Raw genomic sequence first — 70,563 nt, 5'->3', positions numbered from 1 at the left:
AAAGGGGGAGGCACTGAGGAAGAGTAAGCCAATAATCATCTAAAAGCACACAAAATATGTGAAACTGTAATGAGGATTTAGCATGGTCTGGGAAGTTTGGGAGGGCTTTCTTGAGGAGGTGATGACTAAGCTGAAATCCAATAAGGGGAGGGGAGGGAAGAATGTTCTGGGGGAGGGAGTGTGCAATGGACCTGAGGTGGGAGGGAACAGGGTCTGCTCAGAGAGAGATGTCTGGAGTGGCTGGAGCAAAGAGAGGGATGTGGAGGGGAGGGAGTCATGTTGAGGGGCCATCAAAGACCCACCCATGTTGGTACTGGAATCCTCTTTACCCTGGGAGCAATGAGAAGCCATTGGAGGGTTCAAAGGAAGTTCCTTTGGTAGTATGTTACCACAGTATCAAGTAGTAACCTGCCTTTGAAGGGAGAGAAATGACACAGCTTGGTGATGGATTGGATGGGGGTGAGAAAATGTGGCTACTGATACCACATATGGAGGGGGATGAGAGCATGTGGAGAGTATAGAGAAGGAAGAGCAACAGAGGGTTGAAACCTGGAGCAGGTCAACATTTAATGCCAAATAGAAGAGATAAAGTGGTGCACAGAGAGGAAAATAAGAGAGAAGGCATTTTGGAAGCAAGGAAAAGAAAGGGCTTCAAGTAGAATTAGTGATCATGAGGGGCTAATGCCACAGAGAAATCACAAAAGGTGAGATGACTGTTGGATGTAGGGCCAGGCATGACGGTCACTGGTGACTTTAAAGAATGCTGTTTCAATGGAGAAGTGGGGTCAGATTGGAAGCAGGCCCATGGCTCAGATGGAAAGAGGCAGAACCTCAAGATGAGCCAAGTGGGGCTGTTGGCCTGGGACAGTTCCACTGGAGGATGCGCCTTATTACTAGATTGGAACCTGCATGGTGGTGAAGCTGCCACATACCAAAGTAGGGAGGCTCCGTCTTCCGACCTGAGCCCTCTCCAGCTCCCTACTAGTGGGCTAAATGAATGAACAGCTCTGACTCTTGAGCTTCAACGCCATCTCCATCCCCCACCCCCATGGGCGTGACTGCTGGGGTTGCAACAAACCCAGAGAGGATGACAGAACTGGCAGACACAGAAATCCCCAGTGTCCCACCTCCAATCTGAGATGAGACAACGTGGGATGGCAGAGCGCAGGGAACTAAGCCGGGAGACCAAGCTGAGGGTAATGGAAAACACAGGCAACAGAAAGATGAGGAAAAAGTATTTTGAAAGAATATGAAATTATATATATTTAATATATATTTAAGATACTATTTACTGTTTAATATATAAAATATATGTAACATATATTCTAAGCAACAAAATATTCATCACGAGAAAAATAAAACTGAAACGACTAAGCAGTGCTCCTTGTATGCCTTATTACTATGCATTTGGAATCAGACAAACGGCGACCTCATGTTCTTTCCAGGGCGTCTGAGGACCTTGGTCCTCCCTCTGGGGTTCCTGCTGGGGCTGGGGGCTCGCACTGAAGGCCCCTTTCAGGTCCCACCAGCTGGGCCTCCCTTCTCAGAAGCCCTCCCTCCGCTTCACTTGCATCTCATTAGCACCCTGGGCGGGCCGTCGTCTGTCGCCGAGAGGCCCTGCCCCCTCCCGGGTGGAGCTGGGTGCGGCGTTGCGCGCCCCCTGCCCCCACACCCTACGGCTCGCGCGTTTCCAACGGAGCGTTCCCATGGCAACCGGGCGGCCTCGCGGGTCGTGACGCCGGCGGAGGAGAGGCTCGGCCGCCCGGCTCCCGCCCGCCGCGGGGCTGGATTGGTGACAGGCAGGGCCTGCATCTCCCGAGATGCTGGGCGATAATTGGTTTATGGAAATAGCTGAGCGGAGAAGGCGAGCTCCCTGCCAAGCCCGCCCTCTGCCACCTGCCCTTCCTCGCCGCAGAAACGGAGCTGGGGAGGAGAGGGGAGCAAGCCCCGGAGCTGGGCGGTTAGAGGTGGGGCTTTTGAGACAAGCAAGTGTTTCACCTGTTGGTCTCCAGCCCACTGTCCATCCTCTTTTCACTCTGTGGGGGTGTGGTAGTTGTTGTTATAGAAACCTGGTGTTCGCCTCAGTTGCTCCTTGGCCCCTAAGTTTGTGCTCAGGCCTACGCTGGGTGCATTGTTGGGGAAATAGAGAAGCGACCTGGGGCCTGTCCTGGGGAGCTCTAGTTTGGGGAACAGAGGAGCAGCACATAACTTTATTTATATAAAGTGCATCTGACTAGTGTTGACAGTGCTATGGGGCTCCAGAGAAGGGAGAGCTCAACTCTGGTGGCTGTCTGGAGGAGGAGGCATCCTGAGCAAGGAAGGCTTTGAAGGTAGGATTTCAGCAGGCTGGGGAGAGGGCTGGGGCAGGCACTCTCCAAAAGGAAATGTGGAGAAAAGACTTTGACGGCCTTCTGAGAGAAGTGAGGTCCACGAGGTGGGCAGCAGATACAGCATGGCAGGCCTCAAGGGATACCAGGCTGTGAGAAGTGTGTACCCTGCCTGCAGCTAGCTGGAGGGGCTATGAGGTGGGGTATTAAAGGACAAGAACTAGGGAAGTCCCCTGATAGAAATGACCAGAAAGTAGTGGGGGCCAAGGAGGAGGATGGTGATGAGTACCTTACCCCAGGATTGGGCATAGTAGTATGGGGCACCCAGAGTCTGGGAGAGGCAAGCCCCTGGTCTTCTCCTTCTGAGCCTAGCCCAGGCCTCTAAATCCAGGGGCCCTGCCCCTTGAAGTCAGGTTATGGCCAAGCCCTGCCCAGCAAACTGTGGGATCAAGGAGTGGCCCTTCCCTCCCTCCATAGCCCCGGTGAGCAGCTTCCATGCAGCAGGAAGATGCCAGGCTTCTTACATTTGCAGAGCTCCCCTGTGTGATGCACACTTGGTGTTCCCTCTGGGTATCACAGTCCCAGCCCCAACCTTTGGGTGCTCATATTCCAAATATCCATACACTGGTTTCTGCTCCAGTGGACACCAGGCCCCTACCACTCTCAGCAGCTACTTACACTACCACATAGGGCCACGGCTCAGAGCCATCTTTGCAGTCAGGGAGGTTGGTGGCTCCATGGAGAGTGACTGTGATAATCTCCTTATTAGAAGGAGACAGGTGGCTGATGACAGCTTCCATAGTCTGGGTGGTGTTTTGGGGGTCCTCTGGGCTCTTGGCGACCTGTGGAGAGAGCCAGAGCTGAGTGGCCTCTTCTGGTGTGGTTACCTCCCCTTACTGCCTCCCTGTAACTCTAGTCCTCTCATAGGTCCTCTCCAAGTAGCTGTTTCCCTCTGTCACTCCCTTACCCAGTCTGGAACTACAGGCCCCAAAGGGGCAGTCGTCTTTGACTTCATTTTCTCCCTACCTCTGCCCCACAACCCACATCTCTCCCAGTTTCTCTCCTGCCTCTCCCCCAGTCCTGGAGAATCAGATAGGCCACCTCACCTTTCAAATCCAGTCCCATCTCTAAACCCTTATTTTTGTAGGTACCCTTGCCTGTAATTCCCAAATCCCTCCTGCTTTTGAGGTCCTAGTGATTAGCCGTCTTCTGTCTCTCCTGTAATTGCACCCCAGTTCACCTCAGGGTCCCCCTGTGCACAGTACTTTACAGTTTACAAAGCTTATCCATGGAGCCACCCAGTGCATTAAAGGAGATGAATGATTTGTCTGTCCAAGATGCCTCATCCATCTTCAACCCAGAGAACCCTGTGGACCAGGAAGGAGAGTGGTACCTGCCCACACATGGCCTCCTGGGCTGGTTGCCCCAAACAAACTCATATGCAGGGGCTCAAGAACTCAATAGTTTGTGGATTCATGGCCCAAAGGACCATGGTGATGAGAGCTACTAAGAGGAGACAGAAGCTGCAGCTTGGGGCAGTCAGGGAAGGCAGCTGGGAAGAATAGGCCTTAAAGGGTTGGGAGAACCCTGCATGGGTAAAGCAGGGAAGACAAGCTGGAAAGCAGAACACTGGAGCTGAGGCAACAGAGTGGGAAGGGGCAGGAGCATCCTGAGGTCCAGGGCAGGCTCAAGATGTCTCTGGAGGCTTCAGAGAGTCGGGGGCAGAGCTGGGTGTTTTTTGGTGAGTAATCAAGAAAGCAATTAAGAATCAAGTAAAACACTAGGGTGGGGAGGGTGTGGACAAGAGACTGCTATGACTTGGGGTACCTTGGTCCTCCTTCTGCACTGAACCACTGACTCTCTCCCAGTGCCTGCAATTGACATTGACACAATTGACCCAGATTAACCTGGCAGGAGGCCACCTTCTCCCTTCCTCGGTCCTGCTGATTGACACCAGCTGATGTAGGGGCTATGGAGGGGCCCTCCTCGCTCTGGGAGAGGAGCAGTAGACCTTTTCAGGTTGGAGATGAGGCCTTAGGAGGCCACTGGGAGCTGACCCTCTCATCTGGAAAGCTCAGCTTATTAAAGCCTGCATTTCAGAGCAGGCCCCGGTAGGGTGAGGGAGTCCTCAGGATGGAAAGGGTCTGTGGAGACCATTGAGAACAATGATCTATTACATAGAGGGGAGACAGAGGACCTGGTCCTAGGTGGGCTTTGTGCTGGTGACAGCCCCGGCAGGGTGGGTACTCTGGCTCAATCCCGATAAATGTCAGGAAAACTAAGTTTAAACCCCAAACCAGCCATGCTGAGAGTCATTTTCCCCAACTGGACAATAAGGGCCTGGAACCCACCCGCTTCCTAAGTGATGTCCCAGGTTCCCCACACACAGCCTGTTTCCATCTTGAGCCTGGGGGTCCTAGGCACAGTGGCTCCTGGAAGCCTCTGGGCAGAGGGAAGAGGAAGAGCTGTTATTTCATTCAGTTCTCACAATAGTGGTATGGGGTAACCACAAATATGAGCCCCTTGTTATTCCAATCTATCAGCATGCCCTGCCAGCCCTACTTCAAACCATGTCTAGAATCTGACTCCTCACTGTCTCCACTTAAAGCATTCGGGTCCAAAACAATGGATTTCTGCATTTGATTTTTAACTGCTTTCTTGTTTCCTTCTGGCTCTTTTCTGCCCTGTCCCACCTCACAGAGCAGCCAGAATAAACCTTTACAAATTTCAAGCAGACCATATAACTCCCCTGTTCAAATCCTGCAGTAGCTCCTTGTTTCACTCAGAGCCTGAATACAGTAAGGACCTGGGTGCTCTGGCCCAGGAAACCCACCTCACCGCATCCCTAGACCCCTTGCCCACTCACTTAAGCCGCACTAGCCTCCTAGTGGTTTCTTCAACACGCCAAGCTGACTGCTGTCTCACAGCCCTTTCCCTGGCTGTCCCTCTGCGTGGCCTGCTCTTCCCTACATGTCCCTTCCTGTGGCTTGCTCCCTCATTTCCTGCAGGTCTGATTCATTATCCAAAAGGCCTTCCTGGTATAGGCTGGTGTCCTTGCCTAACAAGATGACTAATTAGGAGGTGAGAATCTCACCCCCAGTCCCAGAAGTGCCAGCCCTACAAAGAGATCACTCCCCTTCTTCTGACTGATGGAGGGCACCCCCCACCTCAGAACCCAGCAGGCCCTATGACCATCTGCAGGGGTGTTGAGTACCCCTCCTCCTCTCAACTATTCCTCTTACAGGCCAGGGTGGGAGAAGGGGGAGGGAGGTCAGCAGAAGGAACCCCTGCCAGGTGGAGCGGGTAGGAGAAGAAATAGTCACAAAGCCACCTCCTCCCCCTCATAGTCTGAGATGCTGCCTTTCCAAGGTTCCACCCTCGCTGCTGCCCCATAGCCACCTCCCCTACTCCCCAGTAGGTTTGCTCTTCTGGTTTGGTGGTGTCGGAACAAGACTAGCAGCCTGGGGATCCAGAGACCTAAGCTTTAGCCCAGCTCTGCCCCCAACTCTGCATGACCTCTCTGAGCCTTCATTTTCCCATCTGGCCAATGGGTAAATCTGGAATGATTTGTAATACAGTCTTCCTAGTAATTAGCCTAAGCTTCCTGCAGTGAGGTCAGGAGAGGCAACTAATATCCCTCCCATCCCCAGGTTCCCAGGAGCAGCCTACGATGGTGGCCCCAGCACCCTCATTGCTGTGAGGGCACAGGGCCTGTTGCAAGCTCCCTGTGGCCCCAGACATGAGGGCCCAGCTGAATGGCAGTTGCCTAAGACTCTTACTGACTACCTGGCAGCCCAACCAGGCATCTTGCAGACCAGATCATGAGTTGTGCCCCTCTCTGTCCTCTCCATCCTCTGCTTCCTCTGTCCTCCCATGTAGGACAGCCTTTTGGGAAGTAGAGCTTGCAGGGGTTTGGGAAAGAACTGCTTGTGCTTCACTTTTGGGCATGATAGCTACCAAGCTGGTGCCTCCTTGTGAGGCCTGCAGGCACATGCCCACTGGACAGTCTGAGCCCAGGGCCAAGGAGGCCTGGGGCCAGTTGGGAGGCCACAAGGGGGGTCGGTGGGTCAACATTTCTGCCTTCCCCTGCATCAAGACCAATGTCTTCTCCCCATCCTCACTCTCCCGGGCCTACATTAGAGAAATTATCAGGGAAAAGAAAATGCAGGTGCTGAGTTACATATGGGGGAGCAAAGTAAGCTGTGGGTGATGGTGACATCCCCCTCAGCCTCAGGTCCCACAGACCCACCTGTGGGGTGAGATGAATGAACTCTGGGGAATTCCCTTTCTTGAATATAGTTCCTATAGCCTGACAGCAGAGCTGGGTACTTACCATTGGCTTACTTTCCATTGATTAGTCCACCCAGCACTGCTGGGGTGCAGACTCAGTGGGCAGCATTTACAGATAGGGGTTTGGTCAGCATACAAAGCAGCTCTCTCAGCTCCTCCACCAAAGCCTGGTACACAGCAAGCTCAGAAGTTGCTAATTCCAATACCTTACCTCAAGACAGTTAGCCTCACCCTCAATAAGCCAAGATTAACCAGCAAATGTCCTGAGGGACCTGGAATACCTATTTTGGGATGTATGTGCTGTGGGGAGGAGACAAGGGTGGGAGTAGGAAGATTGGACTAGCAGCGAGGTGTCCATTGCTTTAGCTTCCAGGGCTGGGGCTTAAATTGGTCCTGGTGGGGAGACAGATTCCTCTATCCCTCCAGACCCTGTCCCTTGCTCCAGCAATCTGGGAGACAAGGAAGCTCAGTTCCACCTCCAGAAGGGTCCTACATCTGAAAGCCAAGGGCCAGAGGATGGTGTGCTGAGCTGGCAGGCATGGGGTCTGGCTGCCTGTGATCAGTAATTTGGGCAACTTATTAGACTCCAGGGGCCTAAGTCTCCTCAGTTGTATCGCAAGGGCTTTGAGTTAAAAATGGTCCCTCATGGCCCTAGACTGTTTGGGTCAGTGGCTAGAGCGTGGGCCTGCGGACTGAAGGGTCTCAGGTTTGATTTCAGCCTAAGAGTATGTACCTTGGTTGCAAGCTTGATCTCAGGGCCCTGTCAGGAGGCAACCAATTGATGTGTCTCTCTCATATTGGTGTCTCTCTCTCTCTCTCTCTCTCTCTCTCCCCCCCTCCCTCCCTTCCACACTCTCTGAAAAGCAATGGAAAAAATATCCTCAGGTGAGGATTAAAATATATATATATAGTCCCTCATGTTCCTTCTAGTTTCAACCTCTAAAGTTGCCTAGGAGTCATGGTGGCCACGATGGCTTTTTCATAGCTGAGGAAACAGGCACAGGGACATGGGACAGAAAGCACTTGCACTAGCACCAAGGCACACAGGTGAGCTAGGGGGGCAGACTGGAGGAAGTGGGACCAGGGCCTGTCTGCCTCCACCCTCTGCTGTCCCTGCTCTGCGCTCACCAGCCTTCTTTGGATGTAACCTGCTTTCTCTGGGCTGCAATGTAAACATATATCCTTAGGCTCATAGCCCAAGTAGCCAGTACTCACTGGTACTGGCAAGAAGTTGTGGCCTTTGGAGCAGGAGAGGCTTTTTAAAAGATGACACAAAAGTCAGAAATAAAGAGAAGGATTGATAGATTTGATAACTAAAAAATCTATACCAACTTCTACAATGGTCCAAAATTCACCATAAAACAAAGAAAAGACAAACAGGAGAAAATATTTGCAATTTATATAAATGTATGAATATCCCTAATACACAAAGAACTCTGAATCCATAAGCATCAACACAATAAAGAGACATGAATGGAGGATTCACCAAAGAAGAACTATGAAAATGTAATACTATATACACATTATGAACATCCTTACAGGAGATTCTGTTTCTCAAAGCTGTGCATCAAATAAACCCAGCTCCTCCTCAGGGCACTCTTCCTCCCATGCACATTTCCTGGATCCCCCCCATCCAGCTTGGGTGGGCATGTGGCAATGAGCTTCAGGAGCCAGTTGGCAGCTCAGGGCTCTCAGGTCAGGTCAGCCCTGGTGCCTGGTGCCCAGTGTACAAGAAGGAGGCTTAAAGGGGGAGGGTGGAGTCAAAAAGAGCCAGCTGTGGGTAGAGAACATCAGGAACCACAACACCAAAGTCAAGGGTAATAGAGTATAAACCACATTGAGGCCTGGGCACCCCTAGCTATTTGGTTTAACTGCAAAGAGGATGTTCCCAAGTTAGCAAGTACCTGTGTGTCCTTGGTCTTAGCTCTTTCTACCATCCATGTTGTAAGTGACACAGGCGAGGGCATGGGCTCAGCTTTGCCAGTTAGCAGAAGGTAGGGAGCCCTGACATGGAACGATTTTCCTTTCCTTGCACTGAGACTCTAGTCTAGGCAGGGTCGTGCTGCTCTCTCCAGCTATTTATTAAGCACCTGCTATGTGTGAGGCACTATTCTGAGCACTGGGGATACAGCAGTGACAGAAATAGACAAAAATCCTTCTTTCCAGCCATTAGAGCCTGTGTGTCCTGGGGTGGGGACTGGGCCAGAGCTGGGAGGGTGTGGCATAGTGGATTGTGGGCACTGCCAGGGAAGCAGCTTGGGAAACCCCTGGAAAATCTTTGGAGGGTGATAGTGAGCCAGCTCCTTGGGCCCTCTGAGCCTCTGTGACTCCAGCAACAAAAAGGCAGAAACTTCTTTCCAGGTTGTGGAGGGTGAGACAGCCAGTTCAAGCTACATCTCACTCTGCGTAATGGGGAGACAGGCAGAAATCACCAGGTAAGGGTAGTAGGATTTGATAACACAGAGCAAGCCGCCTTTCAGATCCCACGTGGCACAAGAGTATAGGACACCTAACGTGGGAGAGCCACAGAGATCACTTCAGTCCCCATTTCATAGCTGTGGAAATGGAGACAGAGAAAGTAAGTTTCTGTTATGATTTAGGAACAAACACACCAGGGACTTGGAAGAAAAGATGAGTTCATGTGGTGCATGGCCCATGCCCCCAGGGCTCACCTTTTCCTTTTTCCGGCCCATCTTCTTGGGGGCAGCAGTGTTTGGCCTTGTTTAACAATCTCAGAGACCAGGACCTGGTGTTGGTGGGGGATCAGGCATCAGTCTTGCCTGGGCACCTTCTAATCTTTGGGGTGGTGAACAGTGTGGAGCGTCAGTGTGGTCTTGGGGGTGCCATACACCAGCCTTGGGGCTTGAATGGGGAAAGGAAAGGGGGAGCAGGGGTGGTGGGGGCAGGAGTACGGAGCTTTCTCAGTAGCCAGATATATTGTGAGTGAAGATGCAGTGGGGAATCTGGGCCATGGCAGCTGGCTGGGAGTTAACAGCTGGTTAATTGGCTCCTGCCACCCCCGGGTAGGTAAAGCCACGGGTGGCCCTATTTCTGCTTAGATGTGGAAAAGCAGTGAGCTTTTCCACACAGCTGAGTCACCTGGGCAACGCTGTATGATGTCATAGGGCAAGGCAGAAGTCACACAGGCACCTGTCCAGGTGCAGTGGGGGACTCAGGAGCCATTCTCCTTATTCCTGGAGCTGTGTCCTGCCTGCTCTCTGGAATTCAGGCTTCATCCTTCCTGGTCTGGATACCCCAACCAGATCATCAGTCAAGATTCACCAACCACCTTGAGTGCCCAGCCCCATGCTGGTCACACTGCAGGAGAGGAGGAGAAGCTGCCCCCAAGGAAGTTGCAAGTTGATTGGTAAAACAGCTATTTCTTTTAAGGAATCTGCAGCCATCCTGCCTCTTTGGGCATCTATAGCCTTTTATTTGTTTAATAATAAAAAACACAAAGTTCCAGATAATGGTTTCCTCTTGGAGTGTGGGTGGGAAGGTGGGGGAGAGAACTGGGAATAAGTAAATCTGTTGTTGTAATGTCTCTTAGATTGGATGGTAAATTAATGGGTGTTCATTGCATTATTGAAAATATAACTATCTAAAGGACCGTGTATGGGTCAACATGATTCTAGGGCGTGGGCCAAGGATTATGACTAGTCCAGTTCTGAGCTCCACAAGAAATTATTACAAAGATAACCCTTTTTATCTTTGGCACTACGATATGCCAGGTATGGTCCTAAGTGCTTCTATGTGTCGTGAGGTGGCAGGATAAGGATGACTGGCCCTTGGCCTGGAGGGGGGTCTGTTCCATGGGGGATGAGGTCTGAACTAAACCTCAAAGGATGATCAGGAATCCTGGGCTAGCAAAGGTGAGATTTGGGGTACTGGGTGGGGTTCAGAGGTGTCTGGGAGAACCCTGTGCCTGCCTCATTCTTCTGTCAGCTGTTTTAGGCCCCATGTTGAGGCTTCTTCCATCTTCTTTGGTTTGGGGACAAAGAGCAGGTTCACCCTGGCAGCAGGAGGGAGGAGGCACCCAGCATCTCCCTCCACCCCTCTACTCCAGAGAGAGAGAGGCAGGGAGGAAGTAGTTCTCCCCAATTTAGAGACAGAAAAACTAAAGCCTCACCTTTGTTAGAACAGGACTTGCTGAAGTCACCCAGACACTTGGGGATGGAAGCTAGGAGGCCTACTCTCAGTTTTCCCCCCTTTCAGGCCTGCCAAGAGTGGTGCCCCTGGCTCCTGGGCCAACACTGTCACAATCCAGCACACACAGAGAGGGTCTCCGTGGATGGCTCTTCCCCAGTCTCCTAAGAGTGGCCCCCCCTTCCTCTCAATTGTGAAGGCTGCAGCAGCAGGTTGGGGGTGAGAGGACCAGTGCTGCCCCAGTTCCTGCAGGAGCCATTCATGCCCAGTTCAGAGCCAGCAGCAGAACTGGGAGAGGCCAGCACGGCACCTAGGGAGCATACTTGAAGAAGGCACTGGCTCTCAGGGCTATGCCAACCCTCCTGCCACTACACCTCCTTAAACTCTGTGCCCTAGCTATCTTGCCTGCCTCACTGTGGCTCCTGACCTGCCCTGCCCTCCTCCCAGCTCCTAAGCAACCTCCCTAGGGCCACTCTTGGGCTCTGGGCTCTCATGCAGCTTCCTTACCTAGCATCTGAGCTTTCTGCTACTGCAGCCCCCAGCCTGTTGGCCTTCCGGCCTGGAAAGAAGAGAATACAGGGGGCTGGTTCCAGGCGGTCTGGCTCCAGAGTGCTAGTGGGCCCTGCACACTCAGCAGTCACTGGAAGGGGGGGCCTTCCTACCACCTCACTTGCTTGCTGTCCAGCTCTCTGGACCATGGACCCCTAGGACACTCACCCCTGTGCTGCACTAACCCCCACCCCCCCAATTGCTTCCTCCGCACCAGTGAGAGGGCCGGCAGCCTGGGGGCTGCACGTGGCTTTCCTACGTAACTACACTGAGAACCCCAGCTACTCTACCTGCCTCATTCTCCTTTCCCAGGAGAATGAGGAGCTCTGCCTCCCGCAACCAAAAGTCCAGAGGAAACCTGCTCCCCTGTCCAGGGGCTGGCCCCAAGCTTTAATGACTCAGGGAGATTGCAGGGTTGAGGGGGAACAGGGATTGGTCTCACTAGTAGGTAACCCTGCCTCTCCCCCAACCCCCTCCCTCAGGAGAAAGCACTTGGAGCTGCATCATTTGGCTGGGGCAGGGATTAAACACAACCATTAGACAGCCCACAGCTGAGGGGAACTTTGCAAGCTGCCTGGATCTGAGGCTGCCTGGATCTTGAGGCTGCTTTCTCCCTGGCTTTGTGCTGGGCTGGGCAGGCCTGTGGGGTCTGGCTTCTGGGGAGGCAGCCCTTTGGCCTAACTCTATGCAGCAAGTTTCAGAGAAATCTGTCTCCCAGAGCATACAAGCCCAGCCTTCCTTCCCCCTTAGTCTGTCCCAGGCCCTGTAACCATGACACTCCCCCCACTATCCATCCCCTCTCCTACTCTTATACACACACACACACTTCCCCATACTTTCCATTTCATTTGGGCAGCTGAATTGGGAAAGGGAAGGGATGAATGAGGTAGGAAAATGTGATTTTATAGCAAATGGCAGCTCACAGCTATGTGATCTTGGTTCAAAATACTAGCCCTCTCTGAGCTTTGGTTTCCTTATACAATGGGGAAATCAGCACTGCTCTGAGGACTGAATGAGAAAAGGCAGGTAAAGAAGGCACTTAGTGCTGATATTCAGTTAAGTGCTCCAAAAATGCTCGCTTTTTCCTGCTAAGCAACCTTGGACTTGTCAGGTTCTCCACAGCAGAAATGGTCCAAAGAAGCAAACAACATGTGCAGGGTCAGTCTGTACATCTCCACCCAGCTCAAACCACACCAGATATCCCAGCTCCTCTCTCCCTCTTCCCCAGACCCACTCTGTTCCCGGCTTACAGGCTCATTGACACAGCCACACCTTTCTCCGGGCAGTTGCCTCGCCATAAATGTCTCCTTTCCTACCTAAATCTAATTTGTCCTTAGGATCCAGCTCAAGACACTTCATCCAGAAGCCTTCCTGACCCCCTTTGTCTCCTGTACTGATCAACCCTCTTTTTCCATGGTGACACGGGCTTGTGTTTGTGCTACTGAATATACTCCGAAAAGACAACAAATCTGAGGCAGGGCGTGGGACCTGGCCAAGTCCCTGCCCCTCCCCTGATTTTTGACAGTTGTTAACTGAGACAGTTGTCTTAGGGGGTCTCTATGCTCCCAATGCCATTTCCCTTCAGCCTCAGTGGTGTATACAGCAGGTGCTTACTTGTTGGCTGAAGGATGGCAGACTCCAAGGAGGTCCTCAACTCTGATGACAGCAGTGAGTGCACAGTCTGCCTGGCCAGGACCTTTGGAGATGCTCTGACTTCACATCAGCTATGAAGCTCCACCTGGAAGTTTCTAGTGAGATCTGGGGACCTGGCTCTGCCTTGTGCTTCAATTATGGTTTCCACTGGGCCCCCCAGTTCACACTCTACTTCTTAAGGCAAGGCTGAGTTTGAGCTGAAGTCATTGCTGCCAGAGCTCTCCTTGAGGCTGTAGGGGGCACTCAAAGTCCCTATCTCTGTGGTTCTGCTTCTCCCATCTGTCCTCCTTCCTGTCCTGAGTTCCTCCCATACCAAAACAGCAGCCAAGGACTGCCCGGCTGCTTCCCCTGAGAGAGTTCAAATTCGTGAGCAGTGAGTGTGGCTGGAGGGTAGAGCTGTCTCCTCTCACCTACCGTGCTGGGCGTCTTCCATTTGTACTGCAGATCATTCTCCCTCGGCTCCACCCTGCTCTGGGCCCCTGGAGACTGACCACAGCTGACATCAGTGGGTTCTAGTTGGGCTGAGTTTACAGGAGGGCCAGCAGGAATCTAGGGGGCTCCACCCTAGCTGGTTCTCAGAGTTGGCTGGTCCCTCTACTACCCAAGGCTACCCTGCCTGGCAGGCAGCACTTTCCATGCAGTGGCCCCTGGGCTTGTGGTCATCATGCCTCCTCATGCCTGTTCAGGCCTAGGGGTGGTGAAAGTCCCTTTCACTAGCCCCCAAGGCACTGCACTCTTCCTCTTGTTTTTCCTAAACCTCAGCTTTGCAGTCTCTCTGTTTAACTTCCCTCAATGACCAAATTTGAATGCCTTCTTCTTCCTACCAGGCTCCTGACTGTATGAGCCCCTCCCTGTGGGCCTGAGCTCTCACTTGATATCCTGGTAGGCCACCATCATCATTGCCACCAGCACCTTCACACCCCACTAGCATTTAGTGAGCACTTACTATGTGCCAGGCTTTGCACCCAGACTTTTACCTGCAGTCTCATTTAATCCTCTCATTCCCGCTCCCCAAGAGTTATTGTTCATCTCCTTTAAGATGAAGAAGAAACAGATCTTCTGAGCAATGAAGGGACTTGCCCAAGCTTTGAAGCAGCAGAGTTGGGATTTGAAGCAGCAGAGTTGGGATTTGAATCCACATCTGCTGGCTCCAAAGCCTGTGATCACAACCACCAAAGCATACTGCCTTTTTCTTTAATTCCAGGGGAAGGAGTCACATCATTCCTTCTTTACTCCTGAAACTGGGGCAACATGGAAAAGGTCAAGTGCTGAGATGAAGGCCCCTGGCCTTTTGAATGAAGCTCTATGACAGTGCAGCACACAGACACTAGCATCAGTGGAGAGGGAAGTGGAGTACCCTGGAGGTGCAGATGGCACTGCTGGGCCAGGCTCCTTTAAGCCAGGGCAGAAGCCAGGGTGTCTAGAGGCTATTTTATTCTGCACAAATGGGTGGTGAGTTTTTGGTGGGGTCGCGGCACCCTGGGGCTATGACTGAGATCCCGAATGGGAGCTTGTTTCCATTTCCACTAAGCCTCTCAGATGCAGGCTGCCCACAGGCTGAGTGGGACAAGACAAGATCCTGGAGGCACTTGGGAGGGTGGGGACTACCCCTCTGACCTTCCTTTAGTCCCTTATCATGCAGAGGTAATCTGATCAGATCCTGGGCTACATGCATGTGCCTCTTTGTTTTGTCATTCGTACTTGATAGTCCCAACCCTGTCCCTGCACCTAGTTCTTGTGACTCCCTGGGAATAACCAGTCTGGCACGGCACCACCATGTTGGGTAGCAAAAAGGCGTGATCTCTTGAAATCCACTAGGCCCGGCTTTAACCCTGGCTCTGTCAGGCCTCTCAGAGAACATCTGGGCAAGTTCCTTGACCCTTTGGGCCTCAATTCCTCATCTGCAAAGCAGCGAGGATAATCCTACCTGGAGGGGCATGGGGATCAGGTGAGAAAACAGGTACCTGGCACGTGACAGGCAGCACCAAAATGAGCTCCCCACCTTTATGTCAGTGTGTGCCAATCTGGAGCCCCTATGGCTCAGCTTTGCTATGGGAGACTTGTGGAGACTATTAATGGACACACTGTTCTTGTTGGCTGACAGCATGTGCATTTATTTGCTCAGCAGGTACATTCATTGATTGCCATGTTGAAGGAGTCCTCTCAGTATTAGGTAACCAGAGCTCTCATTTGTGGCAGCCCAGGTCCTATCATCATGTCATGAGTCACTTTGCTAAAGACGCAACGTGGCTTTTGGTAGTTTTTCTTTTGCAAAATAGATAACATTAACAAGGGACCGACTAGAGGGATAAGTAATGAAAGCCACCTGCCCTTTCCTCCATGGGGGGCGGTGGTGGTAGAAGCAGCACCCTACCAAGGTGGAGTGGGGAGGTCCACTCAGGGCAGAGAGATCTGGGCAGACAGTAGGCTCAACCAGTTCCCTCACCTCTACTCTTCCAACCCACAAATCTGACCAAGTCCATCCTCTGCTTCAGTAAACATTCCAATAGGGCCCCACTGTTCTCAGAAGACTCCTGTAGGCCTCATGATTTGCTTACCCAGTCCCTTCAGCCTTTTCATAACAATCCCTGCCTCACACCCACTCTCCTGCCACACTCCATGCCTGCGGTCCCCTGGACAGCTCTTGTCTCTCTATCCTCTGGCCTTCACATATGCTGTTCCATCTGCATGGACTGTCCTTTCTCTGCAAGGCTGAATAATCCATGGTACTTCTTCAAGACACAAATGGAGCAACCGGTAAATCTTTCCTGAAAACTTCTCCCACTGCCCACCCACTCAGAAGCATCAGGTCCAGCCCCTGGGCTTCCCTTGCCCTGGCTCATGACCAGTCACTGACTTTTCTGGGAGAGAAAAGTTTGTCCGTCTCCTCCAGGCAGGGCTGTTGCCTAGCACAGAGTCCGTGTAAGGTGGGTGCTCACTGAGTGAGTGGGGTATGACACATCAGATGCCTTTCTCCTGGATAAAGACCCAGATGCCCCCACTTCAGCCTGGGACAGTGACACCTGCTGCTCAAATATCCTTCCCTCCTTCAGAGTCCAAGACATCACTGGCCTTCTCCCTACTTCTAAAGCATGAATAGTTGGTGTGTGCTCCTCATGATAGCAGCTAACAAGCACTTGTTATGTGCAGATACTATTGTGTGCATTTTACATATGTTAACTCAGTTCTCACAACCACATATGAGATACGTACTATTGCAGTCCCCATTTTATAAATGAGGAAAAAAAGGCACAACCAGGAGCAGAAGAGCCAAGCTTTGGACCCAGGCCATTCAGCTGCAGAACCTGCCTTTGTAATCTCAGCCCTCTCCCTTACTGATGTCTCTTACGGGGAGTTTTGGGGTGGGGGAGACAGCCCAGAGTACCCCATCTCCCAGACAGGGCTTCAGGGCTGGCTCTGCAGCTGGAAGGAGCCAGCAGGTCCCAGGAGCTCCAGTTACAGGAAACTGCTCATTCAGGCTTGGATTCCTGATCTCCTCCCTCGGATTCCTTGCTCAGCTATACCCCTTGCCCATACTGCCCGCCCTCGTCTCTACCAGGGAGCAGAGCCCCTAGCCCTAATCTCATTTGAGGCCATGAAATCTCATTTGCAGCGTATTAATGCAACACTGAGCTGGCCTGGTCCTGCCTGTTTCCTGGAGAAGAGGAGCCTGGAAAGCAATCCTGTGGGGAGGCATCTCCCAGAACACCTGCTGGCAAAAAGCAATTATGCTTTAAGAGGAAGATTAAAATAATACCCACCGCTCCCTCCATGCCCACCCTGAGGACCTCAGCTCTCCTGCTCCCCCCCAAACTGTGATTCAAGGGCCAGGCTTCCTGCTGGGGTGAAGGTTGGAGGCAGGCTCAGTCCTCTCTCTCTCCCAGGTGTGCCCCCATGGCCTGGCCCCTCACCGCCCTTTACCTCCCCTGAGTGCTGTACTCTCTCAAGCCTCTGGGCCTTTGCCTAAGCTGTTATCTCTGCCTAGAATGCAAGCATCCAAACCTTGTCTATCTGGCAAGCTGCCATCCACCCAGCATAATGATCATAGCTAATATTTTGTGAGTGTTAGGATATTCTTTAAATTTACTACACATTTAATTCAATGATCCAGTCAGGGCAGTACTGTCATCATCCCTGTTTTATAGATGAAGAAAGGAGGCACCGGGAGGCTAAGTTCCATAGTCGGGAGGTGGCAGAGCAGGGATGTCACCCTTTTGCCCAGGGTAGGCCCAGCTGCTTCCCCTCTTACATCCAATGACTGCAATGTCTCACCGTGCTGTCTGTCTTCCTGAGAGCTCTGAGAGGCCAGGCCTGGCAGAGTCTGGGCTTAACAAACACTTCTTTTGCAGAACAATCACTACACCCCATCCTGCAAGGCTAAGTATGGGTGTAGATGTGTGCCCCACTGCCACCTCCACACTGGCTGTATTCTGGAAGTCTTTGGAATACCCTCTTCCAGGAAGGGCTCCTGGACTACAAGTCAGGCTAGGATATTATTTAATCCTCACAACTATGCTGCAAAGTAGGCATCATTATCCCCATTTTATAAAGGAGAAAACAGAGGGTCAGAGAAGTGAAGTGACTTGCTCAAGAACACCTGGTATAAGGCAGAGCAGGGATCTGAATTCAAACCAAAGTCCGTGTTTATTCACTGCACCTTCTTGGCAGTAACTCACTCTTACTCCTCAGGGTGGGCAAGGGCTTAATTCTGGGGTTATTTATGTAACTTTTTTTTTCTCAGTGTCAGCCAACTCCACTGGGCCAGAGGGTTTGCCTGGGGACCCTGAGCCATTGACAACCCCAACTCCATCCCCAGTCCTGCTTCCAAACCACCCATGACAATGAGCACTGGTTGTTAAGGTTGGCTTCACATTGAGTAATCTGTCTTGGCTGGACTTGGTGTGATATGGGGCCACGAAGCAGAGATCTGTTCCCCCACACAGCTTCCCCATGATCCTGTCACATTGCCTAGAAAGCCTATTAAAATATGAGTTTCCCTGGGAGACTGCTGCTAGTCATTCCCACCTCTGTGTTGACTACCTTATCAGAAAAACCAAAATATATGGTGGAGACCTCTATTCCAGCCTGGCTTTGCTGTTGACTCTGGGGGAAGCTGTTCACCTCCTCTAGGGGCTTATTTCCTGCTTTCAGAAAACAGATATCATCAAGGCTTCCCTGACCACTCACCTCCCAAGACACATATGATGCTCCAATGGGCTCTGTATGTTCCCCCTTTGCCAGCCTGGCTCAGGGCAAATAGGGGAAGGCAGAGGGTTCAGAGCTGTGGAGCTGGTACCTACCCTCCATTCCCTTGGCATCCCCTGCAACTCCCCATCCCACAGACATTCTTTCTGTATGTCATTCTTTCTCCCTGCTGCTGTCCCCTCACACACCTCCCCATTCTTGCTTTCATACCATTTTCACACTCTCCTCTCCACCTGAAAACCTCTCTCCTCAGTCTCTACTGGAACCCTACCCGTTCCTTCAGGCAGGAATCAGGTGTCCCCCTGACATTCGTGAGGTGGGTTTTAATGAACTGAGTAATTTCTCAGCCTCTTGCTTAGCTGAACCTCTCAACCTCCCTGTCAGTAGACACTGCTCTGCCCATTGTACAGATGAGGAACTTGAGGCCCAGGGAAGTAAGTGATTTGCTTCAAGTTATACAGCTTGTATGCAACTGTGAAATGGTGTCCTAAACCAGGGTCTTTTGAACTGGTTTCTCTATAGCCAACTAAGTCCTTGAGAATCACCCAGCTCATGCCTCCCCAGCCCTCACAGTCAGCTTGGAAAGTCGTTGTCTTCCAAATCCTACTTCCTCTTCCCACCCAGCCTGGCAGCACCCCAATTGCTACCTGGTTTAGTGCTAAGGAAGTGGATGGATAGATGGATGGATGACCACCCTGAGCTGATGGAGGTTGGATCATGGGACCCCACGGCAGGCTGTCTGATCCAGGTGGAGGAATGTCCTCCACTTATCCTCCATCTATCCTAGCCCAGGCACTCTGCAGAACCAATCCAGGATCCAGGCTTGGGTGGCTGACTGGGCACTGTCAGCCTTCCTTCCCTGCTGCCTACTCCTGTCTGCCCTTAGAGTTTTATTAAAGATCAATGATCAGAGATTGATTTTGCATTTGTTTTGCATTGGTTTTTAATTTTATCTCATACATCACACATGCCAAGTCCCTGAAGCCTTTTCTGATAGAGGCTGCACTTGGAGGGTTTATACAGGAATGAAACCAGGAGGCCAGGAGGGTCCCAGGGCGGTGGGAGCCTGTGTGGGGAGGATGTATGCCCCATATGTGTCCATCAGTGAGTCGATGTGAATCTATCTTTGTGATGGGGGGGGGTTCTGTATGTCTAGGATGTGGTAGGTATGTGTATAACCACATGTGTGTCTGTGCAGCCTGTGAGGGTGGCTGTGTTCTGGAGTGTCCGTTGGGGCACATCCACTTTCCAGGGGTATAAGTGAGGAAAAAAAGAGGGAGATGACTTAAAAGGTCACAAAAATTGGGCCCTTCCGCCCCTTATCCCTCCTTTAACTGTGAAGGTAATTTCTAGATATGAGAAGGCCACTGCAGTTCCCTCCCCTGGAGTTCATCAGGTGCTCATTGGTGCTGGGCCTGGGCTGGCTAGGAGGACCATAGATACAGGCATTCCCTTTCTCCCCATCTCCCTCACCACGCACGTCGCACAGTCACACATTCACACACACAGGGACTCCAAGAAGTGTGAGTGGGGTGGGGAAGGCAGCCTGGGAGGGACAGCAGGGCCATCTGGCGTGCTCCATTACAACAATCTGCTAGCAGAGCCTCTTCCCAGACTAACATCCAGGCTGAGCCAGCCCCAGCCACCCCCCCCCACCCCCCCCCCCCACCCCCCGCAACCTGAGTGTGGCCCCTGAGCCCCAGAGACAATGGGGCTCAAAATTCTAAACAGCCCTCCCCTGGGAGGCCTGCTAAGCAAGAAGGAAAATATATTTTCTAGATGCAGAAACTGACCAGACCCATCTGCTTTGCCCAGTGTAGACATCCCAACTCATTACTAGAGTGGCAAGCATTAGTAAACACTTCCTGCAGGGCAGGCTACTCTAAGCTGGCTCATCTCATCCTCCTGGCAATAGAGGACACAGGGATTGCTTTCCCCCATGCTACAGATGGGAAAATAGAAGCTGATGGAAGTTACCTAGCCTGCACAAGGTCACACAGCTGCAAAGTGCCAGAGACTGATCTGAACCCAGATCCACCTGACCCCAGAGCACCTGCTTCTCCTGGTAAGCTGGCTGAACTCCAAAGCTCTCTTATCCCTCACCTCCCGAGCTCCAGGCACTTGCCCTAAAAGGACTCCAAAGGCATATATGTAGCCGACTTAGAAATGAGGCAGGGCGGGGATGAGAGAACAGCTTGGACAGGGATACAAATATGGGAAGCCCCAACTTATATATTTTCAGGTCTTATCCATTATGCCCAGAGACTCGGTCTGAGGCCTCCTTCAGAGGCCCCAGCGAGCAGAAAGTCTTTCAATGCCATAAAGGAGGAAGAGGGGACAGCAGGAGGCCAGCAGGGTAATTGTGGTATATTTAGGGATGGCTTTTCTCTTCCTGAGGGGGCTGGCCCTGCCCCCCACCAGCAAGCCCTGCCTCTCCAGCCAGCCTCAGCCCTCCTCCATGATGTCAGGTCCACACCCCTCCAAGAGTGGGTGACAGTGCCTTTGTTCCCCTGAAATAAAAGAAAATCGAGCTTCCAAGAGAAACCTCAGGTAGCTTTTAATGGGGCTCAGGTGCCTGGGGCAGAGTGTGTTTAAGCTGGAGGCAGTTGTCACAGGAGCAGAACTGGGGAGCCACTCACAGTCCTCCTGTCCCCCATTTGCCCCCATGATTGAGTTTACTCAAAGAAAAGGCTCTTCAAAATAGCAGCAAAGGAGAAAATCAATGAAAATTGATAGAAAAATGTAAAGCAGCTGTCCACCAGTTCTGTGTGTGTGTGCGTGTGTTTTGTTAGGCACAGCAAAAGCACGCTGCCTCGACCTAGGCCGACCTGCGCTGGGCTGGAGGCCAAGAGGGTGGCGGGACGATGGCGGGGCTGGTGGGGGAGGGAGGGGCTGGGAGTTGCTCCCTGGCCTGTGCTTAGTGGAGGGGCACTGGTGGCTGGGGGAGGGGCGGCGGCCGACATTTTCATTCAGTTAGGAGAGAGATTAATATATTCAATCCGCTCGGTAATTGAGGGAACAATTGGAGTGTTTTTCTAAAGCCCATAAAACTGCCTCATTGGCAAGGAGGAGCTGACCCGTTCACATCCTCTGCATTTGCTGAAGCACAGGAAAGGAGGAAGGGGTGTGTGTGTGAACACTGGGTCCCAAAGCAGAGGGATTGGGGCATCAGCCTAGGAGGGGGCTAGCAGTCCTGCTCTAACCTGTTCTCACCTTTCCCACCTCTCACCACTTTGTTGGTAGCACTGCCTTCCACAGCCTCCTTTATCCTACCTGTGAAATGGGTCAGGGCATTCCCTTCTGCCAGGAGAGGGGAGGGAGCAGCAGAAGAGGAGGCGATACAAGACTGGAAGCAGATACTCACAAAGAAAGTCAGTCACTAAGGTGAAGGGGCCTGAGCAAAGAGGTGCCCAGCTCCCCCAGCCAGTCAAGCCTCCCCCCCGCCGTGAACCAGGAAAGTAAAGTAACAAAATCCACTTTGTATGCCTTTCCCTGCTTGCACCAGTCCAGTCTCCAGGGCAATAGAAATCATGTATGCAATAGGAAACAATAAAAGACATAATGAATTTAAAAGCTGAGTGAAGAGGGGAGAGGAGGGAAGACCTGGAATGAATGGGTTGGCCCCAAGGAAGGATGCCTGGGACTGGCAGAGTGCAAGAGTGCAGACGGGGAGCTCCAGCCAGACTTGAGTCAGGAGAGAATCTGAGAGGATGGAGGAGTGAGGGAGGGAACAAAGGGAGAGAGACAGAAATGGAGGTTTAGGGACAGGGCAGAGGGGTGCTAGGCAAGCCGTTGACTGGTCCTTTCTCTACCACTTCTCTGTAATGAAAGCCCCCAGCTTGTTGGTGCCAAAGCCAACAATTGGAATCCACAGTCTTAGTGCCCTGTGCTCAGTGTTTGGTGATTGCTTTATAAGCTTTTTCTTCTCCTTTTTCCCCCTGCAGGGTTAAAAAAAAAAAAAAAAAAAAAAGGTGTTTTAAATGGAAAGAATAAAAAAGACCCTTAAAAGTGCCATTTAAAAGGCTCCAGGGAATGTAATCCTTTCAGTGAAACAAAAGTGTGATTGTTTGGAAGAGGAAAATGCCAGAGGGAATGGGGTAGGAGCCCCCCCTCCCCCTCCTCCTCCCTTTCCCTCCTTCCCCCTCCTCCCTCCTCCTCCCCCCTTCTCCTCCTCTTCCCCCTCCTCCCCCTCTTCCTTCCCCTCCTCCTCCTCTTCCTTCTTTGCTTCTCTGTGTGGGAGGGAACTCTGCGCCAAGGTGAAAGAGCTCCTAGGATGGCTCCCAGAGCTACAAGCAAGAAATTTTTAAGCTCATGTTTCCAGAAATTTCATCACCGTGAATTTCCAAGCCACAGTTTCCCTCTGAAACAGCTCTGCTTGTGGGAGGTTGTCCTTAAACCTTCAGGATATCTTAGAGAGGTGAGTGAGGTACCAGGTGGAATGTGACCCCTGAGGCCCTGCAGCTCCAGGCCCAAGGCTGTTGTGGCCTCCCTGACCCCCAAATCCTAAGCGGCCTCATTCACTCTTAAAAGAGTTGAGTGAGAGTCACCCCAGCTGGCCAGCAGCCAGACTTTGGCCAGCACCTTGCTGCTTCCTTCATCCTCAGGGACCCACTCTGCCCAGCACTGGATAGGCCACCCTCATTCTGGTCAGATAAACTCCCTCTCACCCTGGGAAGGTGGGCCTCTGGAGTGCTGGGGTGGGACAGCCCTGTGTTCTTAAACCTGCCAAGAGGTGAAGGAGGCAGCAGCAGGGCACTGGATTAATCTGGGGGAGCTCTGCCCAAAAGGAAGTAAAGGAACCACTGAGCACCCTGTGCAGCTGGCAGAGAACCTGGAGCTGGTTTCCTCCTATACAGGGTAAGCCTCCCTCTGTAGCTCCTGCCTGCGTGCCCCAGTAACCCCATTTGTGTGTCTGGGACTGAGGGAGTAATCTTATCTTGGAGTCCGTGAGTGTACATGCTGGAAATAAATATTCATGGGGGATATGCCCTTCACTGCTCCTCTTGACCTCCCAACACACACACAAAGGAGGAAACTTGCCCGGCCAGTGTTGCTTCGTGGTTGGGTATTGACCCATGAACCAAGAGGTCACTGGTTCAATTCCTGGTCAGGGCACATGCCTAGGTTGTAGGCTCAATCCCCAGTAGGGGGCATGCAGGAGGCAGCCCCTCAATGTGTCTATCTCTCTATCCCTCTCCCTTCCTCTCTCTCTAAAATCAATTTTTTAAAAATTTTTTAAAAGGAGGAAACTTGGGAACTGGAGAAGGGTAGGTGTTCAGGGTCCATATAATGTTAGCTCGGGAGAATTGATTGTACCAGTGGAATCTCCAGGATTTAGAGTAGGCTGTGACCAGCATTGGTGTGGCCATTTAAGGCTATGTAACCTGTAGGACATGGCTAAGAAGCAAAGTAAGTGATTCAGATTTCAAGTCAGTCACACTGAGCCCTGCCTCCTGCTCCCTATTCATTCTGGATCCTTGCTTTCCTCAGCCCCTGCCCTCAGCCCGCTGCTCCACCCTTACCTCATCCCTCATCCCATAACCACCGGCAGTTCTGGTTTAAAAAATGACCCAAGTTGAAGAACTTGTGAGCTTATAATAAAGTTCTAAATAAAGTTCTAAACTAAATAGATTCACTAGTTGAAATACCTGATATAGACAGCACAGGATAGTTTGGAAGGAACAAATATCAGTGCAGAGAAGGCTTCCTGGAGGTGGCCTTGAGCCTGTCCATCTGCACCAGGAACGCAGAAGGCTATTCCTGGCCTTGAATTAAATATGGCTGAAGTTGGCTCCTCTCCTCTCCATCCTTCCTGTTCATTGTCTTTTCTTCTCAACACCACCACCCCTTTCAGTTCCCTTTCTCCTCTTTATTTTTATTTTATTTTTTTAATTTATTGATTTTGGAGAGAGCAAGAAGGGAGAGAGAGAGAGAGATTTGTTGTTCCACTTATTTATGCATTACCTGATGGGGGCGGATCGAACCCACAGCCTTGGTGTATTGGGATGACTCTAACCAGCTGAGCTACCCTGCCAGGGCCTCTTTCCTCCTCTTTAGTTGGCCTGGGTTAAGTCTTTGTCTCCTGGTCTTCATTTTCCCATGTACAAAGAGGGGAGGGAGGGTGGTTTCAAGGGTCCCAGCAGTTCTAGGTCATATCCACTGTCCCAGAGAGCTGGCCACATGCCAGAAGGACAACGTGTGGCCCCACCCCTCACTGAGGGGTCTTGGTCTTGCTGCTGTCCTTCCAGCTGTGTCTTTGAATGTTCAAGTCAAAACCCCAGAAAGGTGGCTGCCTTCAGGTAGAACAGCTGGGTGAATCCACCAGAGCTGAAAGCAGCAGCTCTGCTCTTCTCTAAAGGTCCCCTCCCCATTGTTAGTCCCCCACTGCTACTGGCCCTGCTGGCAGAGTTGTGATTGCTGACACCCCTCCCCCCACCCAGGAGGGAAGTGATTTTTGTCTCCCTTAAAGCCATTTTCTTGTCTTGCTAGAAGCAGACATCTGACACTTTAAGAGGGAGAATGGCAGGGAGATGATGGCATTAAATAACAGAAATTAGAGCTGCCTAGGATGGTTCAGCCATCTCTCAGCCCCCTTCCCTAAAGCAGTCCCACCCCTCCCTCATACACATTCAGAACTGTAGCCTGCAAAGCACTGTCTACGAGGCCTCTGGCTCCAGGTGGCCAGGGAATGCTAGGGCCTGGAGAGTAGAGGACCGCTTCTCTCTGAGCTCTAAGCCTTTTACATACCTAGTCCTGTGACAAATTCTTGGACAGGCCCTGAAGTCAGTGAGCTTGTGGTCTGAGGAAACACAATAGCATATAGGAACAGGATGAGACCTGGGCAAGAGAAGCTGGTCCCTGGGTCCCTGGCCAGTCCTTCTAGTTCTCCTGGCACATGCTGCCAGGCCACTCTGTCTAAACTACTCAGATCTTGTCTTTCTCCTGTACAAACCCCTCCAGTGGTCCCCCACTGCTTCCTGAACTGAATATCCACCTCACTCTTTTGCCACTGTACCCTGATTCCTTCCACTGTCTCCCACTCACCCTCCCTCTCCCAGCCTGACTCAGCTCACCACCCCAGGCTCCACTTCAGCCCCAGATCAATGCACTGCTGGGAGACAGGTACTACTGCAGGAGAGCCAGCCACCATTGGCTATAAACTTTTGGTTTCAACCTCAGCTCTTTCTCCTGCAGCCAGCCAAAACCCTTCTTTCTCCTCAGTCAGCTTATTCTGGTCCCTCTTCTTGGAATACCCTCCCCAAAGCCCAGAATTGCCATCGCTAAGTGGGGTTTGACAGAGTGAGCTCTTAACAAATATTTGATGGATGAATGAATGGATAAGTGAATGAATGAACAAAGGAATGATTCATCTCAAATAAAATCTCTTTCCTAGGCTCCAAAATTGAACACATACATCCCCCACCAGAGCTCTCCAGCACGTTTCTTCTAGGACCACATGATGCCCATACTGTGCCCAACTGTCTTCAAGCCAGGTGACACTTCAGCTCAGAGACTTACCTGGCTTTGGATTCCATGCACTGTTGTGCACTAAGGTCCACAGGTTATATTGTTGGCATTAACTGGGATCAAGCATCCTTGGGATGATTTTGTTTCTCCACCTTTAAAATGGGCTACTACTTGCTCTACCTGATCCCACTTATACTGACCCAACAGACATTACCTGGTTGCAGAACGCAGCCATACTGGGAAACTCTCCTACAAGTTGGTCAAGAACAAAACTCCCTTACCTGGGCCTGAAGCTGCCAGAGTCCTGGTTCAGAGCCAACTCTCTCATGGTTGTGGTGGGAGCTGGATGGGTTTGAGGGTGGGTGCACAGAAATGTTTGTCTCAGGGCCATTTGGGGCCTCCCTCAATACCTGGTGAGAACATAAGAGATTGAGCTGAGGACTGAGGATCTCAAGGGACACTCACCTTTTGGTCAAAAGAAACACCAGCCAGCAGCGTCCCTGCTTTGTGTGGCCCTTGCGCTATTTCTGTCTCCCCCTTTAAACTGGAACTCCCTGTGTCCATCCTCAGAAGGCATGTTCTCCAGAACTGAATGTAGCAGCCTTGGGAAGTTCTGCTGCTCTGCAGATGAATGAGGGAGGGGACAGTCAGGCTTATCAGAGAGGCTGGGTCTTCTAACTGGGGAGTCAGTGATGCCAGAACCTGAGTTTGGTCCCAGGAAACACCCACCTGCAACCTGGGCAGCTGGGGCTCTGGGCGTGGTGACACTGGCTTTGCTGGCTGGCCCCTAGAGAGCAGTCAGTCTCTGGAGGCTAAAAGGACCTGTGCACATAGAATGCCACACTGTAGGCCAGTCCCCGCCCGGCAGTGGCAGCAGCCATGGGGTCCTCACTGGCCTGGAGCAGAGCCAGGTTGCTGTAGTCGCGGTACAGGTCCTGGTGCTCCTGTGCTGAGAGGTTCAGTGGGGGAAGATGCCCTCCCCCACCCATGGGGCCACCTGGCCTGATGCCCTGCCCAGCCTCAGAGCCTCCACCCACAGCTGCCCATTGTTCTTGCAGAAACCTAGAGCTCAGAGGCGCCTCTGGGGTCTCCCTGCCTTCCCCATGGGATGAGGAGGACAAGTAGGGCCTCAGGAAACTTGAGTGTCTGGGCATGGAGTTGAAACCAGGCTTAGCTAAGATTTCCCTGCGGGTAACCCCCTCTCAGCCCTGCCCACGGCTCCTCCCTTTACTGATGGCCAGTCCAAGCCCATGGTGAAGTAGGGAGGGGAGTGCTCCTAGTCTGTGAGATGGTACTGGGTCTTAGCACCATCCTGATGGAAGAGTTCAATCTGCCTCTGATTTCTGGCCAACTAAAGGCCTGGGACCTAGTTTTCCCATTCTTTCACATCCCTTCTCCTCCAGGAAGCCTGCCTAGATGGACTCACAGTCTAAGTAGGCATGGATCTTCTGCTCCTTTCAGATTACTAAATTATCCCCAGTTTGGAATTTCTACAGGATCTGGAAACTTCCTGAAGCTGCGGCCCTGCCTCAACCTCTCTTGTCTACCCCCCATACCTATAGTCCAGTGTTGCTCAGGGCTTGGCTCTCAGGGTGCTGGCTCTAATGTTACTCAGTGTGCTGGCCACTGTCAGGACTGGCCCCAAACCTGCTGTGCACTCAGCTCTTGTAAATCCGAAAAGTCATTTCTCATCAATCCTTTTATATCTTCCTCACCTGACCCTATGTGACCAGCTTTACTGTTCCTATGTCACACTGAAGGAGGCAGGGGTTCACAGAGGGCCAGCATTTGTTTCAGGTCACACAGGCAGAACTTCAGAATTCCATCTAGAGCTCTGCCCCAGCCCCTCCCAGCTCTTCTGAGGCGACCTGGGATCCTTGGCAGGGGCTGGGGCAGGAGTTGCAGGGTCTTTCTCTCCCCACCCTTACTTTGTACCTTTGTGCAAAGTAAAGACAAACGTTCTTGGTGAGGGTGATGCTCAATGACATCAGTGACAGCAGATCAGGCAAGGAGAGGTCCCCATCATTCACCTACTTCTGAACTCCAGCCCCAGAACTGGCCTGCAGGGGGTTCTCAGCTGACAGCCACAGGGCTCATCTGCCCTCTTCATTAACCCCACACTCAAGACCTTGAACTCCAGGTCCAAGGTCTTCACCTTCACTTTCATCCTCTTAGTTCAGCAGAGATGCAGTGACCCAGGGTTCAGGCCCTCTGAAGGCCATAGCCATGTCAGGGACTGACCCCTGGGCTGAGCACTGCCACCTCCAGCCCACAGTCCCAGTCAGGAAAGCCTAAACACTGGGTGCTCTGGGCCACACTCCCTCCTTTCTGTTTTGTTTGAGGAGAAATCAAGTAACAAGCTAGGAAGCTGGGCCTGTCCTGGGGAACAAAGACAGCCATTGACCCCTCCCTTTTAACATTTGTTCATTCAACAAATATTTATTGAGCATCTACTGTGTGTCAGGGACTATTTTAGGCATTTGGAATACTGTAGTGAGTCAAAGATTCTTGCCATCCTAAAGCTTATCTTCTAGTGGAGATAAACATACAAAAATAAACATAGAAAATGAGTAAATAATGTCTGCTAGAGATAGTAAGTTCTCTGGAAAAATATAGAGCAGGCTCAGGGACAAGGAGAAGTGGTGTGGGGAACACTGAGGTATAGGGTAATCAGGCCTTCCCATTTCTGACATAGCCTGTCTTCACCAGCCTAGTCATTTCTAAGAGTTCTTGACTCATAGGAGAGAGCATGTGTCTCAAGGGAAGATGGACAGTGTCTGTTCCCTGGAAGCATGCCCTTAGCACCTGTTTCTGGAACCAGTTTACAGTCTTAATAAAAACTCACAGTATAGAGCATAGCTTCACTTTACAGAATGCCCAGCACTTCTCACCAAAGAGTTGTCAAGTTGGAACCAGTACTCCCTGGTCCTGGGAGATAGCCAATGGGAGAGGGGAGATTCTGAACACTCCTCAGTAAAAACTATCTCTACCATCACCATCTTACCATTACCACCACCACCACCACCACCACCATCATTGCCATCAATAGCATCACCAGCATCACCTCCATCATCATCATTCTCATCATTAACCAACACATCATCATGATCATTTATAATACTCTTCAGTGAGCACCTATTGAGTACCAGGCACTCTACATGACTCTGTGAGGTAGATATAATTATCCCCATTTTGTAGATGAAGAATCTGTGGCTGAGAGAATCTCAGAAACAGAGCTAAGATCTGAACTTAGAGATTCTATCTACATTTCCCCCTGCTAGACTTGTCCTGGAATGGCTCAAAGATTAAATTTATTCTATTAGAGACTTCTGTACTTTGAAATTGTAGAAGGATGGCCCCAAAGTGCACAGCATAGATTTCATTCAAAAGATTTATTTGAAGTCACCTTAATAGGAATACATCATTTTCATAAAGTAAAAAATAAACAGTCTCAAGATGGTATTGGCCAGCCCAGCTAAGGGCCCCAGTATATGTGGTAGGCTTCCTCGGCAATGATTACAATTTAGTTTAAGGTATCCCAAGTAGAAGCCAAGGCAAAGAGGGTTTAGAAGATCAGAGTTCTAGTCACCTGACTTGCAGGTGAAGATCCCTTCCCTTCTTTGGATGTCAGTCGCCCCATCTGTACAATGGATGGGAGTCAAGTAGATGTCTCCCCACAGCTCTGGCAGTCTGAAACTCTGTAAGTCATATTGGGAAAAGCCACAGTCTGGCCATTGGGGGAGAGGGTGGGTGGCAGAGGCTGCCTGGAAACCTTTACTTCAACAGCTGGGCCTGGCCCACCAGCCTGGAGTCAGGTGGGTTGCCTGTGGGTTGCCTCTGCTAGGTCTAAGGTCTTAGAGATTCAGTGATTCAGTAGGAGCAACTTTCTTCCCTTCCATGTTTGAAGTAACCCTCAGAGATGTGTGTGTGTTTTTTTTTTGATTTATTGATGAGAGAGAAAAGAGAGAGAAACATTGATTTGTTGCATTCATTGGTTGATTCTTGTATGTGTCCTGACTGGAGATCAAACCTGCAACCTTGGAGTATCTAGACAATGCTCTAACCAAGTGAGCTACCTGGCCAGGGCACTCAGAGATCTTGTAAGGTGGGAGTCAGCCCCTTCTGCCTTAGGTCCAGCCCCTGCACAGTGCACCCGGCCCCGTGACCATGCAAGCAGGCCCCATGCACACACTGTTCTTACCTCAGCACTTCTCTCTTCTCCCTTCCTTGCTTCCTTCCCTCCCTCCAATCTTCTACAAAGGATCTGAGGTGACTGGGTTGGCCTTAGCTTGGTTTGAGGGTCCTACACTTCTGACCCCCACCCCTCCCATTATTGGCCCCTTTCCTGTACTTAGCTTCTGGGGCAGGCTCATTTTTTGTGTGCGTTTGTGTGTGTGTGTGTGTGTGTGTATGGTTACTTTTTAAAAAATTGTGGTAAGATACATATAACATAAAATTTACCATTTAACCATTTTTGAGTGTGCAATTCAGTAGTGTTAAGTATATTTACATTGCTGTGCAACCAAGTTCCAGAACTCTTCATCTTGTACACTAAAACCCTACACCCATTAAACAACAATCCCCCAGACCCTTCCCCAGTATTCTGTTGTCCATCTATGAGTGTGACTATTCTAGACATCTCATATAAGTGGAATCCCACCGTTTGTCCCCTCATGACTGGCTTACTTCACTCAGCATCATGTCGTGGGGGTGGTGCTCGCCCTGGCCCAGCGGTCCCTTGCCTTTGTGAGTGCTTTGTCCTCTACCCAAACTGCAGGCCCGCCTGGCGTTACCCTGCTCGACCTCCAGCCAGCCAATAGCTTACTTCTCTGGAACCTGGTTAGTGACTCCCTCCTCTGCACACTCTGCACCTTTTTCTCCTTTTTCAAATGATGGCTTGCCCACACTTGACTGACCGTCCTTCGGAGTCATGTCTATGTGCCCAGGACAGGGCAGGGCACAAAGTAGGTGCTTGGGGGACCATTAAAGCATTATACAATGAATGAATGAACAAAGGAACGAACGAGTGAAAGGATAAATGACTTAATGGATAAACTGGATCCAGCTTCTGCTTGTGAAGAATAAAAATGGTTCATCTGGATTCCATTTGTGAGAAATAAAGATAAATTTGGGCTTTTAACCCATATTTGGACTCAGAGATGCATCCTGGTGGCCAGGAGAGAGGGCAGCGGCATGTGGGGGGACGGTAAGCAGCAGGCCAGAGTCAGTAATTCCTAATACTCAGGCTTCTCCTGGCCTGGCCTCAGTCCACGTGGGAACCTCAATGAATTTTAGCAGGTCAGGGATGGATAGCACTTCCATTTTACAGATGGAAAAACTGAGCTCAGAATAGCAGAGCAAGACCAAAGATCCCTACTCCCTTCCTAAGGTTCCTTCCACTCCCAGCTGCCTCCCTGGTTCAGCCTTCTGTGTTTTCAAAAGGTTTAATCTTCAGGCAGAGGCCTGGCTCCCACAGAAGGAGTCAAGATGGGGTGGGCAGAGGAGACAACAGTGCTGATTTCCAAGCCACTTTCCTTCCGGAGCCCCAGCATGAAAGGCCTTAAGGGGACCTCCAGTCTTCTTTCTTCCCCAGAAGAATGGCTACTCAGAGGCTGCTGGCTTTGTCTGGAAGAGCCTGGACCTGTAATTAGCATGGAGGCCCCCTTTTTGTTTCTTACAATGGCTCCTTTTAGCCTCCACACCACTGTCAGCCCCTATGGCTCCTGTGGGCCCTCAGATCCTCATCCCAAGGACCCACCTTCAACTCCTCCCACTCCACCGCACTCCCAGGCTCTGCTCAGAGCTGAATCCTCAATTCTGTAAATTCACAGGACTCTCCCAAGGGGCAGGGGCTGGGATTATTATCCCTTCTACAGACCGGGAAGCAGGCACAGAGAAATCAGAGGTGAGTGAAGGGATGGGTCTGCACCTTAGGCCTCCAGATCCCAGGCAAGTGTGGTCATGTGATCATCACTACTCCACGCTGGGACTTCAGTACCCAACCCTCTCCAGCACCTCAAAGTCCACAGTCCCAGAGGCTCATGGAGGGAGAGAATCACACACTCAGACTGGCAAAGTGGAGCATGGCAGCCAGCCTCTCTCCACTGCACAGATGTGAAAACTGAGGCCCATAGCAGAAAAGGGCCTTGTTTGTGGTCATTCAGCTAGTAAGTGGTAAAGGCAAAATTAGAAGCCTAATCTCTTCCTTCCACCAACTGCGAGAAAGGGAAACACACACACACACACATAGGAAAGAGACACACAGAGATCAACAGAGAGAAAAGCAGAGAAAGAGAGTTAGAAGGAGAGACAGAAAGACAGGGGACAGGCTGACTGAATCAGAGAGAGGGTGGGAGAGAGAGACAATAATAGGGATGAAAGAGGGACTGATGGACTGGGACAGACAGGTAAACAGGAGGACAGACAGAGAGAAAGTAAGAGGCCAAATAGGAGATACTGACAGAGAAACCCAACAGTGGGCACCAGAGGACAGAAGTTCTGCTGTATTCTTATCAAACAGAATGCTGAGAGCTGTATCTCAGACCTGCACTTAACCAACTCTGGAGGCCTTTGCATCCCTACGGACTGGGCTGCCAGCCACAGAAAGGAGCAGCTTCCAAGCTCTGTGAAGGGAGATTTCTAGAGAAAGTGCCCTGTGGGTGGGGCGGTGATGGTGGCAGGTATCTCAGGCAAAACGTCGCAGTTACTGTCTCTGGAATATCATGTGGCCTTTCTGAGCCTTGGTTTCCTCTGGGTGTGATAATGAGTATGGGAGAGCAGGGGTCTCTGAGGTCTCCTCTGGCCCTAAGATCTGGCCTTAACTCAGGCTCTGTCTTTGTAGCTAACCTACTGCTCTGTCTTATTTAACTCACAGCCTCTACCTCATTGCCCAAGATGGCTGCTTGAGATCCAGCCATCACAACTGCATTTCAGAGAACTGGCAGGAGGAAAAGGGTGAAGAAAACACTTATTTTTTAAAGAACAGCTCTGTTTGGAAGTTATTCTAAACACTTCTTTCTCCATCTCATTGGCCAACACTTAGTGTCAGGGCTGCATCCAGCTTTGAGAGAGGCTGTCGGTGGAAACCATCTCACATAACTCAGTGATGCCTTCACAACAGGCTTCAACACAGTCTGATGATGTTTCCTTTTACTTACTACATAGATGGATTTTAAATATACATTTCAAACAAGTGAAATCTTCCTTCATTTTCCCAAACTCATTCCTTCCCTGAGTGTTACCACTATGAACAATTTGCTGTGTGGCTGCCAGATTCATTTTTTATGTATTTAGCCCTCCACCACACATTCGTATACCTAGCTTACAGGAACATAAAATGGGACTGTGATTTACATATTGTTTAGCAAATATTCTTTGTTATTGTTACATGACATTATGTCTTAGAGGTTCTCCTTCTTTGTGACAGCTGAGTAGTACCTACTGTATTGATATAGCAAAGCTTACTGATGGATATTGGACTTGGTTACAAACAGTTTTGGGCATCTTCTCTGCATATATATATTCCTGGAGGATAGATTCCTAAAAGTGGGCCAAAGTTTAATTCTCTCTTTGTGTTGCGGGTTTAGCACTTTTTGTGTAAAACCCTCTCCCTGGCGAAGACAATTGGTCAGGTCAGAGCCAACAGATCCCTTTCAGCTTGGCTTGGGTTGTTCCTCTCCCCACCTTCACCCCCATTCCCCTGAGCAGGCACAGCCCTGGCACCATCCTCACTGCTGTGCCTACTATTCTGGTGTCTTCACCGTCATTGGAAGTCAATCTCATCCTAAACCTTGAGATCCTTTGGCTGCCCCACCCTTTCTCCTTCCAAGAGGAAGAAGATGCCTTCTCAGGTGTCTTTCTCCTGGGAATTTAGGACCCCGCATTTATCCCTTTCCATCCCTCCGGCCTGCCCCAGCACCACATTTTAGCGCCTTATGAGTCATTTTCCCTTCCCCAGTCTTGTTTACACCCCTCTAGGAATGGAAGGGAGAGCGTGACGTGCCGAAGCCCATCCAGGCTCAGTGGTGGGGGTCAGAGAACTGTCCCTGCAGCCTTGGGGGAGTGTGGGTGGGAGCATAGCTGGCCCAGAATCCCAGCCTTCTGGGGACAGACTGGGCTATGAGGAGTTGAGGAGAAAGCTCTCTGAGTGGGCCTTTTGGCTCTCTTCCTGAAATGATCATACTTAAAATCTGAGTCCCAAAGCCCCAGGAAAGTATGACGGATTAACTCCTCCCTCCCCCCTCCGCCTGTTCAGGGGTCGCAGCCCAGCAGGGCAACAATGGGTGGAATGGGTTAATAAAAGCTTACCTGGTGATTCCCCTCTGGCTTGATGAATTCTTCAGGTAATGCCCCTTCCCCACTACCCCCCAGTGATGGATGGTAACACATGAGGGTAAGTAGGGGGTTTCTGAGCCCATCCAGGGCCACAGCTGGGGAACTCAGCCATCAAATCCCTGTACAGGCTTCTCCACCGAGGTGACCCTAAGGGCCAAGGAGATCAAGTTTCGGGCAAATGGTTTGGGGGAGGAGAGGCTCCTCTGGAGACAAGCTGTCCCCTGTGTGGTGCGGGGCCCCAGACCAGCTGAGACCCTGAGCTGGAGAGGAGGGGTTGGGTGGGCTTCTCTTAATCTGGAATTACAGGAGGGAAGAAGGGCTGGGGCCAGAGCTGGTGGGCTGGAGGGGCCTGCCTTTCGGGAGGAGGAGATCAAGCACCTTTGAAAGCAGGTGCTGGGAACACTGCTCAGGGCCGAGTGCTGAGACTGCATAAACAGCCCGCCCTCTGGGATCCCAGCCAGAGCTGGTGCTGTGCTCAGAGGAGGAGGCTCCAGTTGTTGGGGAGCACACTGTCTGCCTGGAGGGACAGGACTCCCCAGGGCGATCAATAAGGAGAAGAGGTACAGAAGGGAGAGGTCAAGAGCACCTGGTGGAGGTAGGTCAGGTAGGACTGGAACAGGTGGGGGAGCAGGGAGAAGGCACACTGGGGGAACAGAGCACTAAACAAAGGCTTGGAGGCAGGGAGGGGGCAGGAATGCTAGGGCTGAGCAGTTCTGAGGGATGAGGTTGAAGACCTGGAGATGGCCGTACTTGGGGAACACTGGGAAGCTAGTGTGAGTTTCGAAAGGTAGGGAGACATCAGAAGAGTTATGTCTGAGTAGGGTCTGCTAGTGGGCAAGAGATTGACGGAGAACCCTGTCCTATGGGAACAAGGAGAGAGCACTCAGGGGATCTGCCCAGCAGTCAGTGTTGTCCACGTAAGAAACATCCAAACCTGTAAGAATTTTTATGAGCTTATTTGAGCCAAACTGACAACAATTTCTGGGAAGCAAAATCTCAACAGATTGAGAACATGCTCCAGAAAACGGCAGTTTTATCACTTATTTTACACATCAGAATCAAAAGGGAAGACTTAAGGGGGAGTTACAAGAAATCCATTGTGGATAGATTAGGGAGGTGGGAAAAAACAAAGCAGGGGAGCAGGGGGGCGGATCTCTGGGACTGGGTAAAAAATAAAACGGATAGACACATACCTCTTTCACACAGGTGGGTACAGGCTAATTAACAATCAACAATTAACATGATAACAATAACAATGAGGGGATTTGTGGTCTCCGCTCTGGTGCAGTGGTTGTGCTTTGAGGAGTGGGGGGAGGGGAAGAAATTACTTTGATATTCCAAAGGAATGTTTTCATTGTAGATGCAAAAAAGACAAGACAGGCTCAGTTAAGGTAAAGATTGACCTTTGTTAGGGAAAAATATTGGTTTAGGACATGACTACCAAAGTTTTAATTTCAGACCATTTTATGTGGTTACTTTTGATCTCTGAGTTTGTAAGGCCACCGCACAGGCCTTCCCTGAGCTTGTCAGGTTTAGTATGTGGCCCCTTTTTCATCCACACATCCCACTTTTGGTCATAAATCGACCCAAAGGGTGCATTGATGATTAACCTTTACTTGGATAACGTGGTCCCACGGTGCTAAGAAGGCTCATTTCTAGGAAGTCTCAGTGTTAGTGTTTGTCTTGCTGAACAATGGACCATTGGGGATGGGGCAAGACTATAGCCTTGGATGGAAATCAAGGCCAAATTTTTCTCAAAGGTGAAAAGCAGGTACATTGGAGGCAATCGGGTCCTATGGGCCTTCATTAAGAAAAACACTCTAGATTATTTCTAACCTATAGGCTATCACGATCCAAGTTTTGTTATCTGTCTCACTTTTCTATATTTTGCATCAAGTATAACATTTACTTATAGTTTAAGAGCATGCTACACGCCTCTTCAATTTTCATAATCTGACCATTTACTATGGCCCCTCTATTTCCCATTGGAAGCACGCAAGTGTTATTCACTATTAATCTGATTCCTGCTAGTTGTGCAATTGGAAGCTGTAACCTTAAGGTTCAATCGGGGCCAAGGCTGTAAGAACACAATGTCGTCAATTACAATTATCACCTAAAAATTCCAGAGGCCAGGAGGATGGTAAAAGCTTAATAAGTAAAGTTCCTGGGCCTCAGCAGCAGTTATAGAGGCCATGTTTTTATAGCCATGTCAGCTTCCATCTGAATTAATATAGTTAGTAGTCCTTGCTGAGTTAGGGGCTAAGCACATTCCCATAACTAGGTTCTGGTGTTTACACATTAAGAGTCCTTTCTCAATATTCTTTTTCCACTATCTTTCTACAATTTCCCTTAGTTTGTCTTTTTCTTCTTATTCAGAAATAACCAACTTATTAGGACAGACTACTTCCTTTTAACTTCTCTTAAAGACACACATCCCTTTCCTTCTTTTTGCAGTAGCATTTCTTCTAAATTTCAAGAGAAACCATAAAAAGAGTATTATTGATAATACAAAAGTTATCTTATGCACCTTCAGCAATTATTAACAGTTGGGCTATATACACGAGGTTTGAAAAAAGCCTAAAGAACAAGTGTAACTGTTATTATGATGATTAATATTAGCAGACAGGTAAAGACAATTAAGCTAATAAAGTTCAACATCAACTTGTAGTTATACAGGCCTTCTCAGTGTCTTGGGATAGCTGTCTATCTCTGATGTCCACAGCTTCTCATCCTCCAGAAATCTCTAATCTCTACTGTAGATGGAGGCAAATGTCAGAGACAGGGACAGATGTCCATTCGCAGTTACATACCTGATAACGTGTCTTCCAACAATGTTGAAGAGAGTCTTTAGTTAATATCTTTTCCAATGTACAAAAATCTCCTGGTGGTAAGTCGTGGTCTTTGAAGTCTTTGTCTCCTAGGAGTGTGCTTGTGAAATGAATGTTACTAATTTATCAGTCCCTATAAGCTGGTTATGAGCCCTTGATAATAATGCAGAATGTCTCCTTTTAGTAAAGTTGATTTGTGTGTCCCTTCATTTAGATTCATTAGGGTGGCTGGTGACTATTTCGTAAGGAAAAGGCTATGTTTACTCAAAGAAGTGCATTTCAAGTTGAAGAGGAATATAGGAAGAGCTTTTGGCCAAGGGAAATTAAAAGCTCCTGAAAATTTACCTAGTTGAGTTTTAATTGTACCATTTGTATGTTCTAACAATCCAGAGAACTGGAGGTGATAGGCACAATGAAAATACTGTAGAATAGGCGAAATATTACAAATAGATTGCATTATTTGCCCAGTAAAATGAGTCCCTCAGTCACTAACTCAGAGGGAATTCCTCAATTGGGAATTAATTTTTTTCTAATGATAATTTACCTACCATTATGGCTGTTGCTCTCCTGCAAGGGAAATGCCTGAACACATGCAAATCATAACTAACATATTTATATCTTTGCCACAATGGCATTTGAATAAGATCCAATCACTATACCTCAAATGGATCTAAAGGAAGTGAAAAAATGTCCTTGGAACCCATGGAATAATTTTCCAGGGTTATATTTTGGACAGATAGAACATCTGCTATATACTTCATGAGCTACAGTAGCAGTAATATTGTTTACTTCATGAATTCGTCTTTTTAAAACCCCAATGTGTTAGCTCATGTACATGTTTAAAGTATAGGTAATTAAGCCTCTATAAGTAAGATTGGTTTCTGATTGGGTCCAAGTCATATCTGTTTGCCTGGGACAAAGATTCCCCCTTTTTTTGTTGCCATATCCTCTTTCTTTTCTGCAGCTGTCCTTTGGAACTATAAAAGAAGATCTTTTATTGATTTAATAGAAAACAAGGAGCATTCCTGGGTCTGGATAATTTGGCTGTTTAATGTTGCCTATCTAGCTGCATCACCAGCTAAATACTTTCCTTTTGCTTCCATGGTGGCAGCTTTAGAATGTCTTGGAATTTTGACAATTGCCAGTCGTTTCCATTTTTCTATGACATCTAATAATTCTGCAACCTATTTTCCATTCTTTATGGGCTGCCCTAGAAAATTAAGAAGCCATGCTGCTTCAACAATATTCTAAAGTTGTGAGCTATGTGAAAGGCACAGCTACTATTTATGTGAATATTGGCTATTTGATCTTTGGCCAATTGACAAACCCAAGTTAGAACAATTACTTCAGCTTGCTGGGTAGGTCTTTTTTTAAGGTATATAAGAACTTTCAATTATGTCCACCACAGAAGTTAGTGCATATCTAGCTCTGTAACATCTCTGTTTATCTTTCAAAGATCCAGTTGTAAAACAAATTTAGTCAGCATTATCAATAGGAGTTTCCTGTAAATTATTCTTAAGAACAAGACAGTGGTCAGTAAGCAAAAAACAATTGTGGATATCTTCATCCTGCAAAGAAAGTAGCAAAATTGCTGGGTTAAGACTGTTTCATTGAATTCAAGTAATATTAGGTGCAGAAGGCAAGAGCCAGTCAACTGGCAGAAGTGTTGAATGTGATGAGAATTCAGTGAAAATTCAACAGACTGAGGGACATGAACAAAGGAGAGCCCATAACTATCTTTTCTGTTTGTTTATATAACATGACTACAGCAGAGATGGCTGTCGTGTAGGGAGGGAGCCCTTTGGCTACTGAGTCTAGTTGCTAATTATAATAGTCTATAGGTCTATGATGATCTCTATGTTTTTGAATTAAAACTTCTAAAAATATTTTCTTTATTTTTATGTATAAAAAGTTAGAAAGTTTATTATTAAGGTATCTCAGAGTGGGAGCTTTAGGTAATTCTTTAGAGATTTTATAGCTTGTTTCCCTTCTGGGTTCTGCTGAATTGGATCAGGTCAATTTGACTTTAGTAGGACATATAGAGGCTGGGCTATTAATGAAAAATTTTGAACCCAATTAGGATAATATGCAATCAAACCCGGGAATCCTCTAACTTGTTTTTGGAAGAGGAAAACAAGATTCCTCTGAATCTTTCAGGGTTAATTAGTAGCCCATTTTTAGATATGAGATGGCCAAGGTACTTTACTTGAGGTAAGCAAAATTGAAGCTTATCCTTTGAGGCCTTATGTTGTTTTACAGCTAGCTGTTGCAATAGGTAAACTGTATCCTTTTGGGAGTCTAGTAATGTCCTAGAGCATAAAATTATATTATCTACATATAGGATTAGAGTAGAATCTCTGGAAAATTTAACACCATTCAAATCAACTTTTAGTACCTAAGACAATAGGTGGGATTCCCCATATATCTATGGGGCATTACTCTCCAAGTAAACTTGCAGCCTTCCCAAGTGAAAGTAAAAAGGTATTTCTTTCACTCTCTTTCTCTTTTTTACAGAAATGTTGAAAAAGGCACTACACAAATCTGTCACTGAAAAATATTGGCAGTCCACAGGAATATCTGATAATATATTACATGGATTTGGAAACACAGGTTGTCTGGGAATACCTATTTTATTTACTTTATGATTATTATTATTTTTCATCTTCACCCAAGGATATGTGTTTCATTGATTCTAGAGATAGAAGAAGGGGCGGGGGAAGGAGGGAGAGAGAGAAAGATCTATTGGTGGGTTCCATTACACTTCATACCCGGGGATTGAACCCACAACCTGGGTATGAGCTCTGACTGGGAATCAAACCTGTGACCCTTTGGTGCATGGGACAGTGTTCTAACTAACTGAGTCACACCAGCCAGGACTAGCTATTTTATTTATAGCTATGAGATTGTATACAGATCTTCACCTTTTCCCACTGAGTTTCTTTACTGGATGGATAGAATTATAGGAGCTTGTATATGGAATTATAAGCCCCCTTTAAAAAGTAATCTTGTATAATGAGCTCAATTCCAGCTCATGTGTAAAGGATATTGGTGACTGGAAAAGGCCTGAAGTTGCATTGGAACATCCTATAACAAATGTTCAGACAGTTTCAAGATTAGTTTCTTCTTGTGGAAATTCCTTTAAAATTATTATTTTTTCAAATTGGTTCAGCATGTGATTTACTTACTTTTAAATACATTTCATTTTTCTGGAAAAAGCATATGTGGGCATCATTAGTTTCAAGAAAATCTCACCCTATCAGGTGAATTGGGCAGATTTGACTAGCAAAAATACATATTTTGCCCCTTAACATTCCCTAGTTGGAAGGGGACAGGCTCTGATTTAAAAACAGTCATTTGGCACCCTGGTTGGCATGGCTGTTGGTTGAGCATCATTCCATGCACCAAAAGGTTGCTGGTTCGATTCCTGGTCAAGACACATGCCTGAGTTGTGGGTTTGATCCCCGGAAGGGTGTGCAGGAGACAGCCAATCGATATCTCACTCTCACATCAATGTTTTTTTTCTCTCTCTCTCCCTCTCCCTTACTCTGTCTCTAAAAACAATAAAACAAATAAATAAAAACAGTCATTGGGGGCTATGCTGTCCAGGGGGCAGTGGGTGAAGGGAAGGTGCTGCTGCTGCCACCACTTCACCTGAGGTGACACAGAAGCAGGGAGCAGCTGAGATAAGTGAATTCTTCTGACTTGAACCTTCAAGTGCTTTGAGAGATCTACTACCAGAAAGATGGCCATGGAGTAAGTGGATACTTCTTGTACCTAATCCCAGAACCAAACTGGAGAGAAAACTAAATTGGGAAACATTCGCCTTGACTTACCAATGCAAGAGTAGCTGAAGAGAAGACTTTTAACAATGAAGGACAAAAACCACCTCAAGACTGCACCTGCACAAGAGCTTGCCCAACATGGTCAGGATTGAGCCTCACAGGCAGCCAGTCTGAGGGGAGATTCCTCCCATGAATAGGAAAACAATAATCTAGACCCAATTACAACAAGAGAACTTAATAACTCACATAAGGACATTCCTAGAGCATCTAGCTCAGGAGATCAAAGAGGCTGAACCACGGTGTCCCACAGGACACTTAGTACAAAGACCACCCCATGAAGAGTGGGAGGCATAGCAGTAGTATCTAATACATGAAATCAAACACAAAGAGACAGTTAAAATGGGGAGACAAAGAAACAACCTCCAAATGAAAGAAAAGGAGGAATCTCCAGGAAAAGACCTAAGTGAAATGGAGGCAAGCAATTTATCAGATATAGAGTTCAAAGTAATGGTTATAAAGATGCACAAGAAACTTAGTGGAGACTACAACAACATAAAAAAGGAAACAGAAACCATGAACAAGAACCAGTCGGAAATAAAGAATACCATATCTGACATCAAGAATACACTGGAAGAAATCAAAAGTAGATTGAATAAAACAGAGTATAGAATCAGTGATTTGGAAGACAAGTTAGAGAAAAACACCCAATTAGAGCAGCAAAAAGAAAAAAGTAAAAGCAGGAAGATAGTTTAAGGGAACTTTGGTACAACATAAAATGTAACAACATCTGCATCATAGAGATACAATAAGGAGAAGAAAGAGAGCAAGGAATAGAGAACCTGTTTAAAGAAATAATGACAGAAAACTTCCCTAACCAGGTGAAGGAAAAATTCACACAAGTTCAGGAAGCACAGAGAGTCCCAATCAAGATAAACCCAGAGACCTACACCAAGACACATCATGATTAAAATGACAAACATTAAAAACAAAGAAAAATCTTAAAGGCTGCAAGAGAGAGACAGAAAGTTACCTACAAGGGAGCTCCCATTAAACTGTCAGCTAATTTCTCAACAAAAACACTTCAGGCCAGAAGGGATTGGCATAAAGTATTCAAAGTAATAAAAAGCAAGTACCTGAATCCAATACCACTCTCTCCAGCAAGGCTATCATTTAAAATTGAAGGTGAAATAAAGAGCTTCCCTGACAAAAAAAAGGCTAAAAGAGTACATTACCAAACTAGCATTGCAAGAAATGTCATAGGGACTGCTGTAAGAAGAAGAAATCTAGAGAGAGAGGAACATAGGGATAAAGAAAAAATGGCAATAAGTAAGTACCTATCAATAATAAATGTAAATGGATTAAATGATCCATCTAAAGACATAAAGTAGCTGAATGGATAAGAAAACCTGACCTCTATATATGCTGTCTACAAGAGACCCACCTCAGAACAAGACTCACACACTGAAAGAGAAGGGATGGAAAAAATATTCCATGCAAACGCAAATGAAAAAAAGCTGGAATAGCAATACTCATATCTGACAAAATAGACTTCAAAACAAAGGCCATAAAAAATACAAAGAAGGTCACTACATAATACAAAAAGTATCAATCCAACGAGAAAATATAACCCTGGTCAACATATATGCACATAATATAGGAGCACCTAAATATACAAAAAACCCTTGGTGGACTTTAAGGGAGAAATGGTGGCAATACAGTCATACTAGGGGACTTTAACACCCCCCTGACATCACTGGATAGATCTTCCAGACAAAAAATCAACAAGGAAACAGTGGCCTTAAAGGACACACTAGATCAGATGGATCTAATTGATATTTACAAAACATTTCACCTCAGAGCTGCAGAATATACATTCTTCTCAAGTGTACATGGGACATTCTCAAAGATAGATCATATGTTAGGACACAAAATAAGTCTTAAGAAATTCAAGAAGATTGAAATAATATCAAATCTTTTCTCGGATCACCACAGCATGAAACTAGAAATCAACTATAATTTTTTTTAAAAACCTCAAAAACATTCAAACACATGGAGGCTAAATAGCATGTTATTAAACAATGAATGGGTTACCAATGAGATCAAGGAAGAAACAAAAATCTTCCTGGAAACAAATGAAAATGAACCAACAAGAACTCCAAATCTATGGGACACAGTGAAAGCAGTCCTGAGAGGGAAGTTCACAGCATTACAGGCCTACCTCAAGAAGCAAGAAAAAGCTCAAATAAATAATTTAACTCTACAACTAAAAGAATTAGAAAAAGAACAAGAGGAGCCAAGTGTAAGTAGAAGGAAGGAAATAATAAAGATCAGAGCAGAAATAAATGACAGGGATTGCAAAAACAATACAAAAGATCAATGAAACCAAGTGCTGGTTATTTAAAAAGATAAACAATATGGTCAAATAATATTTGACAAAGGATACAATGGAGTAAATTGTGTTCAATAAATGGTGCTAGGAAAATTGGACAGGTACATGGAAAAAAATGAAACTAGACCACCAACTAACATCATACACAAGATTAAACTCAAAATGGATAAAAGACTTAAATGTAAGACATGAAACCATAAAAATCCTAGATGAAAGCATAGGCAGTAAAATCTCAGACATCTCACGCAGCAGTATATTAACTGATAAGACTCCTAGGGCAAGAGAAGCAAAGGGGAAAACAAACAAATGGGACTACATCAAACTAAAAACTTTGGCACAGCAAAAGGAACCACCAACAAAATGAAGAAAAACAACAACAACACTGTATGGGAGAACATATTCACAGAGGATACATCTGATGAAGGGTTAATTTCCAAAATAAGCAAAGAACTCATACCACTCAACACCAGGAAGACCAACAATCCAATTTAAAAATGGAAAAAGGCCCTGAATAGACACTTCTCCAAAGAGGACATACAGATGGCCAAGAGACAAATGAAAAAAATGTTCAACGTCGCTAATCATCAGAGAGATGCAAATTAAAACCACAATGAGGTATCACTTCACACCTGTCAGAATGGCTGCCATCAACAAATCAACAAACAACATGTGCTGGCGAGGGTGTGGAGAAAGGGGAACCCTGGTACACTGCTGGTGGGAATGCAGACTGGTGCAACCACTATGGAAAACAGTATGGAAGTTCTTCAAAAAATTAAAAATGGAGCTGCCTTTTGACCCAGTAATTTCACTTCTGGGAATATATCCTAAGAATCCTGAAACAACAATCAGAAAGAATATATGCACCCCTATGTTCATAGCAGCATTATTTACAATAGCTAAGATCTGGTAACAGCCCAAGTGCCCATCAGTAGATGAGTGGATAAAAAAGATATGGTACACTTACACCATGGCATACTATGCAGCTGTAAAAAAGGAGCTCTTACCCTCTGAGGCAGCATGAATGGACCTGGAGAGTATTATGCTAAACAAAATAAGTCAGTTAGAGAAAAACAAATATCACATCATCTGACTTATATGTGGAATCTAATGAATAAAATAAACTGATGAACAAAATAGGTCCAGAGACATGGATGCATGGAACAGAATGACAGTTCTCAGAGGGGATGGGAGTGGAGGGGACAGGAAGAGATTAACCAAGGAACATACATGCATATAGACATAGCTGATGAACACAGTCAATAGTTTGGGGAAGGCCTGAGGTGGGGCAGAGGCTGGGTGGAGAGGAGCAAAGGAAGGAAAAATGGGGGACATCTGTAATACTGTCGACAATAAATTAAAAAACAAAGAAAAAAACAAGTCATTGGTTGATTAGATATCCCTACCATTTGCACAGCTTTACTCTGAGGGAGACTAAAACTTAGTTGAGTGTGGTTAAGAACAGATAAAGTAGCCCCAGTATCTACAATGTAATGTCCCCTTTTTATGGTAATTTTAATCTCTCCAAAACTATTAGTAAGGAGAAGGGAAAACGCCCTCTTACAGTCCTCAGAGGAACCTTATGCTATTTTCCGTTTCTTTTCTCTTTTTAAATCCCATTTCAGATCTTTATAACCCTTCTCAAAGTGACCTGGTTCTCTACAATAAAAACAGACTCCTCTACAGAAGTTTCCCAGCAAACCCTGTTTAGTAATTCTGTTGCTTTTGCTCCCAGAAACCAGTAGGTATATTAATTTTTAAAAAGGCTGCCAAAAATCAGGGGGAGGAAATCAAATAGGAGTGGTTGTTCCCTGAACTATGAGTCTGAGCCCATGAGCAGTGAAGAGAATGGCAGACTCTGGAAAGCCCAGCTTGAGAAACCAGGTCACAAAGGTATCCTGAACGGGACAGACGGTTGGAGAAGTGGTAGTTGCCAGAACCCAGTTATAAAGCCCCTATGGCCCAAGGGCTGTGCATGGGGGAAGGAGGGAGGAGGAGAAGAGGCAGAGCTGTGCCCTCAGGAGCTCACAGCAGGCCTGGAAGACAGCATTCAGCCAAAATCCTGTGGGCTCCTACATTGCATGAAATAAAGTTCAGGTTTAGCTGTGAGTCAGCAGATGCTAACATTTCTGTGGATTGCGGAAGGGTGGTCAGACCCATCTTCCTGGAAGTGGGGCCATTTAGGCAGGAGGGGGAGGAACCAAGGCCAACAGAGCACTCAGGCCCTCATCCTGGAAGTCCTCATGGGTCTGCCTACTGAATTTGGATGGGAGCCTTTAAGATTTCAAGCCCTGTCCCCTCTGAGTCTTCACTTGTGCTGTTCCCTCTATTGGGAGTATTCTTCCTAACCCTCCACCATCCACTCAGCTTATTTCCCTGCCCTCAGATCTTCACTCAAAGGTCACTTCCTTCAGGAACTTCCCCCTCCTTTCTCTGGGACCAAATTCAGTTTCTCTTGGGACATGTCAGACACTTGAGGTCGGTTTACTTACTCCATTTGTTTCCCCTGAACTGTAAAAGCTCACATCCCAGGGCCCAGAACAGTGCTGGCACTTAGTAAGTGTTCAATGAATTTATGTTAAAAATCTAAGTGGATAAATGTCTTTTTTTAAAAAAGCTTGTTGAACAAATGCCTAAGCTGGGTAGGGCCAGGGCCCAGGCTCCCGTGGGATACTGGAAGGACAGAGATCCTCAAAGTTTCAGGGGTCCTGACCCCCACCCAAGAGTAGAGGCTTGAGAACTGCTCTCTGCTTTCCTCTACATCTTGCCCCCCACCCCACCCCCACCCCCTGCTTGAACGAGGGGGAAAGGAGCGGGTGGGTATGGGGGGCAGCTTCTCAGGGGAGGCAGGGTAGAGAGGTACCCCAACCCTCTGCCCAGGCCCTGTCTTCCTTGCCCTCACCGCACTCCTTGGAAGGAGCAGGAAGCAGGTGGAGTTCTTGCCTACCCATGGGTCTGGTTCATGTTTAAAGGTCTAATCTTCATCTTGTGGGGGGTGAGTTATCTCCTTGTGAAATCAAGTTGGAAAAACAAAAATGTTTTATCAGTGAGACCATGTTGCCTCTTTCATGGAAACCAGAGAGAAGGAAGGAACAGGCTCCCTCCCTGCCTCCATCCTACTAGCCCAATCTGTCTCCTTGGGTTGCTAAAATGCCAGATTGCCAGACTGGACTTGTGTGAGCATGGGACACTACAGATGTGGTGGGCAAAGGTGTGGGAGCTTTGGGGCAGGCGCGGAAGGCAAGTACTTGTGTTTGAAGTCAGGTGCAGGTTCCTCCTGGCCACACCCCTTGAGGCTGGGAGCCAGTGGAGATGGGGCCTCTTCCCTGGGGGGGAGGTGTCTTTGTTAGGACTGTGGTGTGTTCCTACCACTGAGGCCCAAAGAGGTGGTCTAGAGAGAGCCTGAACACAAAGGAGGATTGGGCTGAACCCCAAGAGCAGGAGGGGCCAGGAGTCCAGCTGGGAGGGTCCAGCAGAGGTGCTGAGCCCGCCCAGCAGCCCGCCCACTCTTTCATCTCTGCAACTCCTTCCTCCTTGGCCCTTCCTTGAGCCTGTGTCTGTGGATTGGTCTGGATGGGTTTGAGGAAGGGAAGGAAAGGGGGTCTTTTTGGGCAGCTTGGATTGGACAAAACTTCTTTAAAAATGGCCCTTTGAGCAAAAGCCTGCTGATGGTCAGTCAGACAGATAGACAAGAGCTCAAGGACCCCAAGAGAGCACTACTCTCAAGGGGATAGCTACCTCCTGCAGCTCGAGGCAAGACTGGGCGGGAGGCGACAAGAAAGGACAAGAGAAGTCCTTTCCCCTCCTCCTGTGCCAGCCACCCAGGCCCTCACTCCCAGACTGGCTTTTACCAGAGAGCTAAAAGCAAGAAAGTAACCTTTGGGATTAAAGAGAAACGTTTCTTTGTTTGAGTTTCTTTCTTTTTCCCCCTAAGCCTCTTTTCACATCTATAGTGGCATTTTTCCTCTTGTCTGGGGGCCAGAGGAGAAGAGCCAGAGAATGTCCAGAGCAGCAGGGAACCAGACCTCCCCTGGGGCCACAGAGGACTATTCCTACGGAAGCTGGTACATCGATGAGCCTGAGGGTGGCCAGGAGCTCCAGCCTGAGGGGTAAGTGGAACCCCTGGCTTTGTGGCCAGCAGACTGAGGTGTGGCAGAGATTACTGATGGGAGGTTGGGGAAGACTTGTGCAAGGACTGCTAAAATGGGCTCTGCCACTCATTTGCTGTGTGACCCTTGGCAAAGCACAGCCTCTCTGGGCTTCAGTTTCCTCATCAGTTACATGAGAACAGCCCTTGCCCATGTGTTAACATACTTGAGGTGGGGACCTGGCCAGCCTAATCACCTAAAAAGCACCTGTGAGGTGTGTTCAAAATAGATTCCTGGACCCCATCCTTAGAATGGTAACTCTGGCTTGTAGCCAGAATGGAGAGTGCTGGGTGAGTGGTTGAGAGAAGTTGGGCCTGCCTCAGAGGGGTTACTGGGCCCTGCGGTGACCATCTGGGTGTGGTGTTAGCATCAGGTTTTCTGGACAGGCTCGGGGGAGGGGGAGGTAGAGAACCAAAGAAGAAAGCCTGGTGGGGAAGTCCTTGAGGAAACAGGCCTCCCCTGTTTTCTTTGGCTGGCCTCAGAATCTGTGAAGATGAGGAGGCCCTGTTCCTTTCAGCAGGAGTGCTGGGGTCAGCCAGGGGAGGGAGCCTGCCTTAGCGCAGCCCAGTGTGCCCTGAGGTGTCAGGCCACAGCTGCCTTTTCCCAGACCATTTCTATCTTTGTTTAGTCTGGGCACCCTTGTAGGGGAGCTGGGCCTCCTTGTGCCCCCACATGCTGCAAGGATACTTCACCTGTGAGGGCCCAGAGCCCAGTTGTCCCCTTGTTGTTCTGGCCCTGGCCCCATCCCCCACCTCCTTGCTCTATCTGAGGGTTGGGGGAACTGGAAAGGTGAAGCTAGGGGTTGCTGTGCCAGATGTGTGCACATCTGTTCTTCATCAACAAGAAACTGGAGGAGAAATGCTTGTATTATGCTTCCTCAGGGGCTGAGGCTGTGGCCTGGCCAGACTTGAGTTACCAGGCAGGAACAGAGGCCCACCCCAGCCTGGGGGAAGGAGCTGTTTGCAGGACTCTGGGCTCTGACCACAGGGAAAGCAACCTTGCTGTCAGCAAGAGTGTGCCCCAACTTTCCTTCTCTGGCTGACCCTGCTGCATATGTATAGAGTGGGAAGAGCAGCAGAATGGGGAAGGGCCCAGGAGCCCCAAGAAGACACAGACCCTGACCTGGGTTAAGGCCCTAATATGAAGCTGTGACCTTAGGTGCCTCAGGATCTGGTCATTGACTGAGGCCAGGCGCCTGGGGCCAGCTCTGTGGCTGGAGTATATGGCCCTACAATAAAGTTGGTCTGTGGTAGGGACTGGGGGGTCGGGAATACGGCTTCAAATGTGGGTGGCATCTAGAATGTAGAGCTCCCTTCTCCCACTGCAGAGAAGAACCTATTTACTTAGCCAAGCCAAGTCAAACTGCCTGCCTCCTCTCCACCACCCCCTCAAAGGTGGAAGCATGAAGCAGGTAGCCCAGGGGAATCCCACAGGGTGAACTTGGGCTCACCTCACCCTATGTGAGTCAGACACCCCAGGGAGATGGGGCACCAAAGCTTTGAGGAGCTCTGACAGTGGTCGCCTTCTGTGCCTCTGTGTGCCCCAGCAGGCTTGGGAGTTGGGGTTGGCAGGCACTGCTGACAATGCCTGGGATGAACTCAGTCTCCTGCTCACACTTATCCATGTGCCCCTATGGTGCAGGGACCTGGTAGAAGAGGTCGGGGCGGGGGGTGAAGGGGTGAGTCACATGGGATGGGATGCATCATCTGGGGTCTTCCATGGGCGAGGGATTGATCTATGTGGGCTGAGCTGGCCCTTCGATCCCCTATTATGTGCCCAGCTTGACATGTGCCTGTGTGCTATCTACCCGTCATCAATACTGAGCATCCCAGCCAGAGCCTGGAGACACAAATATGCCTGTTGCAGCTGCCAAAGATGTCACTCACCTCCCACGGCTTCAATGGGCTGCCTGGAAGGTGGAATCGGAGGCTTCCCTCACAGACTCCCTAAGTGTGGCCCAGGCCAGGGTCATCTGCAGGCTCTTCTCCTGTGGGTGGGGGAAGCCAGGAAGCAGGGCTCCAGGGCTACTGGGACCTCACCCCCCAGACCTTCACCCAGAGCAGTCAGCCTTTCCCTCTTACCCACAGAGATGTGTTCTGCCCTCCCCTCTGGATGGGGCCCTTTGAGGCTCCCACTCAGAGTTGAATTCTAGAAATAGTTGTCTGGTTCTTCCTCTGTCTCATTGCCCTCACCACACTTCAGTCTGGCCTCTGTCCCTCAGTGTCTAAGACCAAGCCTCAGCTCCTTGGGCTACATTTGACTCCCATGCTCACTCCTTGTCTTGAAATAAGGCCTAAACCCTGGTCATTCCAGAAACTTGCCTCCTTCTGCTCTTCCATGTCAAGGTGTGTGTATTCTCCCTTCTAAATGCCTCTGAGATACAGCCTGCCTTTCCACTCCCCAGCGACTAGATGTGCCGAACCATTTGAAAATGCTGGTGCTTGACTGTTTCTGATGTAAAGAAATGGCAATTTCATATGGTTCAACTTAACTTCTCACGTCTCAGTCAGATGCAGTGCTGGAGCCAAGCAATCTCAATTCGCATCCTGACTCTGCCACTTTACTAGCTGTGTGATTTGGGCAAGACACTTAGCCTTTTTGAGACTTGGCCTTCTTGTCTACACAAGGGGAATACTAACAGCACACACCTCTTGGGTAATAAATGAGTTAATCCATGGAACAAACAGTGCCTGGCACTTAGTCAATGCTTAATAAGTACTAGTTATTGCTGTTATTTATATTCAAGTCTAACAACAGAAATCTCCTAAAATGGCCCTGGCCTGGTGGCTCTGTTGGTTGGAGCATCATCCGTACACCAAAGGGTTGTGGGTTCCATTCTGGTCAGGGCACATACCTAGGTTGTGGGTTCGATCCCCAGTCGGGACACGTATGGTAAGCAACAGATCGATGTTTCTCTCTCACATCGATGTTTCTCTCTCTCTCTTCCTTCCTCACTCTCTAAAATCAATAAAACAAAACAACCAAACATAAACAACACCCCCACCCCCATATTCTCAGGTGAGGATTTAAAAAAACCCCAAAACTCCTGAAATCCAGAACACTGCCCTGCTTAAACACCCTTAGTGGTTCCCTCCCATGCCTGTTAGAACCTGCCCTCAGCCTGCCCTCTGGGCTACAATCAAGCTGGAAACCTTACCTAGCTCCAGCCACACTACCCACTGCCTGTTACTCTGCTTCTCTGTGCTCTTCCCTCTCCACAGAGCTCCCTTTCCCCTTCTTTGCCTAAAGAGATGCTAACCATCTTTCAAAATTAGAGCAAATACCACTGCCTCTGACACCTTACCCGAAGTTCTCTCCCTCCTCTGCATCCTTTAGCATCTGCTTGTGCCTCTTCCAGGATCAAGCTCCCCACCCTCCCTGAGGTGGTGTTCTCTGCATCTGTCCCATTCTGTCTGTCTCACAGCACAAAACACGGGCCCATGAGCCATCAGCCAAATCTCTGTTGCTCAGACCTCAATCATTTGAGGGTCTGTGAGCCTCAGCCAAACTGAGCTAAGAGGTGGATGGGGAACCCAGATGGTACAAAAAGGGCCAGGGGTTCCCCAAGGTAGGGCCTAGAGAGGATCTATAGTGGTTGGTGGGCATTTGGTTTGAGGTAAGTGGGAAAATGGCCAGGGCCTTCCAAGGACAGTTTTATGAGCCCCTGCCTTGGTTAGCTAGTATGGGGGACAAATTTGAGTAGGACCCAGTATGATGAGTAGATGCACACTGAGAGGGCCTAGAAAGGTGGCTCTGAGCTCTTGGGGCTGAGAGGTGTCCTCTCTCACCCAAACCCCCACCCCACATGCTGGGGTAAGGGGCCTCAGAGTTGGAAATGGTGAGTGTAAGGCCTGAGCTCAGACAGCAGAAACCTGATTCCCTACATGACACGTGCCCTACCCATGAGTACAGTTCTGCTTTTGGGAAGAGATCAGCTCTGCCCTGGCCAAGAAATTGCATAAAACAAGACTTATTCTGTCTCTCCACCCCAATGACAAACCCGGTGACTAGGTTCTTTTCTACTTCTCACGCTCTGGGATTTTCTGAGAGAAAGCAAGCTCTGGGGAGACTGGGCTATTCCAGAGGAGTCATAGGGCTCTAAGCTCACCCTGCTGACAAGGCCTTGGGGGTCCTCTTTTTCACATAGCAGGAGGGTGCCCAGGTGGTTGGGTGAGCCTCCTGGGCAGGGAAGGCCCAGCTGCAGCATCTTGCTGGCCTTGCCCTCACCGGTGTCCTCCCGGCCTCTAGCTGGGCAGACTCAGAAGTCTCCTCCTCCTCAGGGACCCAGTCCTGTCTGCTCTCTTAAGTCCAGTTCCAGCTCTGAGCTCAGGGCTCTTACCCCTTTCTTTGCCATGACCCAGTTGGGGAAGTAGAAGCCTTTGTTGTGCCCATTGATCTCTTCATCTCCACCATGGTCCTACCTCTGTATTCAGCTATGGAGAGAGCAGGCCCTCTGCCAGGCCATAGAGAGCCTTTGTGGTAATTAGAAACAGGGACCCCCATTTAGATGAATGCAACTAATAGGTACAGTGCTTGATGAGCAGTGTGGCCTGGATTTCAGACCACATTCATTCCCTTGGCTGAGCATCCTTGTGCAGTGTGCAAACTGCCCAGCTGTACGTGGAAGCCCTTAATGAAAGGGAAATGGGAAGAGACATAAATCCTGAAGGACCATGGAAGAGCATTCCAGTCAGACACAGACCAAACTCAGATACCAGTAAACGGAGGGCAAATTGTAGGACCAAACACTTGATTGTTTGAATTAGGCAGTATGCGCAGCCACAGTTCTGAAAAGAGGTCTGTGAAGCCTGGAGCAATCAGGAAGGCTTCCTGGAGGAGGGGGAAGTAATCAAGTGGGCCTTGAAGGATAGGAAGGATCTGGGTGAGAAAGAAGAGAGGTTTAGCCCAGCTGGCCCAACCTGTTTCTCCCTAATCTCCCCCCGGGAGCTCCTGGTCTCCTTTAACCCTGGAATCTCAGACTTGGCACACCATAGAAGCATGAGAGCCCTGGAATGACCCTGAGCAGGTGGAACTGGGCAGGTTTGTGTAAGAGAGATCAGAGAGTTGAGGAGGTGGAGCCCCAGTGTAGACGGCCTGAAACCCCAGTCCTGGTGGCATGCCTGGGGGTCCCTACCCAGGCATGACCCAGTCTTCACTTGATCTGCAGGGTAGTGCCCTCCTGCCACCCCAGTGTGTCACCTGGCCTCCTCCATACCTGCTTGGCTGCGCTTTCGGTGAGTCTAACCTAAGTCCAAACTGGCTTGCAACCTGCTGCCAGCCTGCCTAAGGTGACTTGTGTTCCATGCTGGGGCTGATGAAGGGGGCACCTGGTGGCCCAAATGTGGGAGGGGGTTCTCACAAGGTGGGAATGCAAACCAGGATGCAGGACCAAGTTCAACCTCTCGGATTTTTGTCACCTCTTGGCCAGTCCCCAAGATGCCACATGAATGTGCACAGGGGAGTAAGGGGGTTTCCTGGTGACTGAGGCCAAACCCTCAGATTAGCTCATCAGGGAAAGCTCGGGCACCCCAAGCCCTCCACTGTGCTCTCCTTTCAGATTCTTGTGTTGCTGCTGCTGGCCCTGCTGGTGAGGCGCCGCCAGCTCTGGCCCCACTGTGGACACAGCAGGTCCGGGCTGCCCAGGTTGGTGCCATAGCCTGGGCACCCCTACTCAGGGGGCCCAGCTGGGGATGTTATGTACCTAGAAGCCAGATCTGGCCTCAGGAAACTCCCTTTTCTCTCAGCCTGGGGCTCTTCCCATCCCTACCCAGATCTCCAGGTTTGGTCAGGACCACTAAAGGGAGGGGAAGGAACCCACTCAGGTTTACCTGCTACTGTTCCAAACCCCAAGAAGCCATGAACCCAACAGGGTCCAGCTCCAAGACATACTTCATCAGGTCGTTCATGGTCTGGACAGGCCATGACCACTCCACACCATTGTGACCCTAGTTTCCCCTGAGGATTTCTCCTGGACCCTGATGCTAAAGGCAGATTTCTGAGGGACTTTCTCCCCCTGACTCTTCAGTGCTGCAAGCCCAGAGCATGGGAGAGGAATGACCCTCAAGAGATTACCCTGAGGAGACAGGACTGGTCAGGCTTGTGTGGAAGAGACCAAAGAGTTGGGGGAGGTGGAGCCCCAGTGTAGGTGACCTTGCATCTCAGGCTAGGGTTGCACACCAAGGTGGGTCCTAAATGCTGGTGTTGTGGGGAACTAGGGTTTCTGCTCTGACTGGGGAAGGATTTGGGATAGTGAAGCAGGATGGAACTGTTCGGGCATGAGAGCAAGATGGACCATTGAAAGAGGGTCTTTCTGGCCTGCCCTGAGCCCAGAGAAGTGACGCCTGGGACAGCTATGTCCTCTGTATGCCCTCTGCCCCAAAGCCACACTCGGGCCAGGGCGTTGGCCATTGTGCAAGGATGTTGTGACTCTCTGAGCTCTCTGAAGGTCTGCCAGCCCAGACAGAGCAATTAGTGTGGAGGCAGCTGTTTCCTGGATTGTCCAGGGTGGGTGGAGGGAGCTGTGCTCAGACGTGTGTGTGTGTGTGTGTGTGTGTGTGTGTGTGTGTGTGATGTTGTTGTGTTGGAGGGGATGTTCCCAAGTCACTTTGCCACAGGTCCCAGAGCTTGGTGCATAGAAGGTGTTTGTGGAGTGAATGGATGAAGGGCTGCCTTTTTCCTGTTTGGAAAGTGGGCTGGAAAGTGGGAGTGACTCTACTTCCCCAGTTTGTGGAACATGGCCTGAGGTAATGTGAGTACAGAGCCTGAGCAACTCCCTCCTGTTCTGTGCCTGCCCCTGCACCAGCCCAGTGGATTTCTTGACTGTGGATGGGCCCTGGACTGTGCCCGTTGCTATCTTCATGGTCCTCTTCAGCTCCTTATGTCTGCTGCTCCTGGCTGAGGCCCCGCTGCCCTTCCTCACCCTGGCTTCACCATCCAGCCGAGGTACCCAGTGCAGCTGAGGCCTGGGCCTGGATTGATGGGATGGGTTGGGGTGGGAATCTGGACCATCAGGTCAGGGCTCTTCTATAGTGAACCAAGTTGCTCCCCACTTCAATCATGAGCCCCTGCCAAGAAGACACTGTCCTCTTACTCTTGCCACTATCCCTCCACAATGCCTGAAGCCTCCCTTTGTGGGTCCCAGCCATTGGGTCAATACTGCCCTCTTTGCTTCCTCTGTTCTTATGCAAACCCCACCCCCAGGAGGGAGGGAACTCTCTTGTTCATAGGTGCAGGCTGAGTCCCCCAGACAGCCCAGCCCCCTGTGAAAATGAAAGAGGGTGGGTGGGGCACAGGGAGGGGTCCAGGAGAATTGAGCTAAGCTCAAGGAGGTGATGGTAACAAGTACTGCTGCCATCGAGAGGGGCCTCTGTCCTGTGACATGACCTCCTTAGATCATCCGACCCTCACAGTGACTCCACAAAATGTGGATATTAGCCCCACTCTATAGTGAAGGATGCTGAGGGTCAGAGAAGGAGACAATAATAAAGTAGTAGCTTGTATATTTAGTACTAACTTAGACACCATGCTGAGCACTGTATGTAGACTTTCTTATTTTGTCTTTGCTAATTTAGTACTATTATTTCCATTTTACAGATGGGGAAACTGAGGCTCCAACAGGTAACTGGCTCAAGATCACAGAGCTGATACTAGTCAGAGTCTGGATTTGAACACAGGGCTCTTGCCTGCTGAACCAGCTGAGGGACTTGGAAGATGGAGGCATGAGAAAGGCCTGGGTGGACTGGATTCAACCCACACCTGCCCCTTCATCATTTTCTCTCTGTCCATCTTGCTTTCTAGGGCCCTGGAAGATGCTGGCTCTGCTCTATTACCCTGCCTTCTACTACTCCTTGGCTGCCTGTGCCACAGTCAGGCATGAAGCTTCACACCTGCTCGGCAGCGCACTGTCCTGGGCTCATTTTGGGGTCCAGGTCTGGCAGAGGGCAGAGTGTCCCCAGGTGCCCAAGGTAACCACTGATTCATGATGGCTTGGGACAGAGGGCTTGGAGGAGCTGCTTACACCAGCATGGCTCCTTTCATCTCTGTTTGTATGCTGGGCTTTCCTGCCACCTTCCACTGTAGACAGGATTCCACTTTGTTAAAACATGCTGTTCTACGCAGCCCCTCTATGGGACAAGGCACTGGGCCAGCCCTCAGGGGCTTCTAGTCTGGAGGGGGTAGGGAGGAGACAGGGGGAGAGGAAATGGAAAAGGAAGCCCGAAATCCCCCCATTGTTGATCCCCTAGCCTTCTGTTGGCCAGGCTGGAGTGGGAGTGAAGACAGATGGAGGATGGCAAGCACTGAGGAGGGGGATGGTGTCAGAGGGCTAAAAAGAGAATTCCAAAACCTTACCAGTTCACTTGCTATTGGCTGAAGATATGAAGCTGCCCAGTCTAGAGCTCAAAGGGTGGAGCTGTAGGATTAGGAGTTGGACAACCCATGTTTGAATCCAGCTTCATACACTCATTCACTCATCCATTCATTTATTTAACAAACATATTTGAAGCACATAGTCTATACCAGGGACATTTCCAGACACTAGAATACAGCTGTGAACAAGGCACACAAGGTCCCTGGCATCACAAGAACTGCTATTTCAGAAGGGGAGACATAATAAACAAACAAACAAATGCACAAAAATGATGCCATGTGGTGCTAAGTGCTTTGAGGAAACCATGTCACCTTCCTGAGACTCAGTTGCTCCCCTGTAAGTGGAGTCGATATTGCCAATCCCTCAGGGTAGAGGTGGAGATTAGCCAGTTTCTCTGAGAGCAAGGACTTGATTGGTCTCTTTCACTCCCCAGAACCTGGTACATACTAAGCTCTCCATAAAAAGGCATTGACTAGCTAATATATGAATATATGAGGGGCCCAGCCCTGAGACTTCAGGGACAAAGACCTCAGTGCTAGGACGTGGGGCATGTACCTCCCTGATGACCAGGTTGCAAACTGTGCATAGACAAAATTAGGCCTTTGTCTACTTTTCAGGGACCTGTGTCCAACGTGCCAGGAATGTAGGAACACAGAAAGTGGATGTCTCTGTTTCAGGCCCCACTGTAGCCCCCTGGGTGGGGAGGAGAGGGTTACATAACCTCCTCCTTTTGAAAGGCTCCTCCAAGGGCCATGGCGTCCAAGAGCCTGGGGAAGGGGCAGGCATCTTTGCAGGGCCTGAGAGGTAAAGTGGGAGTGACTGTTCTGAGTACCCTGCCCTGGTTGGGGGTGGGTGGTGGTAATAGAACCAGAAGCCTTCCCATGGCACTCAGACTACCCTCAGAGTCCTAGGTGAGGTTGGAAGGGAAATGGATCCTGGCCTTCAGTTGTGGGTGGGAAGGCAGAAAGTACATGTGTCTGGTGTGTGTCTGTCCATCCAGATCTACAGGTACTACTCCCTGTTGGCCTCTATGCCTCTCCTTTTGGGCCTCGGATTCCTGAGCCTTTGGTACCCGGTGCAGCTAGTGAGAAGCTTCAGCCACAGGACAGGAGCAGGCTCGGAGGTAAAGGGGCTGGGCTCCCCTGTCTGTTGGTCCCCTATATGTGGTGATGCTTGGCGGAGGACCCAGCAAGTAGCAGGTCTCAGAAAAGGTTTGCTGAGTTGCCAAGTAACTGATTAGCCCTCTCTCCCCAGGCAAAGGCTAGACCAGGCCCTGGAATAGCACCCAGGGTACCCAGGGCACCGAGCTATGTGCACAGTAGGGACTCAACAAAGGAGAACTTGGCCAGAGACAGTAAGTCATAGCTCTGGTTCTGAACCACTGGGGTCCAAATGGAGACATGAGACAGGTCAGGAGCCTTGTCTCCGCTAGGAGCTCTGCAGAGGCTAACATGATCCAGGAAGCACTCAGGGCAGAATCACATAATGAATCAATTCTCAGTTGGCTAATGTCAGGTAAAGGGGAGGGCTTCCTGGAGGAGGTAGACATGAGAAGGGGCCTGAAGGACAGAAAGGATCTGGAGTGGGGAGAGAATAAGGAGAAGGCATTGCAGGCACAGGAAAGAGCATGAGTAAAGGGGCAGAGATGGGTTGGGTCTGTGGTTCATGCCTAATTTGCAGCACACAGCAGGTCTTAGCACATAATAAACATTAAATATTTCTGAAGTTTTGGGTAGATGGATGGGCACATCGTGTCAAGAGAGAAGTCTTACAAGATATGGTAGTCTTATTAAGAAGACTTCTACACACCTATCAAGCACCGGGCCAGGGGCTTGGGGCTGTGCCCTCAGAGCTGACTCAGAGCTGGGTGCCTGACACCCAGGAGCTCCCAGTATGCTGGGGAAGATGGTTGCGCAGCACATGTTTACAGCAAGGTGAAAAGTGCAACAGGGGCTCATCCAAGTGCACGGGAGCGCAGGTGGAGGCGGGGTCAAGTACTCTTCCTGGTGAGAGAGGAAGAAGAGGGTATTGCTCACAGAAGCCCTTGAGAAAGGCTGAGGACACAGAGGCAAAAGGCTGGTTATCCTTGAGCTGGGAAAGGTGAAGGAAAGGCTTCAAGGATGGCATCTAGGACAGAGAGCAGGTAGGTGGTGGTTCCAGTTGCTCACACATGGAACCCTGGATGAAAGCAGTTCAGGGGACCATGCGTGAGAGTCTGGATCTTAAGGGTCTGGTGGGCAGCTGGACCATGGCCTGGAGCTCAGGACAGGGGCTGGGACTGAAGCCCAAGAAGGAGTGAGGTCCCCAAGGAGAAATGGAGGATGAGGGGAGCAGAGGCCAGATTGGGCTCAGGTTCTCAGGGGCCACCCTGGGTCCCCGTGGGCTCACCTGGCTGGGTTTGGTTTTCATATAGCAGCAGCAGAGTTCTGAGATTTGTCACTACTCTGAGATTTGTCGCTCTTTATACTCTAGGGAAGCCTGTTGTCCCCTCATTCTTACAGCTGGCTCAGAAGAGGGGAGCAGCTCCCCAGGATACACAGTGCACCAAGCACAGCTCTGCCTCCCAGAACCCCCTCTCCTCTTCCAAGCATCTTCTCTGCCTCGCCTCTCCCCTTATTGCATGCCTTTCCTCTTGAGGAGACTTGGGAGAAAGAAAATCCTCTTTGGCCCTTAATCAAAGAGGTTTAAGCCTCAAAGGACACAGTCAAGCTTTGAGCTGACTCACACCTGTCCTGGATCCCAGGGTTGCTATGGCAACAGGTGACAATGGCCTATATTCTAATAAGGGGGGCAGGGACCCTGTTCCCATGGGTCTCTGCCACTCAACAGTCAGCTTAAGGCCTGGAATGTGGCTTAGACAAATCCTGTCACCCTTGTGATCTCCCTTGAGTAGAAGGAGAAGCCTGGGGCATCTGACCTGGAATGGCCCCATCCTGTGTCCTGATCAGGGATGTGCCCATGGGACCTAGGCTCCCTTTGCCCATTCTCAGTTAGCAGAGACCAGAAGGCCAAGAGGGAAACAATGATGAGAAGGTTGGAGATAGACCTTAGGAAGAACTTCCCAGCACTGAGTGTTCTTAGATAGGAGACCAATTAATTTTGTATTTGGGGAGGAAGAAAGGGCAGTGTTGGGCGATATGGGCCTCATCCCACAGGTTGGCCCTTCCCTGCACTCTACCACAACCAAGAGGTTTTTATGGAGCACCTCCTGGGTACCCACTGTGGTACCCTGAGCCAGGGTCCCAGGGACGGCTTGAGGCGGGTCTCATCTGTCTCTCCCCACAGAGGCTGCAGAGCAGCTATGCTGAGGAATATCTGAGGACCCTCCTTTCCCTGAAGAAGCTGAGAAACAGGTGAGGTTCTAGGCATACCCTCTGGGCCAGTGGGCAGGACTGGCTAGGCAGGCTTATTTGGGAGGCTGGCACTGGGCAGGCTGGTGAGGCAGAGATGAGGAATGAACCAAATTCGGGGGCTCAGGGCAGGGGCTTCCCCTGAGTCTCCTCCATGCCCTGGGTATTTCTGCAGCTGCCACACATCCAAGTATGGCTTCCTGTCCCAGGCCTGGATCTGCTTCAGACACTATGTCTACATTCCACAGCAAGGTATGGAGTGGGGAGCTGAGATCCTGAGTGACAGGTGGCCTCCCCCTTCCTGTGCACAAAGCAGCCATGGTGGGAGGTCAGCTCCTGTCACCCCCACAACTCTGTCATCAGGAAGAACAACCCGCAACTTGGGACAGAGGAAGCCCCTGGCCTGGCCTGGCCTTGGTGGTCCAGAGTCCTACGAACCTCGGCCCTTTTCCTGGGCCCCTGGGAAGGTGTGGGAACTCCTGGGCCTGGGTGGTGCTAGGCTCACCATGCCCCTCTTTTTGGGGACTGCAGGATTCCGACTCCCACTGACACTCGTGCTTTCAGCCACCCTGACAGGGACTGCCATCTACCAGGTATGTTCTGCCTCTGCAGTGCCATTTGCCTCCAGACTCCCAAGCCTGGATGGCTCAGATCCTGCTCTCCGAAAGCGTGGCCCACAATCCTGTCCAGCTGCTTCTAATGTCTTGGGAACACTGGCCTATTCAGAGGGAGGAGGTGTTAACTCTTGTTGGGCTCACATAGAGTCAGAGCATGAGTTTTGGAGTCACATAAACAAGGGTTTAAATCCTAGCTTCATTATTTACCTACTGTGTGACCTTGCACAAGTTAGTCAACATCCTTAAACCCATTAGCACAGCTAAAGATGGAGGAAATTACCTTCCTCTTTGGGAATTTGGGAAGACTTAGTGAAATAACACGTTTTTGATAAATTCCCACCAATCCTACACCCCCCCCCCCCAAACAAACAAGCCAAAATCTTAGAAGGTAGGTATGATTTTTCTCCATTTTACAGATGGGAGGAATTGAGGCTTAGAGAGGTGAATTCGACTTGGCCAAGTTCATACAGCTAATATCTCAGGGCAGCCAATGTCTGAATCTAGGCCTGTTCGGCTTCGGTGCCTCTGCTCATTTACAGGACACTTTGCTTTCTCCAACTTGGAAAAATTGGAAATTTTATATTCTGAAGTTTTAGATAGATGACTAATAGATGGACAGACAGGTGTAGATGTACAGTTGTGCTGCCTGAAAGCACACCCGTGGCCTGTTAGCTAAAACTGGATCTGTTTGTAACATGCTGGTTGCAGGCATGAGGACGCTGCTCTTGGGGGCAGTTCAGAACACTGCTGAGTGCCAAGAATGGCCATGCAGCCAGGGTACTGACCTTGAGTCTCTCCCTGTGACTCAGAAAACACTTTTTCTGGAATGGGAGTGACTGGTTCCACACAGCCAGACCCTGCCGCTCTCATTCTGGGCCTCTTCCAGGTGGCCCTGCTGCTGCTGGTGGGTGTGGTACCCACCATCCAGAAGGTGAGGGCGGGGATCACCATGGATGTCTCCTACCTGCTGGCTGGTTTTGGGATTGTGCTCTCAGAGGACAGGCAGGAGGTGGTGGAGCTGGTGAAGTCCCACCTGTGGGCTCTGGAAGGTGAGGTCCCAGAGGGCCCCTGAGGGCCTGCAGCAGGGTGGGGGGGGGGGTTGTGAGCTGGGTGGAATGTGAGCTGGGTGGGATATCTGAGGTGCGTGCCCTTGGGCACATTCCTTCCCCTCTTTGGGTCTCAAAAGCCTCATCTCCAAATTGGGGGATGGGGGCTTGGAGCTTCCAGTCCCAAATCTCTGAGACCTGAAGGGGTCATCTCAGTAACCCCTCATCAACTTGTGTGGTGTCTCCCACCCTCACCCCCAGTGGCTTTGCCTAGATGGGGAAGGCCATGGTGTGTGTGAGCTGAAGGGATAGCCTCGGGGGCCTTTGCTGAGGGTGGGGAGGAAGAGAGGAGGTGGAGCTGTGGGGACCGAAGGAGCACCAAATTTTGAGTTCGTTCTCACGACAGGTGGGTGGGGTTGGGCAGAGCAGATGCTTTCTCTTCCCCACTCCCTATCCTCCTGGGCCACCTCTTTTCTCCTTCTCTCCCTTGGCAATGTGACCCCAGGCTGGGGAACCATACCAGCCTCCCCTTCAGATGCCTCCTTTATCCTTTAGCTCTGTTACCTGCCTCCCCCACCTCCCAGACCCTCCCCAACAGCCCTGTGGAAGGGACTGAAAAGTGTCCCCACTTACCAATGGGGAAGGACTCACCTGAGGTTGTATAGTCAGGCAGAAGTGGAACCAAGAAAAAAACTCAGTCTCCTGATGCCTCTGCTGGGACTCTCTCCACCACCTTGAGACCAAAGCCTGGTGGCCAGGAGTCATGGGCCCTGCACTCCCTGCTGACTTGGCAGCTCCTGGCTGGTATGGGTACACTGGCTCCTGAGGGGTAAGGTGATGGTTGGAGCTCAGGCTGCAAGTATTGCAGGTAGAGGTGTGACTGCTGTGCGGCTGTTCCTGACCATGAGTATCCTCATCCACAGACCAGGCATGCTGAGAGAGGAGGGGCAGGCGGGGGTGGGCAGAGGTGCATACAGTGCTGCTTCCTTCCCTGACACCACTCCCATCAACTTCCTGAGTGATTCTCCTCCCATACTGGAGGCTGCCCGGGAATTGCAGCTGAGGCCCATGAGCTAGATAGGTGACAATTCTGGGTGGGTGTAAATGACATCTCCAAGGAGATTTTCCAAGTAGGCTACAATCTGAGCCACAGGCAGGAGTAGACATGGCTTACATCAGTCCACATCCAAGCATAGACCTCACAGCAGCCCTGTTAGGTTAACATCATTGATGCCATAGCTCAGAGCAGGAAATCAAGGATCAGAGGCAGGAAGTGACATGACCAGGACAAAGCATGCTGCTTCGGCTCAGTACACCTGGTGTTTATAATCACATGCTGCAGTTTCCAAGCCCAGAGGTTTCCACTTTGGATCTTCTCAGATGCAGGGACAAACAGCAGTGTTTACTCTCCTAGCTTGCAGATGAGGAAAACTGAGGCCTGGGGGCATTAGAAATATGTCCAAAGCAGTCAGCAAGCCAGAATGGAATTGAGATAAGATCTGGGCTTTGGACCCTTTGGTCTGTTGTTAGCCTAAGGAGCTAATGCCATCTGAGTTCTGAGAGCTTGTTTTAGGGCTGCCACCCCCACCTCCCCAGTACCTGGCTAGTAAACCTGTCATTGTTCACACTGTGAGTCAGGCAGACTAAATTAGAATTTCTGCAATATCACTACTAGCTGTATGAACTTGGGTAAGACACTTCTCTGGATCTCAAATTCCCTATCTTCAAAATGGTGCTGAAGTGACAAAGGTAACCTTGTCTTTGAGGCTCTGGATCTGGTGGGGAATACAGATGGATCCACCAAACAGGTCCCAGAGGTGCAGTGTCCTAGAGGAAGCAAAGCGCAGGAAGATCTTACGGGTATCAGGATTAGGAGGGACCCAAGTTTAGAACCAATAGAAAAGAGGTAGAGTAGGAGGTAGATGGAGATCAAAGCCCGGACCTGGGGCCCTGGGAAGGTTCAGCAAGCAGGCTCCTCACCTCCTGGCAGAAACAGTCTGAATGTACCATTGCTGGTGCAGAACTGGCTCCTGAAGGGCAGATGGAACAGGGCAAAACTGTGCATGCTCTGAGCTTTCTCCTAGCTTCACTTTTAAGAAAAGTGCCACCTCCTGCACCTGGAGGAGTGAGCCCAGGAGAGGCAAGGAGGCTCAGGTTTCTGAAACAGCTGTTCACCTAAGAATCACCTGGTAACTTTAAAAATCCCAAGGCTCAAGCCCCAGGCCTGACTTCAGAAACCCTGAGGATGGAGCCCTGGTGATTCTGATGTGAGCCTTCATTTGTTTGAGAACCACTGCAGCAGGCACTCTATACAGGTCAATTGGTTGATTGATTTCAATCAATTGCTGATTGAAATAAACCTTTAAGGCTCTGTTTTCTGAAAGCCCCCAGTACAGTGGTTCTCAATGCTGGCTGCATGTCAGAATCACCAGGGCTGTTTTTAGAAAAGCTAAGGCCTGGGTCCCACATCCAGAACTTCTGATTTAATTGGTTAGGGGTGCAGCCTGGGCTAGGGGATTTTAACACCTCTAGGTGATCCTAACATGCTGCCAGTGCTCAGCCCACTTCTACAGCACCTGTAGTTATGTGTAACTAGTGCTTGTCTTTTTCATGTGCATTTGCACCCTGCCCCACCCCGCCAGCTCTGCTTTGGTGGGAACCAGGAACACTTCCCAGGGCTGGCTGAGGAGATCATGGTGCAGGCACCCTGGGCTCTTTCTGGGTCTGCTTGGAAATGGCTACATGTCTGGTTCTATCACATCCTAGAGCGTGGCTGCTGGGTCGGACCCTCTCTCCGAGTCTCAGCTTCTTCCTTGGTTCCATGTCTTCCATGCCTTTCCTGTGGGGCTGGATGTGGATGTGAGGTGGAAGCGGTGCAGCCTTCATCCCTGCTATGCTTAAATACCAGGCTTGCTCACAATGCACTGTGCATTTTCTCCCAGCTGCTGGTGAGACAGAAAACTCATGATCTGTGCTCATGGCCGGGGTGGGCAGGGAGATGGGGTAGAGATGTGCAGCAGTGGTCACCTCCCCTCATTCTGATGGACTCAGGCCATACTGAAGTGAACTCACATCCTCATGGACTGAACAGAGGCCACTGATGCAGGCTGGATGGGGCTTCATGGCTCACATCGTGCTGCGAGTGGGCAGCACAGCAGTGAGCCTGGCATGAGCAAGCTGAGGCTGGGAGATGAAATGACCCCTGAAGGCCACACGATCAGGGAGCAGTGGAGCTGGAGGCAGATGCTAGGTTGGGTGGAGTCTCTCACTGCGGGTCATATAGGAATGGATGAAGCAAGACCTGGGTGAGGGCCAAGTCTGCAGACTCAGAGGTGGCCTCTCCCCATCTCGGCCACCTATGCCACCTGGCACTATAGGCCAGCTGCGGTTGTAAACTTATACTGCGTCTGAGAACAGGGAATATGGCAAAAAGCTTCTGCTCGCTGTGGGGTGTGGGGCAGGGATACCCCCAGGCTTACCCCGGTAATAACATGGAGGCTCCCAGGAGACCCTCCAGGCCTCATCTCCCACTTTGCTCCCTCTTCACCCTCTAGTTTGCTACATCTCAGCCTTGGTCCTGTCCTGCTCACTCACCTTCCTCGTGCTGATTCGCTCACTGGTGACACACAGGTTAGTGTCGAGCTCTGATCCTCAGTGTAGATGTGGGGAGGAGATCAGAGTCTTATGGGCCTGCAAGACCCCTGACTCAGAAGGGCCTGTGGGGAAAGCCCTGGGGCCAGAGGGAGGGAGGGTCTCCGCAGGCCCAGGTTGTCACTGAGCCCAGCTGCTCTGTGCTGGGCAGAGAAGGTGGGTGGTTCAGTCTGGGTGGGTAACTGTCTATGAATGATCTAGGGCATGACTGAGTAGGGGCTGGAGTGTGGAGTTTGCCTTCCGAGAGGGGGCCACCTGGGTGGGCTGGATTTGATAGAGGAGGCCCCCGGGAATGGGAGAAGAGGAAGGAGCTGAGGGAGGAAGGGCAGCAGAACTTTGTGAGCAACGGCACAGTAGCTGGGTGAGCCTGAATCTTGTGAGTGCCGGTAAGGAGATGGTCTGACTGGCATTGGGGCACTGGAGAGATTGTTATGGAACATTGAATGTCAGGCTGCTCAGCTTGCCTGTTCATGGTGAATGAAAAGGAGCACTGAGGAAATGCAAGCAGAGAGGGATAGAAGGTTCTAGTTGGGTGGGAGGGGTGGTCCAGGCACTTAGAATGTCAGAGAACTAGTTCCTATACCCTGGACAATCATCAGGCCTCAGAGGTCCTGCCCAGGGATCTTTCCTCACAGGGTTAGCCCTACTTAGGCTGGCATTCAAGGTCCTCAAGCTTCTGCTTTGAGGGACTATGTTCAGGCACATTCCTGCTTGTGTGAAGGAGGGCTATGCCATGATGGGTTGTTTCAAGAGGTAATGAGATCCATGTCACTAGGGGTACGTATGCAGGGTTCCATGGCCATAGACGAGGAACCTTGCCTCCCACCCCGGAGGCCAAGCTGCGAGTCACTTTCCATCTTTTCTGTTGCTTCTCACTTTTCTGACCTGGCGCACATTGAGCCTTCTGCCTGAACTTGTCTCCCTAGATTCCCACCCACCAGCTTACTCTTATTCATCCTTTAAGGCTCTATTCAGACCTCACCTCCTTTAGGCAGCCCTCCCTGGCCTCCCAGGCTAGATTAGTAGCCTCCACTGGGTTCCTGCGGCCCTGGGCTTCCTTGCCCATCAGTTGTAATTAGACTGAGAGTTCAGCCAGCAGCTGGCCTCGAGGAAGAATTTAGGGAGTGTATGTGCTTCCTGAGATCCCTGTCTTTTCACCCCCATCCCAGGGCCAACCTGCGAGCTCTACACCGAGGGGCTGCCCTGGACCTTGGCCCCCTACCTCAGAGCCCCCACCCCTCTTGCCAGGCCATATTCTGTTGGATGAACTTCAGCGCCTACCAGACTGCTTTTACCTGCCTTGGTGAGCACCTCTAGTCCACCCTACTGGGCCTTGGCCAGCCCCAGACACTGACCCCAGTGAGGAAGGGGAGAGTGCTAAGCAGTTCCTGACTGCCCCTGGGGTCTGCCTGAGTTTGGGCAAGTTCTGGGACAAGAGTAAAAAGAAGGACCTGCCTGGCCTTCCCTGCACTCAGGAAGCTCACTCAGGTGGGGCTGGGGGACACAGGAACTTGGGGAAAGGATGTCCCTAACATGAGCATGGTCCCTGGGTATCACCAGTTGTTTACGCAGGGGGTGGATCCAGGGCTGGAAGGTGGAAAGCTCAAGGAGGCACATTTGTGCTTGTATGAGGGAGGGCTATGCCACGATGGGCTGTCTCAGAAGGTAATGAGATCCATGTCACTAGGGGTATGCAAGCAGTGTTTCATGGTCATACATGGGGACTGCAAAGAGGGTCTTGCCTTGAGGGAGTAGGACTAGACTAACTCCCAGTACCCTCCCAGCTCCTAACTTTCTGAGTCTCCCTTGGGCACTGTAGTGAATAAAGCCCTCTGAAACGCAATGGGCTGGGTCAGTGTTGCCGAAGCCAGGGCCAGACTTTTCTCCCTGCTGGTTCTTTCAGCTCTCACCCTACCCCCAAGAGGAGGGCAGAAGGGTGATCAAGGAGTAGACTTGATCATCTTGGTAGACTCTGTGCCTCCCAAGTCCTCCTTTTTTTTTCCCCCAATCCTCAGCCGAGGATATTTTTTCCATTGCTTTTCAGAGAGAGTGGAAAGGGACGGGGGGCGGGGGGGGGGGGGAGAGAGAGAGAGAGAAAGGAGAGACATTGAAGTGAGAGAGACACATGGATTGGTTGCCTCCTGCACTTGCCCCGACCGGGGCCGGGGATCGAGCCTACAACCGAGGTACATGCCCTCGGCCAGAATTGAACCTGAGACCCTTCAGTTCATGAGCTGATGTTCTAACCACTGAGAAAAACCAGCTAAGGCCCAAGTCCTCTTGTACACATGATCTCACATAAACAATTAGCCAGCTCTTTCATTAGACAACTGTGGAACACCTACCATGTTCAGGACTCTGGCCAATAGGAATGCAAACATTAATTTAAAATGCAGTCTTGTCCCCAAGGACTCAGGAGCAATTGGGGGAAAATAACATTTACAAATCACCTATTGGTTTTCAAAGAGTTGCCACAGATATAATCTCATTGGGCCCTCACAACAGCTCTGTGTGGCAGGGGCCACTATTCTCATTTTACAGAGGAAAAAAAGCTCAGAGATGCAAAGTAACTTGCTTAAGGTGGCACAGCTAGGCAGTAGAGCAGGGATCTGAAACCAGGTTTGCCCGATTCCAAAGCCTTTGGGTTCCTGGGAGTGTCAGGGGTGGTCTAGGTCCTGCAGAGGCTGATGTTTGTTCCCTCCTCATCCTGGCAGCACTCCTGCTGCAGCAGATCATCTTCTTCCTGGGGACCATGGCCCTGGCCTTCCTGGTGTTTATGCCCATGCTCCATGGCAGGAACCTTCTGCTCCTTCAATCGTTGGCGTCCTTGTGGTGAGAGAGGCAAGGGGCTGAGGGCTCTGAGACCCTTTCCCAGAGGGCCACTAACAGTCACATCCTCCTACCCCACCTGCAGGCCCTTCTGGCTGACCTTGGCCCTGGCTGTGACACTGCAGAACATGGCAGCCCACTGGGTCTTTCTGAAGACTCACCATGGATGGCCAGAGCTAACCAACCGGTGAGGCAGCTCCTGGGCTTATGGCTCTTTCAGGCCCTTAGCCTCTTCTCCTTTGGTGTCTCTGGCTGTGCCCTTCTCCCTCCACTGCCATCTCTCCCCTTTCTCTCTCAGGGAGCCCAGTGGGTAGTAAACAGAGTTTGCCTGCCCCACAGAGGAAGGGGGAAGTGGCCCAGCCTACTCCACACACCTCTGTCACGGGGCCAGAGTCACTCCATGAACCTTTCCTGCTTTGGGGATCAGCACTGCTCTCCCCTGGATCCTCTGTGCCCTCCACACCACGTGCCTCCCTCTTTGCAGGAAGAAGGTTAACAGAAACATTATTTCCCTGTTAGATGGCAAGGCTGTGAGTGGACCTTGACCTCCAGAAGAGACTCAGAGTCAGTAGACAAGGGACCCAGAGGTCTGGGGTCATAGAAAGATCCAGGTGGAATGGACTTAAACCCTAGCTCTATCAATGACTAGCTAGGCAGCTTTAGCTAAGTCACCCAATTTCTTTGGGCCTCAGTTTTCCTTCTATAGGATGGAGTAACATGGCCTGTCTCCCAGGGAGGTAGGGAGGGCCAGCTGGGTTGAGAGTTGGCCCAACCCAGGATGGGGTGCATACTAGGTGTACTCAATAAATAATAGGTACTAATAAATACACAGCAGCTATGGTCATTTAGGTCTGACCTCATCTAGCCCCTAACCCTGAGGAAGCGGCTGTGGGGGGGGACTTGACTCAGACTCTCTTCTCCCCCACCCTAGCTGCGCACTCTATGCAGCCACCTTCCTTCTCTTCCCCATCAACGTGCTGGTGGGTGCCATGGTGGCCACCTGGAGAGTGGTGCTCTCTGCCCTCTACAATGCCATCCACCTCGGCCAGATGGACCTCAGCCTGCTGCCACCTAGAGCTGCCACTCTTGACCCTGGTAAGGTCACAGGGCAGGGGCCAGAGTGGGGGTTGCTCAGGCTGCCCAAGCAATAAAGAAGGGTCTGCCCTGACTGGGCCTGCTTTCAAATCTGTTCACGGAGGGTGCCTGGGACTGCCATGTCAGTGTGTGCAGTGGCCCCATGTGCACTGCATGTGCCATGTGCTCGGGTGTCTACGTTCTTGCATGCAGAGTATGCAGGGTGCCTGTGTGTGTGTGTGTGTGTGTGTGTGTGTGTGTGTGTGTTAGGGACTGTCTGTTCCCTCCTCCCTGAGCGCTGCCATCCCCCCCCCCCCCCAAGGCTACTACATGTACTGCAACTTCCTGAAGATTGAGGTCAGCCAGTCGCATCCAGCCATGATAGCCTTCTGTGCCCTGCTCCTGGGAACGCAGAAGGCCCAGCCCCGCCTGGTCCCCCAGGATGGCCTCAGACTAGGCGCAGAAGAAGAAGGTGTGCCTTCCCATTGGGGGTGGGAGAGTTGAGCCCACCCATAGCTTCTCCCAAGAAGGAGGGACTCAGCCCTCCCCAGCATGCACCACTGAGGGAGTGCCAGGAAAATGCTCATTCCTTCTGTCCCTGGGCTGCCTGTGGGAGAGAGGAAGTGAGAATTTTCCTGGTCCATTTTGGTAATTTTTCCCATCATGTGCATGCACATGCGCACACACACACACTTTCTCTCAGACTCCACAGGCATGCACACATCCATCCTTTCACACAGAATGAGACAGGCATCTCATAAGGAGCTCTGTCATCCCCCCATCCTGGGCCACCCCCCACCTCTTCCTCTCAGGCAGTATGTCCTCCCCCTTTCCTTCTGTACTGTCTGGGAAGTATGTAGTAGGGAGGGGGACACTAAGCTGGCTCCAGACCCATGTCCCAGCCCTGCCTCCAGTCCCCTTCACAGAGCTCAGCCTCCCCCTCTTCTGTCTGCCACCCTCAGGATGACATCCTGAGCCTTTACAAATACTCCTCTCAGCTCCACACCTCTCTTGACACCTGGAACTCCAGTCTCACCAGCCTCCTCCACACACATAGGGGATTTTCAGACTGTGTGCATGCTAAGGTCAGGGGGTGGGGTTGGGGGGATGGGGTTGGGGAGGTGGCTTGGCTGGATTTGCTGAGTTACTCACAGAAGGTCTCCCCCTCTCAGGGATGCAGTTGCTGCACACCAAGGACCCTGTGGCCAAGGAAACAGGGCCCAGAGCCCGCCAAGGCAAGGCTCGTTGGGGTCTGGCCTACACACTACTGCGCAACCCAGCACTCCAGGCCTTCCGGAAGAGGGCCCTGTCAGGCGCCCCGCCCAATGGCCCCCAGCCCTGAGGGTGGGGAATGCCAAGGCACATGTCCCCGTCTGTGCACGTGCTTCTCCTCTTCCCAACCCATCCCTTGCCTGGCTCTCCCAGCATCACCCCAGCCATGGTAGCCCTCTGCTTAGCACCAGCTCTGCCAGCAGGTTCCAGGATCAGGATCCCAGTGACCAGCCCCCAAGGCTGGAGGTCACTGTGGTTGAATGGAGGTCTGTCTACTCTGTGAGCCTTAGGAGGGCTCTAGTCTGCCCCCTTGGCCTTGGGAAGCCGAGGGCTGAAGAAAGCAATCGATAGTTTAGGCCCTTGGTCCAGGGGCCAGTGGAACCAGAAAAGCTACATCCAGGTCCCTCCGCACGATGGCCCTACTGCCAGTCTCCAGGGCCCTACTGAAGCCTCCTGCTGACCTCGGTTGGTAATTCAAGCTGGGACAGCCTCAAGCTCCAGCAGCCTAGGAGGAAGTCCGTGGGCTCCTCACTGACAACGAAGTCATAGCTCACACCAGGCCCCACACCGAGCTGTCCACACTTGAGAACCTGATACTTTTGTGGTTGGTATGCCTTTAGATATCATAAAAGAAGTTAGTGTACTCCCTGTAATTTACTCATCTTTGAGAAATAGTCCTCTGTAGGGGAGGGCCATGTGGAGAAAACTGCCCACATGGGGTTTATGGGGCTTGGGTGAGGTGGGGTATTCTGGTCACATGCTGGGCTGGGCTCCCCTGGGTTGGGGCAGAGAAGACCCTCCCCTTAGCAGCATCTCTTTGGGTGGTGGAGAGACTAGGGACCCTATGATGCCACCTCTGAGCCGTGTGGGTATTGGCTTTAGAAGTAGGACTTATTCTGAGCCCTCAAGAATGGGTAGGACTTGGGGAGCAGGAGAGATTTAAGGAAGATGGGAACGCAATGTGAATTAAGGTGTGGAGGTGGGGGAACGGTCCTGATGGAAGAAGATGGAGAATGAAGAGGGGGAGGGTAGCGGGGAGTGGGAGGAAGTGTCCCTTTCCCTGCTGGGACTGGTGGAGCTGGGGGGCTGTGTGGGTGAGGGTGTGGGGTTCATTGTGGGGCTGGGGCTAAAAGGGTGAGGCAAATGTGGCCACTCCACAGATCAAGATCAGTAGGGCCTCAAAAAATGTCTGAGCAATTAGTGAAGACCAACTCTCCCTCCATGATCCCACAGCCGAACTC

At 50.2% G+C, this 70,563-nt stretch overlaps 1 protein-coding gene across 2 annotated transcripts; it reads left to right on the top strand.

The window, feature by feature from the left end:
* Positions 1-22,472: 22,472 nt before the first annotated feature.
* STRA6 (signaling receptor and transporter of retinol STRA6) lies at positions 22,473-69,965 on the top strand. 2 transcript variants are annotated; one of them, XM_081138515.1, is made up of 19 exons: positions 22,473-22,587; positions 46,950-47,076; positions 52,283-52,349; positions 52,673-52,758; positions 53,918-54,057; positions 54,709-54,732; positions 54,913-55,079; positions 56,484-56,606; positions 58,769-58,836; positions 59,009-59,085; positions 59,365-59,426; positions 60,337-60,499; positions 64,051-64,126; positions 65,317-65,450; positions 66,862-66,979; positions 67,062-67,163; positions 67,908-68,071; positions 68,373-68,522; positions 69,223-69,965. In XM_081138515.1, the coding sequence occupies exons 2-19, from the start codon at positions 46,967-46,969 to the stop codon at positions 69,390-69,392; spliced, it is 2,001 nt and encodes a 666-aa protein (XP_080994641.1). In that variant the 5' UTR covers positions 22,473-22,587; positions 46,950-46,966; the 3' UTR covers positions 69,393-69,965. The 2 variants fall into 2 exon arrangements, with proteins under 2 accessions (XP_080994641.1, XP_080994640.1); XM_081138514.1 differs by lacking the exon at positions 22,473-22,587 and adding an exon at positions 25,607-25,663.
* Positions 69,966-70,563: the final 598 nt, after the last annotated feature.

Source organism: Miniopterus schreibersii (genome assembly GCF_964146895.1).
Source record: "Miniopterus schreibersii genome assembly, chromosome: 1".
NCBI classification, from domain to species: Eukaryota; Metazoa; Chordata; class Mammalia; order Chiroptera; family Miniopteridae; genus Miniopterus; species Miniopterus schreibersii.
Note: the sequence above shows the minus strand (reverse complement) of the source record. Positions and strands in the feature narration are given on the sequence as shown.

Excerpts from the sequence above, each read along its gene's own strand:
- STRA6 (XM_081138514.1), top strand. The coding sequence starts at position 25,627 with ATGATGCCCATACTGTGCCCAACTGTCTTCAAGCCAG. Across the intron at positions 25,664-46,949 it reads CCCAACTGTCTTCAAGCCAG|AGGAGAAGAGCCAGAGAATG; the intron begins GTGACACTTCAG and ends TCTGGGGGCCAG. Across the intron at positions 56,607-58,768 it reads GGACAGGAGCAGGCTCGGAG|AGGCTGCAGAGCAGCTATGC; the intron begins GTAAAGGGGCTG and ends CTCTCCCCACAG.